This window comes from Gavia stellata, chromosome 16 (assembly GCF_030936135.1).
Source record: "Gavia stellata isolate bGavSte3 chromosome 16, bGavSte3.hap2, whole genome shotgun sequence".
NCBI lineage: Eukaryota > Metazoa > Chordata > Aves > Gaviiformes > Gaviidae > Gavia > Gavia stellata.
In genome coordinates this window covers 4,411,827-4,483,460 of record NC_082609.1, presented here as the reverse complement: position 1 = coordinate 4,483,460, position 71,634 = coordinate 4,411,827, and the positions used below count along the sequence as shown (strand labels likewise).

At 46.9% G+C, this 71,634-nt stretch overlaps 1 protein-coding gene across 1 annotated transcript; it reads right to left on the bottom strand.

Annotated features, from left to right (window-relative positions):
• Positions 1-28,753: 28,753 nt before the first annotated feature.
• On the bottom strand, positions 28,754-51,533 carry TGFBI (transforming growth factor beta induced). The gene is made up of 17 exons (XM_059825212.1): positions 51,418-51,533; positions 46,971-47,069; positions 40,148-40,212; positions 39,102-39,259; positions 37,846-38,010; positions 37,205-37,351; positions 36,361-36,502; positions 35,554-35,766; positions 35,267-35,404; positions 34,879-35,024; positions 34,576-34,712; positions 33,910-34,040; positions 31,859-31,983; positions 30,810-30,912; positions 30,336-30,415; positions 29,920-29,944; positions 28,754-29,761 (listed from the first exon to the last, which is right to left on the bottom strand). Exons 1-17 carry the CDS (start codon positions 51,531-51,533, stop codon positions 29,706-29,708), a joined length of 2,046 nt encoding a protein of 681 aa, XP_059681195.1. The 3' UTR covers positions 28,754-29,705.
• Between the last annotated feature and the right edge of the window lie 20,101 nt (positions 51,534-71,634).

Here is a 71,634-nt window from a genome sequence, read left to right as displayed (position 1 = left end):
TCCTGCTTACTAAATCAGTCCCGTTTTTTACAGCACCATTTAAACTACTTCCTCAGGAAATTTCACAGGCACACTGGCAGGCATTGATTTCGAGCAGAAAATATCCCAGCAGGAAACTTAAAAGGAAAGATGTGCTGTAATTATATGTCTTCTGGACTTGCAAGACGGAGGAAGACAAGATATAAACCAACACATGCACCGAAGCTATAATGTGCAGTAATGCTGTAATTAATACAATCAAAGCTTTCAGAGCACTTTTCTTGCCATCAGATTTTTGAAGCCTAAGTGCACAGCTTTCCATTTGGTCGCACACATGATCGCAGCAGTATCGTCACTAAATGGCACAGACCACTTCATCTCATCTCTCCGCAACCCAGTTAAACAAGCACAAGCAATTAAATACCTGTGACAGCTTCTGGTGCACAAAAAGGGCCTGGGATGCAAGTCCAGGTTTTCAGTCAATTTCTAGAAATAATAAATGCTTTAATAAAAGAAAAGCAACTGCACAACGAATGTGGATAAAGGCTCTGAGGCTTGGAACTACTTCACACTGTCACAAGAGACATTAATTTTATGCAGCTTCTTTAAACCTACCTTTTCTCAGCCAGTTCAGGACCTGCGCACACACTCCCTCCTTTACCTAAATGAAAATAGAACTGTGGTGTCTTTTTTTTGCTTCAAAGCATACATGATTTACAAAGCGTGGATGGATTTTAGGGTGATAATTATTTTTAAGTGAAATTCCCAGATGGAGAAACGAGGGTTGGAGTGGGGGGGACTAGATTCACAATTTTTTTTGTTTCAGTGAAATTCATTTCAGGATGCGTGCGCCAGAGAGACCAAGTATCTTGTAGTAAGTCCCATGATAAGCCTGCAATTGAACCCAGCTTTCCCATAGTCCAGACAGCATCCTACCTGTTGGATTGTGCCTTCTCCCTATAGTAGCCCTAAGAGGCTGATGTCCTCTGACTACAAAGCAGACATACCACAGATTGAAAGTCTCTTGGTATTAGCTTGCTATCTGCCTCTCCTATGAAAGGAGAACCCTTCTAATAAAAAGGAATATCCCACTCCTCCAGTGTCCCAAAGCCACTGCGTCATGTTGGACAGCAACATGGAAAGCCCAGAGTCACCGTTTCACATCAAGATTTAGTGAGGGATTAACCCTTTTAGCCAAGGTCAGTCAGAATGAGGTTGCAACCACAGACCACGTCGACTAGGCTGCACGTCGGCACCAGGAGCCACTGAACGAGAACTGTTTTCACTTTCAACAACCCAGGCTGTCCTTGAATTTGCACTGCGGAAGGCAGTCGCCCTGTGACGCAGCCAGTCCCTCTGCAAAGTAGCAAAATGAATGCTTTCGCCTAAAGGATGAATATGAGGAAGAAGTGGGTTTTGCTAGGTTCTGACCATGCTATTGAAAAAAATAAATATCACTACCAAATTCTTGCATCTGAAAATTTGTCAAGCAGAAACTTGATTGATTTTTCTGAACCTGATTTTGCAGGAAGATTACATAAGAAGTAGTTTTTCATCTCCCACTTCTATAATTTAAAGCCTATTTTGACTTTGCCGTATATACTTGGGTACAAATGCCACATTTATAAAAGCGGGAAACATGCTTGTTATTTTATCTCTCTCCTTAGAGCAAGTTTACCTGTTTGCAATGAAAAAAAACATTCCTTGTTATTGGCAGAGGCAGGAAATTCAGGCATAACTTTATAACCACGTTTTATAGATGTGATCTGCGGGTGGGGCATTCCTGGAGACGCTCCTTTCTCACCCTGCCGCTGCCTTGTGACTTGTTCCACTTTCCTCACCTCAGAGCTACAGAAGAAATGAAGCTTTTATTTCAAGGCTCAGTTTTGCGTTATTACCAGCACAGCTATTTATAAACCCTGGAACAATAGCTGACCTTGGCCCAGTGCGAGCACTTGGATACCCTGTGCCTGCATTGTCCCGCAGCATTCCCACCCCGCTGCCTGCGGCTGCCTTCCCTCCCCAAGGCTGCCCAGCCCTTGGACGCAGGGTGGGGCCATCACAGAAATCATAAACAAAGCGAGGCAAGCCACGACACTCAAGGCTCGACCCACAACGTGTCCGAAGCCGGGGAGAGGTGATTTCTCCCTCCCCCAGCGAGCGCAGAGGAGAACTTCCCCGCGGACCTCTGTAATGAGATAGTTTGCTGTGCTATCAGCAATTGCTTCTTCGAAGTATAAAGCAAACTCTTTTCCCTGGTGGTTTTCTTCCTTTCTTCCTGGAAAACAAGCCGGGTGTCCTGGTTTTTCTCCTGGGTTATTTTTGCAATTAGGAAACTACAATTAGAGAGGAGCAGGGCATGCACCGCTGCCTTGACGCTGCAGCCTTGCAGAGCCCCGGTTGCGAGCGCGGTCCTTGGGCAGCCCTGCTATGGGTCAGCAGGGCGAGCCTGCTGTGCCACAAGAAGGGAGATGCTGCAAGGGAGAGAGATGCTGGAAGGGAGGGAGATGCTGCCAGCCCCCACCACCCTCGCACACGCGAACAAAGCCCGGATCCCCTCACTCGGTGCTTATCTGCCAGCCCTGCCCGGGCAGCCCTCTCGGGGCTCCTCGGCTGCCCGCTGGGCAAATCCCCCGGCGTGTTCGCAAAAGCAGAGCGGTGCGGTGTGACAAAGCCAAGGCCGCCGGCCAGCGTGCGGCCAAAGGGCCAGGCAGGGAACGGTTAGTGAGGAGGGGCAGCGAGCAAAGAGGAGCATCAGGAATCAGCCCCAAAGCAGGGGCTTCCCCTGCTTGCTATGGGGTCAGATGGACAGAGCTGTTGGTTTCCAGCACTGCCCGCGGGAAGCGGGTCCAGGGGTGCCGGGAGCTGCTGGGCAGAGCGGCCGGAGGTCCAAGCGCTGCTTTGGGCTTGCTTTGGAGCAGAGATCCCACCAGAGGGACCTCTCGCTCAGAGCTGGGGAAACCAGGCTCCAACCATCCTTCTGGGCAGGCTCCTGCCCCGGGGTGAGCCTCGGCCGGGCAGGCAGCGCTCGGGCTGCGTTGCCCCTCTGGTTCTCCCCGGGTCAGCGCCTGGGTCCAGCTCTTTTGGAGAAAAGGCCTGGATTTGCTGGGGAGGGGTTAGGAGGCTAATGGGGGCAGCACCCCATCTCCCGCAGGCACGGGGGGAGGCAGGAGGGCAGCCCCACACTTGGCTGTGCCCCCTCAGCGCGTGGTCATCGCAGCTACTGCGGAGTTACGCTGTTCGCTGAAGTCAAAATTTCCCGTACAGCGACAGCGAGGAGCAGCAGCCCCTGCTCTGAGCCCGGGCTTGGATGAGTATCTCAGGGTACAACTACGGAGCTCCCAGGAGAGCAAATTCCTGTTCTCATTTTCAAGGAAACGACACATCCTCCTTGTTCCGGCAGCAGCTGCCGCCGGTGCATGCGAGGAAGGAGGTGCAGGAATGACAAGGTGCTTTTGGCCTCGCTTCTCTGCAAAGCTGCTGAGGAGCCACCGCATACCCACCACCGCCGGAGCACGGGGACTTCAGCGTGTCGACAACTTCTGCCCTTCTCTATCCATCCCAAATCAAACCTCGTCGGACAAGGGAAAGCACACGTGCGCGGTCCTTGTGCCACGCCATCAGATGGCCCGAGATCCGATAACCATTCACTGGGAATCACGTTCTTTTTCCATCTCATTTAGAGCAGACACTTGCATTTGCAGCTTAAATCCAAGGAGGGGGGGAACTTTTCATCCCCCACACTAACATTTGTGTAGGATTTTAATTTAACACCTTCTGATTTGGGGATTTCCTGGCCAGAATGAAGTACATTTTCATAAAAGCGTTCAAGAAACAGGATTCCCTGTCTCCCAGTAAGAACCATTTCATTGCGGGATCTCCCCATCCACATCTCAGAGGAGAGGCAGAGCGCCCATCCTGCCCGAAGCTGAGGAGCCACACACAATTAACCCTTCCGTAGGTAGATCTGAGGCTGCACGGACCACGTGGACTTTATCAGAGTGGCTATTTAAGGCTGAACGATTTCCTCCTCCCTCTCCTAATAGGATCCTCAGCTGGCACGGGGCCCGGGGGCAGGAGGAACCTGCCAAGGAAGCAGTTCTGAGCCCCGGCCGCTCTGCTGGGAGACTTTTATTTCTCTCTAGCATGACTCCGAATATAAATAAGCTCCAACAACAATTGGATTAGAGGTTAGATTGCCTCCCAAAATCCCCAGGAGAGCAGCAAAAACAACAAGAGGAGGATACGGAGCTGCCTGAGAGGCAGTTTGTGCCAGCACGCACCTGCAGCGAACCCCAACCAGCCTCACAAACAACACCCAGAGGGTCACGTAACGCAGAGAGGATGGGTGGCCTGGCAGCACCCACCGCAGCCACCGCCTCCCCTTAATATTGCATTGCTTTTTCACCTTAGCCTGGGTCAGCAAGAGCAGCCTTAGAGCAGAAATGCTCAGAATTTAATCACTGACGCTATTTGGAGAAGAGGTTCAGGGGCAAGTAAACACACGCAAAGATTTATGAACAGAAGCCTGTGATTAACCCCAGGTTCCAGATGGCTTCCTTGGAAATGCACTGGAATCGCTGCTCTATCGCAGTGCGCATGGTGCTATCAGGCAACGCCAGAATTTAATAGCACCTTAAACCCCTTTCTCCAGCACTGGTTAAAGCGCAGAGGTTTCCTTCCAGCCCCAGCACCCCCCGGAGCCTCCAGCCAGCTCAGAGCTCCAACCCGCACCACCGATTTTTGCAGAACTCCGTTTAAAAAGCTCCCACTCTCCCTCACGGCATTGCAAAAGCGACGTGGAGCAGTCAGCAGAGCGTGGCTGGGTGCTGTGCTCGGCCAGGCTGCCAGCGCTCTGCCCGAAGGCAGCAGCACTGCCGGCGCTTTGCCTGCACGCTGCTGCGGCGCAGGGGACGGTGACCTCGGGGACGGAGCAAGAGGGGTGCTCAGTGATGCAGCATTTAGGCGCCGGGCGCTCTCTCTCTATATATAATGTAATAATATAATTCAGTATAACTACCCTTATAAAAAAGACCTCAAGCTTTTATGCCCATTTGCTATGGCAGCATCAGATGTTTTATTGTCGTCCCACGGAGCATCCTTTTCCCTGCTCCCACCGAGGCCAGCTGCAGGCAGTGAGCCAAGGGCTGCTCCTTCCTTCCTCTTGCCAAAAACCTCTTTTTTCTGGCAGGGAACTTAAAAAAAAAAATATCTGAGGATTTTATCAGGTCATCCTCCAAGAGCAATGGTGGAGGCAGGGGAGCCAGGGGACTTTTCCACCTCTGGGAAAGCCTTGGAGATTAGTGCTGTCTGTGCAAGACATGAACACTGCTCTCCAGCCTCTCCCAAGGCACTTCAGGTGGAAGACTTGGCAGGGTTAGACAACAGCTCACTGGGCAGAAAGTGCTTAAGCCCTGGGCACAATATTAATGTATAGCTTGATAATATGAATGTGGGCATAAGGATTTATTTTTAAAAGATTTTGGGGTTTTATGGTTTATGCTTTCAGAGCAAAGAAACTAAAACCTTGCGAATTAAACCATGTGAAGAGCAAGAACTTTCCTGTTGCAGAGGTGCTGGAAGCAGATGGACTCAGCTCTTGACTTGAGTTGGTTTTGGGGGTTTTTTTGAACCATGACACCATAGTTACAGCCGTGAGAAAACCTCTTACATTTTGGATGCTGAGACCCTGCTGATTTAAGGAATTTTGAGGATGCCCAGTACAGTTTGGCTGTGTTGAAGTTTTGTTCTGTTGTTAAAGCAGGTTCATCCCTTGTACCCACTGGATCGCAGCCACCCCCTGCTCCTGCAGCCGTGCCCCTGCAGCGCCTGGGGAGGGGAAGACTCCTACTGTACATGGCTCCAAATTACCTCTTCACATCCCACATCATCTTTTCATTCATGTTTTGACTTTTTTCATTCTTCTCCCTAATGTGGAGTCCAACCTCTGTGTTTCCAGAGGTGCCTCCTGCCACCCCCTGCTAGTCCTTTCCTCTTCTCACCTTGCCAGGGGCTGCTGCTGAGCAGAGCTGCCCGAAAACCCCGACTGCCCCCTCCACCCCAGCCGTTCCCGAGGGCTGCATTTTCCTTCTCATCCTTCATTACGTGAGCGGAGCCTGGCACTGCACAGGCACCATCCTGCCCTGACAGGTCAGCCCGAGAATCCAACCAAATTTAGCTCACAGCTCACCATACATGTACATACATTGTTATTTACTTTGGTGGAAAAGATATTCTGAGAAAAAACCCGAACATCCAAAGCCACCACGAATATTTTGTCCTATCATCACATAGACCCAATAACACACTGAGCTACTGTGTTCGTACATCACGGTCTCTTCTCCCGCCCGTTGCGGTGTCTTACAGTGCCTGCTTCTCTCTCAACCCTCAGGTTTAGGTGGCTTTCTTGTACTTGGGAATATTATTCCCATCTGGTTGTCGTGGTTTAAGCCCAGCTGGCAACTAAGCACCACACAGCCGCTCGCTCACTCCCCCCCTGCCCCAGTGGGATGGGGGAGAGAATAGGAAAAGTAAAAGCGAGAAAACTCGTGGGTTGAGATAAAAACAGTTTAATAAATGAAATGAAGTAAAATAATAATAATAATAATGATAATAAAAATTGTAATGAAAACAACAACAAACAAGAAAGGCAAGTGATGCAAATGAAAACAATTGCTCACCACCCTCCGACCGATGCCCAGCCCAAGCAGCGGTCCCCCGGCCAGCCTTCCCCCTAGTTTATATACTGAGCATGACATCATATGGTATGGAATATCCCTTTGGTCAGTTGTGGTCAGCTGTCCCGGCTGTATCCCCTCCCAACTTCTTGTGCACCCCCAGCCTACTTGCTGGCGGGGCGGTGTGAGAAGCAGAAAAGGCCTTGACTCTGTGTAAGCACTGCTCAGCAGTAACTAAAACATCCCTGTGTATCAATACTGTTTTTAGTACAAATCCAAAACACAGCCCTATACTAGTTACTATGAAGAAAATTAACTCTATCCCAGCCAAAACCAGCACACTGGTTTATACTAGATTCCACCAGTTGTTGGTTTTTGCCCACACCCGATTGTACCACACTTCAAACAGGCTCTGAATGCACCATGAATCAGCTATTGATTTTTGTTAAAAAAATATATATAAATAATTTTGCTGTGTAACAATTTTTAATGATGATAAAAATGGTAGTCCCAAATGGTACCTCAAAAAAGTGGTAATCAGCTACATGCACAACTCCATCTGGTTATTAATAAACTTTGTGCTGACAACTGAAGTGCTTAATAATTATGTGGTAAAATTCCAACCTCAAAACTGTCCTGCAGCCTATGCAAGGATGCAGAAGCTGTTTGCAAAAGTGGTAAGGCCCAAAGCAAGCAGCCCTTCCACGAGTGAGAAACAATGGCTGCAAGCTAAGAATCACAAGCACTCTGAATTATGCGCGGATTAATTCTCATATTGATGTTAAGGGGGTTTCCTTTCTTGATACGATCATTTCCTTTAACTGCTGAACTTGGAAGGGAGCCGTCCCCTGTGCCATTGTGCCGGGCTGCACCGCACTGGCCGTGGGGCGGGTGTTTTTGGGAGGGCTGCGCGTGCCGCTCCCGGCTCTCCTGCTCCAAAGGAGCCGCCGTGTCCCCGAGGGTCGTAGTGTGGCACGGGGAGTCATTCGGCAGACAGGAGCAGCGAGCTGCCCCAGCCACGCTCTGCTGCCCGGCGGAGGAGGAAAGCCCCCCGAGATCTCCCTTGGTTTTGCCGCTCATGCAGGGGGGTCAGCGACAACCCCCTGCCAACTCCCCTGCCCTTCCATTAGGAAACTCAAGTCTTGGGCTGTTTAGTCTTAGTTTTCTCCTTTTGGGCAAAGGGCAGCTCCTCCCCTGGCCTTGACTGGTGTCCTCAGAACACCCCGTCCTTTCCTGAACTGCCACTGGTTGCCTGTTCCAGCCTTTTACCTTTCCTCCCCGGCACTGTTCGGGTCCTTCTCCAGCCCCACAGCTTTCGCTCAGCGGCACATGTGTGCAGATGCTGTTTTGACGGGCGATTAAGCAACATCTCCCTGCAGCAATCTCCAGGCAGCACCGCACCGACATCTGCTCCAAACCCTGTTTTCCCAGTGCCCCAGACATGATTTCAGCACAAAGCAGCGTTTCATCGTTAGCAGAAGCAACGATGCTCTAAGAATTACGTGCCTGCCTCATTGCGCTGCTGCTGCTGATTAACGCTCCGCAGTCTTGGGAGAAACAATTCAACATAAACCAAAGAGCTACAAAGGGAAAAATATTCCTTATGGCCAAGTCGAACTCCCGCTGAAATCCCTGTAAGTATTTCCACTGGCTCCAGGGGGAATTGGACCAGTCACTATCCAGAAGACAACCTATAAATGGATGAAATTTCTGTGTGAGTCATCTATATATACAGCCAAGTTTAGCTCCTTTCTCTAGTGAGTCTTTTGTCTTGTCAGTGCTGTTTATGTGATGAGCGCTGGCCTTCTGTCACCTCCATACTTCAACGGCCACACCTGGCATCACGCACAGGCTACAGAGCACGAGGCATCACCTCCCGACTTGCTGCCTGAACGTGAATTCATTTGGTCCTTCATGTCAGCATTTGCTTATGAGCATCACCTTCCACAATAAAGATCTATTTTGAAATAGCACATCACCATGAAAAAGCAGCAGGGCATCAGGAGACCACATCAGTTTGTAAAGGCATTTTGTTAGAAGGCATTAAAAATAAATACCCGCCCGGACTCACTACCCAGTGAGCACACCCAGGAGGAACGCTGCTCCCCTGGCTTCTCCAGCAATGCTCTCTGCAGTAGCTGTCAGCTAGCTCTTGCCATCCTCCCTCACTGATAACTTTGCCTAACCAGCAACAAAAGAGCATGGAGTCTGGAAAAAGATGTCTGGAAATGGTGCTGGAAAAGGGCTTTCAAAGCCGTAACACGGCACTCAGCTGTTACTTGACATCTGAACGACCAGAGACAGAGAAGGACCTATACCACCGCCTTTGTAGATCCAGGCATCAGAAAATCGTTAACCAGTAAATTCCATAGCTGGAGATCTTCAAAATGTTCAAAAGAAGTAAATCCTTTTAACAGATAAGGCTGCTTAAGCAAATTGAGGCCAAGACATCTCCTCAAGAATACCCAGAAAAAACAAGCAGACTTGGGAAGTAAGTCTCCCAGATTCAAATCCACATCTACCTTCATCTGCTTCACCAAACTACCACTCAAGAAGTCATTTTAAGGGGATTTAGGAGCACCTGATGTGTTTTAAGAGGGGATCGCGGAAGACGCTGGCAGAGAGAAGAAATGCAGTAATGAAAGGGAAGCCCTTAAGAAGCAATGAAGCCTCCCTCACACCACGTGTTTGAGACAGAGGAACAAACAAAAGCTGTAATTACTAGAAGGAAACATTTCCAGAGCCAACAATTATCTAATTAAAATAAAAGCGGATATATACAGGACAGCCCTGAGGACAAGCAGCAAGTCCATGTCCCCAAACTGGCCCTCTATAAACAATGATTTCTGCCAGAAGCCAGGCTTTCTGGTGTCTCACAGCCAGTCCCAGCTTTGAGGGATTCTTCTGGGCAGACAGTTTGTGTTTGTTATTGTCATTCAGTGCCCCGAAAATAACATCATCTCCTTTGCCCACCTCTACCTCAAGCCCGTCACGCCAAAGCTAAGGCTTTCACCAGCCACACCCCTCCCCTCTCTAGGGCTCCGACAGGACCCATGACCTCAAAGACTCACAGATCCAATGCAAAACAGGGTGCTGTCAAGTGATGAGGAGTTATACCTCTAGACAGTGTAACAGGATCATGTTCAGAAGATGAAAGAAAAAAATCTTCATCTTCTTAGTGGATGTTTTTCCTTTAGGAGACAGGAGAGATGGGTTTGGTTGGCTGCCTCCCATGCTTGAAACACATACACTGTCCATTTGGACCCGTCCAAACTTCATTACACTCCCACATTACTCAGCATGATTGGCCAAGTGTAATCCTAGAAGGTGTTTAACTCCCACATTTTCACAGGCTACAGCCAGAGGCTCAGTGTTAGCGTCAGAGACGCTCATAAAGTCATTGCTTCACGCTGTGGAAACTGGGTGTGTAGTGGCTCGCTGTCACCTTCCAGGATCATCTTCCCTACGCATCCCAGTGCCTTTGCTCTACGTCTCATTTCTTGGTATTAGGAATTAAATTGTCCTCACTCTGAAAGATGAGAGAGCAGGTTTTATGGTCTCTGCAGTTTGGAGGAAAACACATTAAAATACAAACATTAATGTAATACTACCTCTAAAAGTGTGGTTGAGAGACAGCTGCTTTTTCCCCTAAGTGTAATTTTCAACTTTTCAAAATTCCATTTAATTAAATTCATTTATAGCAACAAAATTAGAATCTAGATAACTAGGGAAATTTCCTTTCATTTACAATTTTTTCTGCTTTTTTAATTGCTTGGCTCAAAAGCAAGCAGAGCTTTTCTTATCAGTCTTCCATGCTTATTGTTAATTTTCTTCTATAAACTAAACTCCAGACATCTTCCCTGTAAAAGCATGCCAGAATTTACAGTGGCACCAAGCTAAAGCAATAATTCTTGCAGAAACTAAGCAGATTTCATTACTGTCAGCGTGTTTTTCACATCAGAGGAAAAGGTTGGACAATTCAAATGTCACATAAAAGGTGGGATTGTTTTTATTAGGAGAGAGGGCTGGAGGATCTCAGTCCCCTTGGTATTTTAGCAGCCATAATTCGTCCTACAAGGCAGAGGACTGAGCCGCAGAAATCTAGAGACAAAATACTTGAACAAAAGCTTTCTCTTAATTTCAGCAGAATTTGGAGCAGCACAGGTATGCAGAAATAAGCTTGTTTTGCATCTCCTTCAGCTCTTACAGAAGGCTTTGGCATCACTTTCAGCTGAAGCAGACTATTGCTGCATAAGACGGGTCTGCAAGGAGGTTTGCCAAAGTGAGGAAGAAGCTAATAGACCTTCAAAAGAGAAATCCATCCTGGAGGCCAACATCTAAATTTCCCGTTAATTCTCTAGTTGCCTCGTGCACCCCCCAGGAATTCACCCAAGAGCTCTGGGGCATGAGGCATTTATCTTTAAATTAAATCCTATCCTATCAGCACCCCATTCGTTTTATTTTAAGTTAATTTTTAAGCAAGTCTCCTTTCTCTCTCTCTCTCCTTGCTTTCACTTCCTATAAAGTCTTGTTTGGATGTTTAGGGACAACAAAACCGGGTCCTGCCGACCGGCAGTTTCTCTGTCTGCATGGAAGATTACAGCACAGCAATAGCAGATGGCAAGAGTCCTTCTTTCTTTAACCTTGAAATACATTGCTATTTGGAGGAACTGCAAGGAAAAAAACAAAACCAAAAACTCCCAAAACCCCAAGAGAATATAAGAGAAACCCAGCACACAGAGGGGAATACAGAAGTACGTCTTTTACCCTCACACAAGAGTAGAGGCACTTTCAATCTGCAATCACTAATGTGGACAGGCAAATTCAGGAAGACTCCATAAAGCCAAGAGCCCATTGTTAGAAGATGGAAGGGTTTCTTGCCCCAAGTAGGGCCCAGAGGAAATGCAGGCAGCCTCTAAAAAAATCTCAAGGGGCTTCACACCTTTGGGCTGTTCTCCTGCAAGAACAGCCAGAGAGAGAGATGCCCAGAGACCTCAATCTGTCCACACTGGAGCCGAATTTGTTCCCCACAGTTTAAGTATATGGTGCTGCTGAACTGGCGGCAGGAGAAGGACTTAAGAGAATTTTTTCCATTTACCAGCCCACACCCACGTTCTTCCACTTTTCAGAGGAGTAACAGGAAGTCTACCAAGTCCTGACACTGTTATATAAATGAAAATCATCTTAATTACATGGTAACAGACACATATTTATGTTGATGTTTAACAGATGATGAAGAAATAATTGAAACTTGAGATTAATAGTTGATTTTTGAAGGAATTCATTACTATACCATCAGTACTGACTGGAGGAGGTTCAGTCCCAGAGAGACTAAGGCTCCAGTGTGCCTTAACGTCACTACCAGCAATTGCTAGAAATGTTATATTAGGAGCCAACTGGTGCATCCATGGCCCATGCCTGGCTCTTGGTCTGCATTAGCATTCCAGATTGCACAACTGATGGTGGAATAACAAAACCACATGGAGAGCCACAGCCATTGAAAACCACAGGACCCAGCCAAAGGCCTGGGCTTTTTGGTTGCAATAGAAAGAGTATTTTCTGAGTAAAATCAAGGACAAATGCTTTCTTCAAGGCCTTAGGGTCAAGCTTAGAATTTAATATTTTGACTACAACTAAGGAAAAAAACGGCATATAGTAGAGCAGTAGTCAATGCTAATGATGGTACTACACCGCTTTTGGTTTTGACCGTGAATTACTGTTCCTCATCACAACATAAAGTATTTCTCCATATTTTTTTTTTAATTCAGAATTAGCTGGAAAAATGTCAAGTTAATATGCAAACCATCAGCCACATCTTTTTTACACTAACACCGCATTCAAAAGCTTTTGTCTGACATCACTCCAATGACCTCACTGTTTCACCATCCATTTCTGTTCAGCGTCCAGATGCACTAGACTCCAATCCCTCTAGCTTCCAAAAGCCAGGAAGAAAGAGGGGCTTCTGCAGGAAGAGAGGAGTCTAGGACTCTGTCCAGGAGGTTGGGGAGAGCTGTCCCAGTGTGGAGATCCACAGGGAGCAAAGGGAACAGGAGTGGAAAGAAAGATGTTGCTGACAGACCCATGCTCAGAAGGCACAGTGCTCCCCATTCAGGACCTTCAGGAACCTCCAGCCATCTCCTGCCCCTCCAGCCAGCCCCACAGCCCACATCTCTGCAAAGCCAGGTGAGATGCTCTGGATGTCACTTCACAGCCCAAACCTGGCCCAGGCTGGTCCCTTCCGACAGGTGATCCTGTTCAGATCACCAACACCTCTGCAGAAAGGATGAGGTGGCCTGGGACTGACAGGTCTTGGGTCGAGGCTCAGTGAAAATCAATCCTGATTCTGCAGGGCAGAGCGAAGGCACTTCTACTTAGTGCAAAACATTGGTTCTTGAGGAAACAAGATACAGCAGCACATTTAAAACGACTTCGCAGATGGTGAGTAGCCTGCAAAGGAAAACCCAGGACACACAGTATTATAGACAAAACGAAAGCTTGAAACAGCAATAAGTTTAAGGAGAAGTTTTCTGAAATCCCTAGACTGTCTGCATACAGTCTGACCATATTAAAATGACTGTGCTCTTTCCACAGCTAAAATACTTGACATGCCTGAAGAAACCTTATGTAAACAGGCAAATACACTTGCTTGCATTTTACCTAGCAAAACTGCTATTTGTTGTGGCACTGTGCTGTTAGCGTTGGCACAGCAAGTCGTTTTCATTTTAAAAATGGAACAGAAAAGAGGAACAGGTAGCAGGAGAGACCCTCCCAGGAAAACCGCACAAAAACATGCGAAATACCCTGACAAGCAACAGACTGCAACACCTGCCTTCCCTGCTCTGCTTCTGGAGGAGCAAGTTCTATGCCGGGAAAGAACAGCCAGTGCAAAGCAATAGGCATTTCCAAAGAACAGTTCTAGTTTCTTTATCTAGGATTAAAATTTGCAGTTCTGTGAAGCACCTTCATGACCTATCAAGTGCTTCAAATGGATATTCTTTCTCCATTTGCTGCTTACCATTTGCAGGAGATGGTTGCTTGGGAGAAGCCAGCAGTATGCCAGAAGCCTATCCAAAAGGCTACAGTTTGGACATGAATGCAAGAAGGGAATAGCTTTCAGTATTAAAAGACATTTTCCATTAATATTCGGATGTCAAGTGAGTAATTTCGGCGTGTGGAAGCTACTGCTGGGAAGGGATGTTCATGTGTTAGTTAATGAGCAAAGGTCGTCTAGCCCATGCAGCCTCTCTGGAACAGACTGGGTGCTGGAGATGGGACAAGTGGATCTTGAATCCAAATAATACGGCCTCAGCCCAGCCTCTGCTAATGAGTCATTTTGATCTGGGAACATTTCTTCAGTACAGCTGCCTTCAGATCCGAGCATTGACATGCACGGTTGAAGCTTTCAGAGACATAGGAGAGTCAGACACTGTTTCCAACATCCCCTTCAAGAACAGGGAGTTCAAGTGCTCCAAGCATCAGGCTCCACATACGGAGCCTTCTTACCCAAGTGGCACAAGTGCTGAAAGTGGCTACATCTTCCCTACAAGTTTTTTCTCTTCAAAAATACTTGCATCCACAGATGTTTTCCACACAGAAGGTGGAGGAAAAAAATGAGTATGAATATGTAGTGTCTTAGATAGTTGACTCTGCGAAGCTGAGGACTTAGCTATCTATCTGCAGTCAGAGGAGAAGTGTTCAAACAGTGGTAGCTCAGCTACACCCCAAACCCTTCCCTGACAGCGCCTGGCTGTGTTGGACAAGCAAAGCTCAGATAGCTGACCACGTTGGAGCTGCACTTCAGCTGGAGATATTCAACACCATCCTCTGAGGAAGGTGACCTCCTACAAACTGTGAAGCCACCTTCAGTGTGAAATCTCTGCTTGCTGGCTCTGCCTGTAACCCGAATGATTGAACGGTTCTGGATGTCTCCAGAGACCTTCTGGGTTTCTGCTGGTACCGAGCCGCTCCCTGGAGAAGGAGTTCTGCTCAGACAGACCGATGGGAGAGCACGCAGATGCGGGATGTTTTCAAAACTGATATGCAACAAGAAGGGTATTGGTATGATCATAAGTGAAAGAGAGAGGGATTGGAACAGAGAAGGGAAAATACGAAAAATATGAAAGGAGGGACAACAGGTTGTGCCAAATAAAAATTAAAATTAGGCATTTCTGAGGTGAACACAAAAGGAAAGGAATGGATCTTAAAAAAGTGGAATGAGGGAAGAAATACGTTGGTAGATGCTTTTCTGAAAGCAAAGCTGTTCTGACAGCCAAGCAGGGAGGTTGCTCTTCCGAAGATTGTTTGCCAAGCTAGCTTAATGCGATGTTTGACACTCCTGTAGCGTAGTCGGGCAAGATCGAGGATGAGGAGACAGAGCAAATGGAGGGGAGGCAGAAGGGCTGACATTTGTAAGTCACAGGTGAGGAAGCCAAAGCTGAACAACACAGACTCAGCAGCAACAGGAGGAAGAAAGCTGCAAAGATGCTCGATGGGCTCCCAAGGTTTGAATATTTGGGCTGAAAGCTACTGGTGCCCACGTTCTGTGTGCTGGGAGCAGCAGAATAACTTGAGGAAGCCACAGGATCCCAGAGCAGTCACCTTGGGACAGCAAGTCTGTCTGTAGGGTCTCTGAGAAGAGAGGAATCCCACAGACAACATTACTAGAGCCAGTTCTTTGCACCAGCAACAGAAGGGAGGCTGAGGACCTGCTCCCAAGCAGCAAGAGACCCCTGAGACCAGGATGATCCATTTAAAAGTTTTGCAGCTATAGAATAGTTCACAGCTGCCCTGTGGCAGACCAAGGCCTGCTCTACCGAGTGTGACTTAATCAAATAGTTTTACCTTTGTTCCCATGATTTAACACATGTAGGAGTAGGAGGGAAAAAACCCCAAGTACCTCCAAAATTCATCCAAACCTTCCATTTGCTTCTGACACTCCTTCTTTCCCTTCTCCCCCTGGCCTCCCAGGGTCAATAACATTTCCATGCCGTAAGCTGGAAACAGTTAATGCAGAGACAACAGAAAAACATCCTTTACAGATTAGTTCACATAAGTAATTGCATTAGTGTTCTCAGCAAAATTGTGTTGAAGCCAAAAGGCTCCTGGCTTCAGTGACTGCAGGTGGTTCCAATTATAGTCACCCTCTTACAAGTAAAAACACAGGCTTGCTGCAAGTGACAGCGATTCTGCTCCTACAGTAATCATGTGACACAGTTATGATATATTTGACTGCCAGAGACATGGCTATCTAGTCTCCAGAAACAGATTACTAGGACCAGAAGAATGTGGATGGAGTTGACGGTAAACATAATTATACTACTACCTTACGGTGGTGGTACGTTTTCTACACAAGGCTTATAAAATGCAAGGCATCTGTATGTGCAAAATGTAGAGTGACAGAGAAAAAATCCTCATTAAAATCCAACAGATGAAACACAGAACAAATTCCAGAATCTTTGCCAGTATTAAGCTAGCAGCAATTACAGCCACTGGAGACCAAAACTTTACAGACGTCTGCATCCCGTCAGCACATAGTTGCAAAAGGACAGGTAGTCGTTCACAAAAAGACCTTGTGCCATGGTTTGAAAGGCCACGCTAATTTGAACACACGCTTTGTATCTGGATGGAGTTGCTGCTGCTGCTATAGATGTAACAGTGGTGTTACAATACTGTATTAGATATTTAAGTGCATATATTAAGTACTTATCTATTTAGGCAGTTTACTTAAATGGAGAGGCAAATTTGCATGGCTGACAACACTAGCCAAAGCACTTGCAGCTGAGCTTCAGCTTCCCAAGCACGATGCCAAGGTCTGCGGCCAAGGTCGATGAAGTTGAGATGGGGTAGGGAGGGACCAGACCAGAAGCTGTCTCACACCTGCTCTAGGCAGGCAGGTCCAGTGCCATCAGGGGCACTGCTCACCACCTCACATTTGCAAATCCTTGTTTGAAATCTGACCCTGGTTAAAAATAACAAGGGAAACAGAAGGTAATGACATCTTTCCCCAAAGGAGTGGGCTGGAAGTAGATAACTCAAGGGTACATCTATGATTAGATCCCCGGTGGGCAAAGAGCTCTTTTGGAACAGCAGCACTAATACACATCTTTGCTTTTGGACCAACGTGTGGCACACACAAGTCACCAAAAGGCATTATTGTTAGGGCTAAGTCAACCCTGTAAGTCATAAATGGCATGATCCATACAATTAACAAGCCCAGAATTGCGAGAACATGGGTGCTCAGGCTGCTGACTTGGGCTGACAGCCACTAAACTCTTGTCTCTGAGCCTGCTGTCCTGTGCTACAGCCTGAGCTGCATGTTGTTGCATAGATCTGAACAGGTTCAACCACAGCCTCCGGCTGCAGCAGAGCCTTCTGACAGGCCCAGTTCTAAGAGTCTGTCCAACAGTAACTTTGATTAATCGACAGGATAAACTATTTCAAGGCACTGTCCCACTTTCAGCAGGACAGCCTCGCTCAGCTAAGCCCCCAGCATGGAGCAGAAAAGCCATTCTTAGCAGAGCAGCCCAAAAAGCGGGAGTTAATGTTTCTTCCTCTTTCCATCCCTCTCTAATCAGCTGCCATCCCTAGTGAACAGCTGATACAGTCCCAGAAGTCAGGGAAGAAAATAATTTTGAGGTAAGAGTCATTGCTTTGGGGATGAATTATTAGAAGCAGGTTGTAAACAGGCATGGTACATTCTAATACACATGGGGATTTAATCAAGCTTGATTTCCTCTTCCACTATGGCAACTGGGGAGAGTCTGTGGAACTGTAAGAGATGTCAGGTTTAAACATTTGACAAGTTAATTCCTGCATTGTGGAGCCAAGAACAGATGTGAACCCATTAACCTCCACCTGTTGTAAATCTCCAGCAAGTTCTGTGTGCTCAAGGGATGCCTCATGACCAGCCCATCAAACATTGCTTGGCTGGTCAGGGGAGATCCTCTCCTCTGGTCTCCAAGAGCCCCCCTGGGCTTTGTAAGGAGCCAGCCAGCTCTGATACTCCCTGACCTTCAGTTCACAGCACTGCCTGAGTCCATACCAGGAGCTGGGAGACCTCCAGAATCTCTTGGAGGGGCGGAGGGGGGAACCACCAAGCTGTACCTGAGGTATGGGTGAGCTCCTCTCTAGCCTGAATTCAGCCTGAAATATCAACCTCAGTTTTTTAAGCTGGTGTGAGCTATGCTGTGATGGTCTCCATCTCTCTTGCCAAAAAAACCACCCAGGATATAATGAGAAAGCGTTCTCATTATCTGTATACTATGTTTTGGGTTCAGTGAATCAGCATTTCCCAGCAAAGAAGGATTTTACTGGAAAATTCCGAAACCAGATCTAATTCGCACCTGAACGTAATAAAAATTCCAGACCAGATCTTCAAGTGCTGCAGCTCCAGCTCCCAAGGCAAGGTGGAGTGATGCCACCGCAGTGGGGACCTGGCATACACCGTTTTGGCCAGCTACTTTCCTCTCGCTCTTTATGGACATTCAAGTTTGCCTTTACCTTAAACAACCCAATCTGCAGTGGACAGCTGTAATATTAGACCTGTAGCTTGCTCCTTTTTTCATGTCTTGCTATTCAAGCTGTTATGGTGATCTCTTGCTCTAAGCTATCTGCAATGTTGTGTTGGGCAGTGGATGGTGCAGGTCAACACGTTCATGGTTCATTGTTTGTCTTGGTCTGGAGTGAGTCAGCTTTGCCTTTCAGGACATGGTTATCTATTCCCATGTGGTTTTCAACCCTGCAAGAGGCTCTCAGCATCGCTCTGTTCCTGTCATTCCTTATTAATCAAATGGAAGTTGGGAGACAAGTATCAGAATAGCACCTTAGTACTTATGTTAAAATAAATACAATTGTAAGAAGTTGGGTAGCAGTCTGGCAATGCCCATCCAAGCTGATGGGCAGAGACTTAAAAGTAATCTGCAGCCCAAAGCCATACAGCACCACATTCTGGGAAGAGTAAAGTTCCTTCTAAACCCCATTCTTATTTAGAGCTTAGTGGTAGGCAGCCAGAATTTTCTCATCAATTATGCAGAAAATGGATTTAATTGCTGGCCTTTCAAAACTAGACTTGTAAATAGACCTCCTTGTCACAGCAGTGGCATCTGACCGCAGCAGCTCAATTTTTTTTGTCTTGCATCTGCATGTTTAAGATTGTGCTGAATCCCTGTGGTCAGAGAAAGACATTGACAGTGGAGACATCTGAATCTAAACAAGAGTCACAGGACAGCAGGCAATGAAGAGCTGAGGCTGTTCCAATGGTACTCATGCACAAAGCTGGGGAAACACAGAGCTTAGGTCATCTCCTCATCTACGCATGCAAGATTTGTATCAAGGCTTTGACCAACGACTGGGTAAAGCCATCACTAAGGATTTTGAAAAGCCATACCTCTGGAAAAAAGGTATGTGTGGAGTACCCCAGTGTCACACTATTAGATCTGAATCTAAGAGTGCCTCAAAGAGCTCAGAGACTTACCCAGTGGCAGTCTCTGCTTTCTCAAGTCTCACTTGGTGACACTTGAGGCTCTTAAGCATTAACTAGGAATGAGACAAAACATTTCTCTCTGCTAAGATGTGCCCCTCCTGACTGCCTACACATCTGCAGAGGCTCAGAGGCACATTTCTTTCCCACTAAGCATCTGGTTTAAATTAGACTCAGAAACTTGTTCCGGATACCAGAACATGGAGAACTCGTGACTCATGCTCCGTCATGCCTATTCCGGCCCAGGGGAACCTGGTGCCTCCTATCAAGCAGGGAAGGGAAAACCCAGTGATGCTTTAAAGGGTATGGCAGGAGGGTGCTGCAGCAACAGGGAGCTGCCAAGGAGCCTGCACACCATACATATACTCAGCCAGGATTTGCAAGCAGAAGTCAAGCCTCTGATGCAGGTGGCTTAAGGTCTAGGACAGATATTCACCTTCTGCAACAAGATGAACATACTTCTGAGTTATTCCCCAGGGAAAAGTCACTCAAGCATGGCAGACTGTACTTCGGGAAACCTGTGTGCTGAGGGAGATTCCGCATTAAAGGGAGCTGGAGGACTGATTATGTGGTGACAAACAACTAGTGAGATAAAACCGTTTAAAATTCCTGTGATCGAGAACACTTTGTGGATACTATCCAAAGGTGCCCAGCTTTCTTTTCAGCTGCTGTGGTGTCTTTCCAACTGCTGAAAAATTCAGCTTTGTTTTCCGTATAGGATCTGCAGTGACAGTGTGAAAAAAAGAAAAAGTAATTGCAAAGGGATGTTTTCTGTTACGCATGGGGAAAGCACAGGCAGGATTACTGCTGATACCACCTGCCTGTGAAGGAAGGAGACCGAACAGTTTCTTTTGCCCCATGTGCATCTTCCAGGGTGCCTGGGTAACAACTGAGAAAGACCAAGCCTAAAAGCCAGAATTTTAGCAGCACCTACAGACATGATCAGTAGGGTGGAAAGTGGGATTTCTAGGGATAAAATTCCTGCAGTTTTCTCATGTAATGAATTTCTGGATAGTGAGCTGGCAATGTAGCGCACCACATTCCCAGGGAAGCTGGCAGGGACCTCTGAGCACCATGGATGTCTCTGACCATCCAGCCAGCAATGCTTCCCCTTCGTCCCACACTGGGCTGACACTTTCCTTCATCACAGTGTCATGATAAAATCAAGTGCCCACAGGGCTGCCGCTGCCCATCTGGGTGCTTTATTTCCCACCCAGAATTAAACTAGACAGAGTCCATTCAAGTAGAAAAGCCATGAATAAATTTGCTGCTGAACTCCACATTTTACACTGTAATAAAGCCTTCCTGAGATCCTACTACTATTAGTCACTAAAATTTACAGGAATTCTTAAAACTTCATTTCCTTATATGATCTTTTTTCCTCTTAAAGTGCATGCTGCTCACCAAAACCCACCCAGACAGCAAAGTGCAATTCAGCCTATGCACTCCTATAGCCAAGGTCGCTGCACACCATTGACCCAGTTCAAATAAAATTAACTCACGTGAAAGAAGTGGGTAAGGATTTGCTACCAATAGCCAGAAGTTAAACAAATTCTCAGCATCAGAAAGCTCTTCTCTTTCCATTAAGGTACCATAATAAACAGTTTATTGGAAAAGGAGCTCATAAAAATATCCGTATATGAATGTAATTGTAGGGATGGTAGAGACCGCGTTGTTTTGATAATTCATGCTTCAAGAGACTCAAGGTTTTAGACCTGTACTTCTCCATTTTGAAGATGCTTGAACTGAAGAATACAATTTTAGAATTAATATGCACACTGAGGATGTTTGCTTCATTTCATCTCTATTTCAATACCATTGACTACAGAATGACATGACAGTTTTTAAAAGCCTAATAATGCCATTTGCCTGAAGAAGAATTTAGTGAATTCATAAATGGCAGAAGTTGTTTAAAACAGGTAAGTCCACTAAGATTTAGTGTTACATTTTTTTCCATGTCTTAGTGCTCCCAAATATTGTCTCAATACCAAGTAATGAATGAGCAGAAAAAAACCTTAGAAAAAATCCTTGAGGGGGAAAAAAGCCCAAAACATGAAGTGCAAAACAAAACAGGGCTCCTTTCCTTCAGGTGGCCACTGCTCCCACCAGCCTCATCCATGACTTGTTGCTTTCTATTCAAGTTCTGTATTTTTTTTCCCTTGAAATTACATTAACCAACAGCTTAAAATGCCAGTCCCCCAAGATGGATAGCTACCATGAGAGCAGATACAACATATGTACCTTTACTGAAAGCTTCCCGGTGGCCCTGTCCTGCTGTGAGACAGCCCTAATGTAAAGACTGCACCGTTACGCGGGGCTGTCACGTCGTACAGCTCAACTGCCGATGTTGAGGTATAACCCAATTTTCTTTTAGAACCACGTTTTATATCACTGTGCAGACATACTGCTTATAGAAAACGGTCTATCTGGAAGGGACCAAGACTTCAAGAAATCATGAACTTCTTTCAGGATATGGAACAGCGGAAGCCTGTTGCTATTTAGACTTTAAAAAAAAATACTGGTCTTAGCTACAGTTTACTTTTCCCACTTAGAAACGTGGAAAAGTCTGTTCAGCTTAAAATTTCCTGTTTGGCATTAGCAGCTGCTGGCTATGATATTTATAAATATTTCAGCAGACATTTCTAGGGGAATCTGGTTACAATTAAACGGTGAGCAACGCAGCTCTGCAGTCCCTCACTCCCAGGCAGAATTCGTGCCGCCCGAGGGTACCCCCGGGAGAAGAGGGGTTGCCGCTCGGGGAGCCGCGTGTGCTGCAAGGCGAGCATTAGCAGCCAGCAGCGTAACTTTAGGGGGCCTGTTTTTAAACAGGCAAGTGAAATCACTTGCTTGTGGTATCCAAATATAGTAGCTTGGGAGGAACATTTGGTCAGCAGGCCTGGGACCACCTACTCCGAGCATTACTCATTGCACTTCCCTTGCTCCCCAGTGCCCTCGAGCATCCCCAGGTTGTGCAGTGCAGAAACAGGCTTCTCCAAGCTCAGCATCCCTCCCTGCCCATCAGCCCCATACATCCCAGTATTTTGTGCTCCCCCTCGTACGCCCAGCCTCAGTTTCCCCCAATTCTTGTTAATATGCCCTAAAGCTAACCAAGTCAGAGTGAGGGGCAGAAGGAAGAACCCAGATGAAGACAACCCTTTAATTTCCCAGGCAGGTCTGCCTACGGCTCTCTGAAGCATTCACCTCTGCTGAACCAAAGGCAGGGTATTTCTCCCCAGCAGCCACCACCTCGCTTCAGCGCTTCCCAGGGCCAATTTCTTCCCATTTTATTTAAATAGCCTCCAATATGATCTGGACTGCTCTGGTACTTCAAAAAAAAAAAAAAGGGCTCCAAACATCTCAGCATCTCCTTGGACTCCGCAAGACTTCTGTGCGGTTGGTGCACAGCATCCTGCGTGGACGTGCTTTTGACCCTCAGCCAGTGACGGGCAGAGGAAGAACAGGAGAACGTGGCTTCCCAGTGAGCCAGCTCACTCTGAGGAGTCAGGAAACCCAATAAACAATGAGGCAATGGTATTGCCTCAGAAACCACTAACCTGAAACAGCAGCTGCCCTTCTTACTGTGAAGGTACTTAGCTGGGGAGAGATTACTCAGAGGAATGGCAGGTGGAGAGGACACACATGCCAGTGAGTTGCTTTCCCCCAGACTGTCTGGTTTTTACCACCTTGATACTACATTTTGCCCTCTCACTGTGTAAAGCCGAGGCAGCCCCAGGGACTCTACACTGTGCCCAGTGACACCAGTCACACAGCTGGGACCTCATGGCAAGCACGGTTCCCGTGCCCAAGCCCAGGCAGTCAGGCATGGATGAGCATCATTCCCGCCCTGTCCGGACACCCAATGGAGAACATCTCCCAGATCTGCACCAGGAGCTCTTTGGGCACAGCACAGGACCAAGTCTGAGCCTGCACAGCTCAACCAGTGCTACTGTGGCTCATGGCTCAGCACTGATCCAGCTCAGTGTCCCATCTTTTGGCACCTCAACTCAGAGACCTCTGTAGCTTCACAGACATTTCAGAAAAGCTTATAGCACAAGCCTTTTTATTACGGTTTCCCTACATTTCAGGGTAACAGCAGCAAGAATGTAAGGTAGAAGCAGCCCAAAAGAAGAAAGCCCATAAACAATTCTGCAGTCAAAAGCTTTTATGGGAGAAGTGACTTTAAGTTCCTCATTTGCTGGTTTTATGTAAAAAGAGGCAAAATATGCTGAGCAAATAAAAGGCATAATTGCACAGCCTCACCCCCAGTCTGTTTCCGGCCGTACGCAATAGCACCATGAACTTCTTAAAGAGCAGCATTTCCTGAACTTCAAGTGCTCGCAGATGGTGTTGTCCTGGAGCACTTTCTGCTGATGTTCCTCGGTTCCCTTTGCCGTGCGTGACTACTCTGCAGCTTTGCTTTGTTTATTCCACTTTTTCCTGCGCTGTAGTTACGAGCTAAGGAAGGGAACCAGCCACTTCTGCTAGTTTAATCACTCGCTGGTGCCAGTGCACGTCGGTGGGGGTGATTAACGGGGTGTGTCACTACCATTCATGTGAGCGAAGATTGCAAAATTGGGTCCCTTTAGCTTGAGTGCGGGGATGGATGTACTGTTGTCAGGGACGAGTCTGTAAATATTTCTATCTGAGCACTTTGGGGTCTACATGATAAGAAGGGTGAGAATCTGTTACCTGTCTAGGGAGTCGGACCAGACAGAGCTGGATGTGGTAGGGCACCCTGTCCAGCCAGAACTCTGAGATGCCAGCTCCAAGCTGGAAGCCACATCACCACAGGAGCCTGTCCAACATCCAAAGCCCCAAACACCACTGACAGCATTGCTAGGAGCATGCACACCATGCTGGGTACAGGGATTAGGATGCCCACAGTTTACAGCAAATGAATGTGTCCTCAAGACTAGAGTTATAAAAATCAGACTTAATTATGAAGTCATGACTGCTGTCACTGTCATCATGATAGCTCACCTTTCATCAGAGCCATCCTCTAGCTCTTCATGGAGGTTGGTAAGGCCGCAAGTGCTGCATGTACAAAGATAGTGTTGTAATACTTGGGGCTTATATGGGATTTCCACCTAATGGTTGCTGAAAAAGTTTACTTATCCCAACTGAAAACTTTGAAACAAAGGCAGAGAGCTAGAAGACCTACACAGAAGCACTGGGAAATCCCGAAATCTATGAGTTCATCCTCCTGCTGCCACAAAACCACAAATTCAACAAAAGCCCTCAGAAGTCCTCCAGGCTTTGCACAATTATTTTCCAAACAGGAGGAGGTCTCTAGTCTTCTCCCAGAAGTAACAGTTAAAATATAACCAGTTTTGCATTTGTCAGAGAACAGGGCTTGATGCACAAGTTGCATGTGGAAAAAAATGAAGGTGTGACTTCAGAAGTCAGATGAAGTTCTGAAAGGAAAGGCCGACTGAACAGAGAAAGAAGAGACAGGTGGCAAGTCAAAAGCCAAAGAGGCAGCCAAGCTCTCTGAAAAGCTGCAGGGAAGTCAAGGATAAGCGTATCAGGAAAGAGATGTGCCTGGGCCAACTCATGACAATTCTATAAAGAATTTTTCAGTGTATCATGAATGGCAGCATCCAACAAACCCTTCCTGTCACCTTCCTTTCCAGGAGGGGAAAGCTGATCCATAGGAAAGTTATTCTACCTTAGCAGGAGGATGCCTTCATGCAGCGCAGTCTGCTGCATGACTCGCTGGACACTTGATACTCCTCTGCTCCCGCACCAAATGACTTCTCCTAGGAAAAGCTCAGCACTTTTCCTAACTACTTACTCATAAAAATATTACAAAACATTAAGGCATCATTCGTTGTTGGAAAGAAAGTCCCCCTAAATATTTTTCTTGGGGAATTTACAGATTTCTGCAAAATACCTCAAATGCAACCAAAAATTACTTGGAAGAAAAAAATGCAAGAGTTTCCTGAGCCACAGCTGGATGCCTCCAATGCCGATTGCTCCTTCGAGCCTATCTTTCACCAGCCTTAGTTTTCCTTTTTGCTCCTCCTGAGACAACAGCTAACAGGTGCAATGACTTTCCAATAAATCACGTGTAGAAACAAGAATTTTTGTGCAGCAGAAAAGCAGGGAGTACAATTTCTTCCAGCTATGCCACGTGGGTGGCTTCACCCCTGCCTTCAGGTTTGGCTTTCAGGGGTCATCCTTCTGCAGCACATCTGGCTGCGATGCCTTGGCTTCATTCAAGCCTCTGCCTGGCCTTTGACACACGTGAAGGCTTTTGACTTTCCACCTTTCACGTAACGAGGCGCAGGGAGCTGCCGTTGCCCACCCCACAGCCCTCCCAGCCTGACCCCCCCCAAGCCCCAGCATTTGGGGCAGGTCACCTCCAAACCTCTTTCATAAGCCAAGCAAACAGTGCTCTGAGATTTCCGTGATGCTGGAAGAGCACATGTTTTCCACTATGGCACTGCATGCAAGATCTCTCCTGGGACAAAGCACAGCACTGCTTTTTCTCTTGCTTTAAATATATTTGCAGAAGGCCACCGGAAAGTAAAAGAATTTTCTAGAAGAAAAGCGTCTCTGGCTTTTGTCTCAAAATGTAAATGAGCAAAACCACCACATTAAGCTTCCTGAAATGCAGCATTTCACATTCAACGTTTGCTTTTCCAGCCCTTCGGAGATGCTGCTTTCTTTTCACTGCTCCAACCCAGGAGAGCACTGGTGCTCAGCCAGCACAGGAGCTACCCACCAGCATCAGCCCAGCCACGATCGCTGGGCATCAGCGGGATTTCAGCACTTACAGCTCACACTTAAAAGCTGTATTTTTCCTAAATGGATTTCTGCATACATTTAATTATTTTGTTGAATTGGAGGCACTGCAAGTGAAGGAATTGTTATTCTAAAAACATAAACAATGGCGGCCGCACATTCCTGCAAATTTTTAATAGAAAACCACTCTTGACTTCAAAGGAGGAAAAAAGCAAGATTCTCCTCCAAAAGGCTCTTATTTGCTCTCAGTTTGCCTCTTTTTGCCCCAGCCCTGGAGGGAGTTCCTGCAGAGGACAGCCCCAGTTCGAGCTCGCGGTGGCACGCACCCACACCTCGGGGTTTCAGGTGGAAATACCCCGACAACACGAGAAACCAAAAAACCACTGGTGCAATACAGTTATGTGCTGAACACCCCAGTTCAGCACAGTTATGTGCTGAACACCCCAGATGACTAGTTCTAAACTCCGCTCGTCCCAAGGCTGCCCCAGGGACTCTGCAGCAGCCCAGACCCTCACCCAGCAGCACCTTAATCAGGCTTTGCTTCTTCCCTGCCCAGAGCGTTGCTGTCTGGAGACTCCTGGAGCTGCAGGGTGGGATGGGGTGGGGTGGGTACACAGGGGAGCCCCAGCTCCTCCATCCCACCACAGCCCTTGGCTGGGACATCCCTCAGGTTCCCACACACAGCCAGGCTCGTGGGAGCTCTCTGCCCCTCAGCCAGCACTTCCCCAGAGGAGTTATGTTTCTCCTGAGCACCAGCAACTTCCTTCTTCCTTTCACTTCCACCTTTTGTCACATAAAAAAATTAAAAAACAAAATTCTTCAGAAAATGTCAGATAAGTTTTATATTCCCATCATCTCAGCACTCCTCATTTCCCCATCTTTCAGCTGCTCTCCTCTTGCTTCCTCCCTTTGCACCCCTCGAAGGCTGAAGCAGTACCATCTCGCTCCCCTTGGTGGGATGACTGCCAGCACCCACCCTCGCTTCACGGGGCTAAGGTACAGGGATGAACATCCATGGGGGAAGACATCCCCAAAGTGTCACTGAATCAAAGCGAGAGATGTAGTCCCTGCTACTCAACTAAAGCAGCTCAACCATTGCTGTTGATCTAAGGCATCTGGGTATCCCTCCCTGAGCACAGCGGGGTGAGAAACCAGCTTGGAGCAGGGAAAGGGAGGGAATTAAGTCATCTCAAGAGTTTCCACCAGAGTGAACTGTCGTCTGGAGACACCAAAGCCCTGCGGGGCTTCCAAGCACAGAGCCTGTGGGAAGGCGCCCTGGGATGGCTTCCCAGGATGTGGGATCCCAGGGAAATTACAGAGGCAACATGACAGGGGGACCAGCCCTGTATTTGCAGCACCGTGGGGAGCCGCTGCTGGCATCCCACTGCAGCTCAGAGGATGGAGCAGGCAGCCCAAGGAGCAAAGGAGGGAGCCCTGCCAGAGGGCCAGGGAGGATAAGCAATGGGAGAAAGGAAAAAGGGAATTGGACTGACAGGATAATGCACCTCTATCTACTGTAAACTCTGCTGGGACTCATAAATCTGGTGTCCCCCTCAAAGCAAGCCTAGCAAAGTCAGGCCATATGCAAAACATGAAGGAGATCATCACTGCATCACCATCAGCCCCAATGCCTGCCCCTAAAACAGGCAGTAGAAAGCCAGGGCTGTATTCCCAGGAGGAGCGGAAAACTGCTTTCTCAGCAGATGGAACTTTTGTAGTTACTAAGCACATCTAAGCAACACTTCCCCTACTCCCATCTACTCAAGTAGTTTCATTTTGCAAAGAAACACTTAATTGGTCACCAGGTCAGACACCAAGAAGGTACCAGCAAGGGGCACTCACCTAGATGAGGAGCAGATCTACCCTCCACCTTCCCAAGTTGTGAAGGACTTTGTATCGCTTAGTCATGAAGCATCAAGGAGGGAAAAAAAAAAAACAAACAAAAAAAACAAAAAAAGGCAAGACTCCACCCTTGAAGTTGTATGTACTCCTACCAAGCAAGATGCAAGGAGCTTTTCCCTCTCTCTCAGGCTTTTGTAGGAGTTAGTAATTAATTACTCTAATTACAAAAAGCTGAGCCTCCCCCAGGAGCCAGCCCCCTGATACAACCCTTCTTCCTTCAGCTGCTGGGAATGGGTGGCTCAAAGGGTTCCCCATCACCACTCCAGCCTGAAATAACAGGACTGCATAGTCCCAGAGAAAGATGAGATGGGAGGTTGGGGAAGGGAAATAAAAGAAAAGCTTGATTATTTTTCACACATTTGAGTTATGCAGATGGCTCACAGCATATGGGACTTCAATTTGGGCTTTTAATAGAAGAAAAACTACCTGCGTGTTTCTCAGCCAAAACGACCAAAACAATCTCGGTTTTTTGTATTCTGCACTTGATACCCTTTTTCTTTTTTTTGCCTAGTAAACCTGGGTTTCACCGAGGTAATAACTGGCCAGGGAGTGAATATAAAGCCCTGATGGGGTGAATCAGTGCTGTGGGCATCATGGCACGGAGTGCTGAGCCCCAGCTGTCGGTGAAGGTGGCCGAGCATCCAGTGGGAAGGATGCGCACGGCTGCCCTGTGCTCCTTGAAGTGTCCAACAGTGACTGCTCGTGAAAGCACTGCCGAAATACGATGACAGGCCAGGATCAGAGAGGAGAAATGCTTTGCCATTCCACTCTAGTAACAATTATTAGACCTGTTAATACTGATCTGGCCAAATCTGACCCTCCACCTTCCCAGCGCTCAGGTGCTCAAACTGTGCCATTGGGCAATTCAAACCAAACAAAAAAACAAACAAGCATTATCATCACATATCATATTTATATTTTTGATTTTATTTTTAATTTTTATTAAAAAAAATTATTAAAAATGAATCATTTACTGGAAGGCTTCAGCCAGGGAGAACTCTCACTTCAATCTCGTGAACAGAACGCAGCACAGTTAAAACCCATAGGCATGAACAACACCCAATTAAAAAAAAGAGAACAGTTCGAACCATAGCTTATAATTATGCAGTTTCCTCAATGTCAATAGAGAGGCTTTTGTTAAAAGCTTTCAATTCAGAATTTCATGGAAGACTTTTAAAACACAGGAGAATAAGGAAACACATGCTTGTTAAAAAAAAAAAAAAAACACAAAAAAGACCCAGGAAAAAAATTTGCTTGGGTAATGGTTAATGAATTCAACAACTTTACTTCCTCCAAAGCAATCGCTGTTCGCCCAGCCATACACTTGGCCCTGGGTGATGTGTTTGCTCAGAAAGCTGAACATACACAATTCCTGCCAAGTCATTCTGGCCAGAATTTCCCAATTCTGGCACCGGTTTGGAAGGGGGTTTCAGTGAGAACATACCTGGCTTCCCACTTCGGGAGCCTGGAGTTTGCAGTGCCAGTAGGTACCACTGGGAGCCTGGAAAAGGGGCTTCGATTCAGCCCCTTTCAGTCTCCCCCAGTGAGACAGCACCAAGGTGAGCTCGAAGCTTCTCTCTGAGCTCCTGAACCAGGGCGGAATTAAGCACCTGCCCTTGTATATACGTATCAAGCCCAAAACTGGCTATGTTAAAAATTGCAAATTAGTGACTACTTGGTAAAAAAAACCAAAACCAAAAACCTATCCTCAGTGTGGGAACTTTAAGGTCAAAACCAAATAAAAACATTCTTAAAATATATACATATATATATGGCTTTTCATTTTTCCTATCCATTTCATTGGAAACAAAAATAAATTTAAGGGTGATATTTGGTTTTTAAAAACGATTCTATCCTTCTCTTTAGCTGTCAGCCGGAGCGGATGGGATGGAGGCGCTGACTGCGGTTGCTCACGACCCGGCTCAGAATCCACCAGAGTTCTCCTTCATCCTCGCTAGTAACCGGGAGTAGACGGGTGCTGCCAAGAAGAAGACCAAATTGGGTGGGACACCGCATCTCCCTGTCCCCTCCCGGTTATGCTACATCTTGCTTGGAGCAAGACAACAGAAAAAACTTCTTTTTAAGGGACAGGGACATACGATGGAAATTAGAAAGAAGCTAGAGAAGTAGTTTTACCTAGTCGAGGATTCCTCTGAGAAACCTGCATGGAAAGAAAATAGAAGGTTTGCATAAATACAACAAATCTCCGACAGCTGTAAGAACAGTTTGCATGTCAATATATTTATCCTAGTCTCCAGAAACTATTGATGAATGACTCCTCAGTACCATATACATTATTGGAGGTTGATAAATACAGTACTGTGCCAAGGTTACATTCACAGTGTGCTGCAGACTGTAGGCTTCGTGTTGCAAAATGTATTATTTCTTATATAATTAAATCATGCAAGAAGAGAGGATTGGTCATTCCATGAAACACATACGCTCACTCTCTTTGGAAATCAAAGTCCGAATGTGACATTATCTTGCAATCATTCATTATTACCAAAAGGTAATTTCCGTAGTTCTACAGTAAGAGATTTTTTGTCTTTTACCTTGGATAACGCAGATGCCTGTTTGAAGATTTCTAACGCGGGATCTGCAGGCTCGTCACCTCTTTCTTGTGGCCTGGAAGCTAAGGGTGAGATATGGACAGCATTGAAATACTCTTCAAAGCATGCAGGCTGCTTCCTTCCAGTGTTTTGGAGGATGTGTTGAAAATCCCGTAACAGACTAATCCTCCTCAATAAACTGAAGCAATTGCTATGTGTCACCTCTCCCTCCCAAAGCAGCTCTGCTGTAACTCTAGATTAGTTACAGCAGATATTTCTGTATCTGAAATAGATACAGATTTTAGATATTTCTAAATATCTTAATATTAGATATTTAGATATCTAGATATTTCTAAGTATCTAATATTTAGATATTCCTAAATATCTAAATATTAGATATTTAGATATCTAGATATTTCTAAGTATCTAATATTTAGATATTTCTAAATGTCTAGATATTTCTAACCATGGACCTACCCTGAGGCTGTAAGACAGAGTTCACGGCATAAATCACACCATTTGTGGCCATGATATCGCTTTCAGCAACAGGCTCCTTGTTTATATGTATTACGTTGTTTTTCTGTTCAGGAGAAGAAAAAAATAAAGCAGAAAATGAGAAATTCTTGTCATCAGTGGTTTCTAGTTTTATTAAAAAAGCCCTCACTTTGCATTCATTCATTTACTGGATGGCTGTAGGCGTTTTCATTCCTCTTGCCAATTAAGGAGAATATAAAAACAAATTACAGCCTGAGCAGTTTGTCCTGGAATGGCTGGCAGGCTTTGGAGCACGGACTTTCTCGGTGCGCTGGCTGGGAACGCTGTCCCGCGGCAGCAGAGCACATCCACCAGCTCCCTTCAGGCAGCGGGCACTGCTGCTCACGCCAAGAGGGATGGCTGCGGAGATGGCATCAGGAGAGGGCAGATCAGGACTGGACACAGGAAGAGTCTAGGACGCAAGTTGGCCGACTGAATGCCCTTGGAAACACTGGCCTTTCCATTTTTGTCCTGCTTTTTCTTCCTTATGCACAGAGTGGGTCTTGAATTATTTATTTTCCAAATCCTCATTAGAGGATCCTATATTTTCTTAATGTAGTGCAGAATTTGTGAAATGAAATTATACATCTAAATAAATCCTGCTGCGTTAAGGGACCCCACGCAGAGATCATTTTTGTTACACTAAAAAAGATGTGTTAGCTGAACGAGCTATTCGTTTAATTTATTTATGCTTTTTCCCCCATGACTCAGGTTTAAATCTATAACAGCTCCTGGAAATCATTTACAATCGGTCTTCTGGGGAGAAAGCTGAAGAAAACCACATTTCAAGACTGCCAGCTTGTTGAATTGAACACATGGCAACAGTCCCTCCACTACAGCCCAGAAAACACTGTTCGGTGGGTCTGTGCGCACATTTAGAAGAGGTTCCCACACCATCCCAATGCGCACAGACATACTTTGGTCCTTGACACGGACAGCTAAACACAGACCACAGCCCTGCTTACTGCGAAACCCCATCCGAGGTGACTCACCATGCTGACTTCCAGTTTATCTCCCTGCATGGACTTCAGCCTCACAAGGGCACCGACTGCGCCGCTCACCAGGATCTCATCAGCCACGTGGAACTTGAGGATGTTGGCAAGCTCCTTGGCATTACCTGGGGGAAGAAAACATTTACATTTGCAAAACAGCACCAGCGCTTGCTTCCCGTATTTCATGTGCTGGAGTGACATTACATGGAAAATACCATTATTTCCTGCAAGTGCAAGGAAAAACTGTAAAATTGAAAAGACTGGGCAGAAGGACCTTGGTTGGAGCTGGTTAGGACATCAAGGCCATTCCTGCCTGGACAGGTCAGGATCCCAGGGAGTCCAGAAGGGCACTCTCCCAATGTCCCACCTTGGTACATACCAATCCTGCCCTATACATGAAATCCCTATCTATCTCATGGGTTTTCAGTCCCGCATTCTCTCACTATGCACAGCATGAACCTGCTTCTGTTGCTGCTTTCACTTCCCAAGGAAGTCTAGGGAGACAAAAAAAAGACCTGTGTGAAATAAGGAAGCAGATAGAGCACTCAGGTATTTGCAAACATCAATACTTTCGCCAACGTCACTTGGCAATAATCTTCACGGCTGAAACTGCAGGATTCCTGGGTAGGAAGGGGAAGAGTGCAGAAGAACTGTCACTAATGGCTCACAGATTGCTGTCCTGATCCCCACCCCACTGAGTCTCTACTTATCTAGCCGTGCTTTGAAATAGATCTTAGGAAGATAAGATGCTTCCCCTTCGCCATCTATTTTCCAGAAGAGGCAGTGGCGTGCACAGCATGGGCCAGCAGTCCTCCTCCATCTTCTCCTTTAGAGGATGCAGTGTCACTGACTAAACCCACAGACAGGCGATGGGGAATAGCTAGTGTAAAAGATGGCCTCCATCTACAAAACCAGAGCAGCTCTTACAGCAAGGGGGCCTTTTTCTTTCAGTGCTCGTATCCGAATACGCTGTGAGCCTTTTTTCCATTACAGTTTTCCTAGGGTGGCCACAGTTCACACTGCATGTCCTCACCATCATGATTCACTTCATCAGGAGCGTAAGCTAAATATTTGCGAGAAAAAAGAAGAACATCTGAAGTGTCCGCATCTGGGATACTTCATTCCTGCAGCCGTTTACAATAGCTGCAAAACAGTTCTGAAATATTTATGTACTAAGCGCTAGGCTGGATGTGCAGTCTGATACTACCAGTTCCTCATCCCTGCACTTAAAAGGATAACCAGCTACCATGGGCAGATGCTTCCCAAATTATGATGTCAATGTTTGGTTGGGCTTTAATGATGAGAAGACGTTACACTCAAATACCTGACATTGTTTCCAACCACAGCCGGTTTTCAACACGAACAAAATAAAAGATCGTGCTGCTTATCCAGAAGAGCATTATTAAACTTTCCCAGGCTTTTTTCCACACCCAGCCTACACGCCTGTGCTTTTCAGGATATTGGTCTTCGTCTGTGCTAGACTGGAATGTTTGTTGTCTTCTCAGGATCAGACTGGACTTCATGCTTTGTCCACGTATGCATAGATGGAGCAACAGCTCCATCCTTTTACTACTTAAATTTCATACAGTGTAGCTCGAGGCTGAATGTGGACCATGTTTTCTATTTGCAAAACTTACTTTAGACACCCTCATCCTATGTGGTTGACAGCCACATTCTCACTTCTTTCATCCCTGAGAAAGGCAGAGACCTCATCGGTTCCTCCAGAAACACCTTAGAGTTATCTTGCTTACACCAGTCAGCACAGCCAAATTAAAGTCATAGTAAGTTTATAGCACACACTACAAACAAGTCTTCCAAGCACAGGGAAAGTATAAACCCATGCCCACGCTTTGTGTGAGAGTTCAGTGCCATTCTGCGCATCCTCAGCTTTCTGCTGGATAGGGCTTATCCAAATCAGTTGTGTAGGAAGCCCGTGCTTCCAACAGACAGGGTCAAAGAATAAGATATGGCAGAGAAACTTAGCCATTCCTCCCCGTATCATGCCAATAACACACAGCAGCTGTTCATCTAAATGCTCTAAAAATGCTCACCCATTAGTTTGTTCAGTTCCCCTTGGGGCATGGCTCGGAAAGCTTCGTTTGTTGGAGCAAACACTGTGAAGGTACCTGGCCTGTTCAAGTTCTCCGTTAGACCTGCAGACTGGATTGCAGCCACCAACGTACTGCAAGACAAACAAACGTAAAATGCTTCACTCTAAACTACTTTTGTTCGTCTTTGAGCAATTGCGTGTTGTGTTCGAAAGAGAGCTGTGAAGTTATAATTGCAAAATCCTGCTGGGGTCCAGCAAATCAATTAACCAAAAAGTTGATTAGGTAGGAAATGAGCCTGTGAGGTCCAACCAGAACATCTGAGAAATGGCAAAGCAACCTGGGAATGGTGACTCCTTGGGGACCAAATGGTAGTGAGGAGACAGACAGGCCTGGCCACAGTGGCTCTCACGGGCAGAGATGGCTTAGAGCCAGCTTCTTACTGTATTAAGGGGGAACCACACGCTCTTGGCTCGCAATTCATTGACGGGTTATTTGAAGTCTCATTCCCTACAATTTAGGGATGAGACCATAGTTTTGGATGCTCTTTCTGTGTTAAAAAAAAAAAAAATATATATTTATAGTCATGACTACGACCCATAATAAATAGAAACTGTTTTGGCAGCTGTTCTGCTCCTAACTAGCACTTAGGAAGAGCAGAAAGGTCACCTGAAGCGATGGTCTGCCTTGAGAACATCCATCACGGAGCCAGACGGTGGAGTCAACATTTTGTCCATGCTAAACAGGGTCCCAAACCTTCCTCTCTTGTCATGGGCAGCAATGCAGGCATTTTCAATGCAAAGGTTCTGCAAACAAAATTGCAGAAAAAAAGACTTTATTAGCATATGCTTTGAAAGAGAGATTTTTATACTTTCCACAATGCTCAGTTACACTTTTTACATGACAGCCATAACATTACAGACATCAAGCACCATTCAGCCATATATAGCACTGCACACTGCAGGAACTTACATTGCGGTACACAAAAACTCTCAGTTCCTTGTCACCCAGCGTCTGTAGTTTCTGTCCATGGTAAAGATATTTAGAGGAGAGCTGGTCTCTAACAATGTGGTTCAGAAGCAAGTTTTTCATGTTGCTGTCAACAATGGGGAGTCCATCTGCAGCAAAAAGTATGGAAAGAACCAGTGATTCACTTAAAATGACCCCTGAGACAGTAAAAAAGTGCAAATACAGAGTATTATCTGCACCAGGTTTTCATTTTAAAGCTAGATGCCACTGCCTGTAGCAGAGGCATTTGAGAGAGGGTTTGCATGCTTCTGCACTGAAACTTGGCTGAAGAAGACTGAAGCAGATCTGTGGCCCAAACTGGTGGAAGAAAGGGATTTACTCCCCGGTTTACCTTTGAACACATCATTCACTGGGGCAAGGAGGGTCACTCGCTCACTGCCAGTTAGATGAGAACTGAGACCAGCTTGTCTGAAAAGGTCCGTAGACTTGGAAACTTCAGATTCTTGTGCCAACTCAAACAGGGTTTTAGCTGAAAAGAAAAGCAATGCGTAGTAACCTTGTGTTAAAGGCAATCCACCCATCACTACAAAATATCTACACCCTCTAAATCCAGTATTTCCTTAGCAAAATAGACAAAAGAAAGGCAAGAGAAAGAAAGATGCAGAGAGGCACCAGTACCTGAGTCTGGGATCAGCAGCTCGTTAACGAAATGTACGACACCGTTGGTTGCCAGGACATCCTTGTTGGCAATGATGGGCTTCCCGTTGAGGGTCAGCTCTTCCCCACTGCAGCCTACATCCAAGGTGGTTCCTTCCAGAGTCTCCATCGTCAGGCCAGCGATGATGGCCTCAGCACACATGGCTGACTTCAGGATGTGATGGTTCAGCAGGTCTGTGAGAGAAGCAAACGTCTTAGTGAGCTGCAAAAATCAGCTATGAAATTATTGCAGTTTTTAAGGATCTTGTTCAATGGCGAGGGCCACCTGCACTGCACTGTATGGGGGTCTGCTCCAAAAGATGGGCGGGCAGTCATTTTAAATTGTGCTGGTTTTAATTCAGCAGCCTGTGAAATGAAGTGCCTAAAAAGAGTAATTTTTATACACCTTTGTTAACTTCAAAAGGTTTCGTGTGGTTATTTGACTCATTTGTCAGGGGAAGTTACATGGATTAGATACTAGTTTTCTTGCATCTTGCTGGATTGATAGAAATCACCAGCACATACGGGAGTGCTAAAGGAAAACTCAGAAAAGGGACTCTCTTCTCCGTATCTGGATACCACTCTCTCTGCCATGTCTACAAGTCTACCGTATCGACATCCAAAGAAGTCTGGGCTGTCCAGTTTAAAAAGCTGGCGTCTGTCAAATGTGTTTTCTGCAGCTGTTGTCAGAGCGTAGCAAGGAGCCGTTCACATGTCCTTGAGAAGGAATTTAGAAGAACTGAAAAATACTCTTCAGTCTCTCAACGGGCTCAGTAAACAAGCATTTACCCCTCAGGGCTTCTGGGTCCCCCAGGATCCTGTTCAGTGTTTCTTGTGGGATCTTCTCAAAGGCTTCGTTGGTTGGAGCCAAGAGCGTGTACTGGCCTTCGCTTTCCAGCAAGCTGTTGAGGTCAGAAGCAGCCACAGCAGCCTTCAGAGAAATGAGGAGAGAGGGTAAAACACATTCAGCCAGAATACAAAGGTCAGCAACTTTGTCCAGGCACACACTAAGGGGCAGATTTGTTAAGGCTTTTATAATTTCAGAGGACTTACAAAAAAATCCTGAATAGCTTCTTTCAGCACTTTGGTCCCTTTATAAATTTGACCCGGCCCCATGGTTCTCTTGTGCTCCAGAAATTTGAGTACAAGAGCCCTTTTTTGGCAAGACTGAGAGCTAGTTCGAATACCCTGATATGCCTGGAAAGGGTCACAGTCGTTCCAGTGAATAATTCAGATCAGAACCCACAGCTGGCTAACTGCAAAACCCCTGTGCTTTCTAAGTTATTCCTTAACTTGGCAAACACCAAGGCAAATAAATTGATACTCATCAAATCTGAACAGTTAATATCTCCTAAGGTTAAGACTCCCGTAGATGAGTGAGGAGACAGACTCAGTCTACATCTCTTTAGTTGTCACCCTGCTATTGCTGTCAGTATTCTCATAAAACCCTACTTGCGCTGATACCAAACACTTCTCTTCCTAAAGCAAAACAAACTCTATTGGTACAAGGATTTTATCAGCAGCTTTTGAGTCACAGCGCCTAGGCACTGGGAAGCTCTTCATGACAATTCACTGGGAGTGGGCTGACTGAACATCTTTAAGGAGCCCTGGAGCACACATGGGGTGGACTCACCCGAAGAGTTTCCAGGCTGTCCTCAGTCTCAATGATCTGCTGAATGCTGTTTGTAGTGGTGGCGATGACTTTGTCGATGACATGAACCACTCCGTTGGTGGCATGGTGGTCAGCTTTCAACAGCCTGGCACAGTTCACCGTCACAATCTGCAGAGGGAAAGAGCCACAGGGCGTTAATGTGCGCTAAAACAAGAAAGCAAAGCAGCCTCCGCTGTTTTTCTATTTCAAACGCAGCGAGCGCTGTAATATTGAATCAGCAGGAGCAGAAATGTGGTTTCCTAAAAAAACACACAAAAAATGAGAATGCTCTATCAAGAATGTTTGAAACATTTCATGTTTAAAGAGCTTTGAAAATAATCAGTGGTCTTGTCTACCCTGAATCATCCAGCCTAAGAAAATATGCAAGAACCAATACTTAGGCAAGCGTACTGTTACACAGCAATGTGGGCAACTACCCTGCAATAGCATCGATGAAACTATCTGCTTATAGATATTCTTTTCAAGCTCCTTCTAAATATGCATCCTAAATCAACAGTTGTCAACCTAAGCATTACAGAGTCCTGGAGGTGCAAGGACAGTGTCGGAGGTGCAAGGCAGCAGAAAAGCAAGCCCTCGGTGGGTAGGTTTAATACAAATCTTACCCCGTTGGGATAGTGGTGAATCTGGATAGGCAGGTCCTGGTACATTGAGTTAAGCGTAGTCCCGTGTTTCAGATCATCCGTGAGGACCCGTTTGTTCACCATGTGGTAGCGGAGGGCGTTGAGCAGCTCAATATTAACATTACTGACTAAGGAATCCAGAGTTTCCTGAAAATCAGAAAAATTCATTTTTCAGTGCTGAGTGCAATTAAGCCAGTTGTTAGAGAGAGCCAGGAGGTCTGGCTGCATCCAGGGTGCTTCCAAGGTGGGTGTGTGCACGTATATTAGGTGATGCATTCAGCCGTAAGCCATCTGTGCAAATTAAGAGCTCTAACTTTTGTAAATCTTTATTTCTTGCCTTACAACAGCAGCTAGCAGCTCTGGCACCCCCCATCCTTGGCAGATGAAGGGATGATGGCAGCAAGCTCCAGTGTGGGATCACTGCATCGAAATGAGCAGTAAGGCAACAAAAGGCGTTGCTCACGGCCAAGGACAAAGACACCGGGAGACCTTCCCCAACAGCATCATCGCTGTAAGGGGCTCTGCTGGTGCACACTTCTGGTAGAGGCTTGGTAGTGGAGATAGCCAAAAAGATGCCCCCTCGCTGTCCCAGTAGCTGTTCTTACATATTTATGGACAAGTGATTTAAATGTGGGATGTGACTGGAAAGGGGTTGTACAGTCGGGACTCTCCCCTGTTCAGAGATGCTCCACTAGGATGGGAGAACCAGCAGGACAGCGGTGACAATTTCAGGAGTGGAAATTTCACAAGACCCAGAGTGAGAAAATCAAAACCAATGTAAAGGAAATTTATATGTAATTGAGCATAGAACACACTGATGCAGGAAGGCTGCAGGTTTATTGAGGCTCCAGTTGGGACTGGCTACTTGTGCCAATTATTAAGAACAACCAGAGTGGTAAAGTAAGGGTCAACAAGAAAAACCAAAAGTGATGGAAAGTCTCTTGCTGCAGGTCTTACTGCAATCTCTAATGGTAAGAAGCCGGGAAAACTGAATGAGGTCATTTTTGCATCCACCCGCTGGAGAGCATCCACATCTTTCTAGTGTTGGGCTCTTTCAGAAACAAAGCTTTGGAGCTGATGGGCCAGTACAGTGATTCTTATCTTGGAAATTCATAGTCCTTCCTGTATCAGGACTGCATTTATTCTGCCAGATGGGGCTGGATCCAGGCCCCTGCAGAGCTGGATCTCCACTACAGAAAGCCAGAGGAAGAGGAGAAAGAAGAGGAATTATAGCTTACAGCAGACAAGGACGCCCAGGCCTCATTACTCGGGGCAAAAATTGTAAAACTTCCAGGTCCTTCGATTTCTGGCCTTAGGTTAGACCGGTCGGAGTAGAGCTGCGTGGTGGCAGACCCAACAACTCCCAGGGTTTCATAGATGTTTGAGAGCGGCAGCGCTGAAAGAAGAGAAGGTTATGTTCCCAACACATCATTCATCCTTCCCTGCACTGCGCTGAATTAAAGGAGAGCTGCTGGTGAGAATGCTTGGGGAAATGAAGCATGTCAGGGAACTCGTATCTGTTCATTAATTAGCTAATAAATAATCATAGCCTGACAGCTCCAGCCTCAATTACAGCGGGGTAATCCAGGATCTACTGCATCTCTGCAGATTTAAATGGAGTTACTCTGGATTTATATGGATGTGAATTGAGGCAAGCAAAGATACGCATTGCTTGCACCCAACCCTTGTTTGTACTCAGGCTTTTGGTGCTCAGAGCTGGCAGCTCACCGCTGGTCTCGGTCTCCGCTGACCCGTCTGCACCAGCCCACGTGGTTAACTGGGCGGCATCAAACTTTGCGGAAGGAAGCGTTCAGAAAGCAAAAGCAGACTATGTCTTTCTTCAATAAACCCAGTTAATTCCCTCCCAACCCCCACCAGTGGATGAACTGTATTTTCTCATAAATGCAGTTTTGCTAAACTCATGCTTGCCAAAATAAAAATGAGCAGAGATTGGCAGAACTGTCCGCTACTCTATCATTCCTTTGTATTGCATTTCCAATACAGCTATATTACTTGTTGGAATAAGTAGTTCCCTATGGCCCTCCCATGCTTGATTAAGTTTAATTATATCCAAGGTTTTAAGTTGTCTGGAACATTTTGCATGCTTTGGAGCTGATCTGGCACTCAGCTGGTGCTCTGCTGAGTCCATTTTTGACTTGTTCATGGCAATATTGTGCACAAATTGCAAAAATCAAATCCACTTTGAGTAATTTTCTAACATTTCCCTTTACTGGGCAGCTGTATAATTTTAAGAAGTCTAAAAAAATGTCAAACATATTTTTACCAGCTGGGCAGCCTTTTTCTCCAGGAACTTTTTCATATCCAGGACAGCACTCGTAACTGATTACTCTGGAATAAGAGATGGATACGGCAGATTAACTGATGGCGTCTCACTGCTTTTTCTCTATGCGCTATAGTTCTGTGTCCATCCATATTTGGTGATGATTCTAAGCAGCCTCTTTGTAAGAAATATAGACTTGAACAAAAGACAAACCACAATTTTTATCTCCTTCAGGGCTGCATGTTGCCAATTTCTCCACCGAACAAAAGCAGACACGATGTCTTTTGAAAACCACACTTTCCAGGAGACTTTGTACAAACGGTGGATGGAAACCGACGCCACGGTCCCAAGAGATAACCTACGCAAGACACTGCAAGTGCTGGTTCATTTGGGCACATTTCCCGCAGGATTTGGGGATCTCCCCGGCTGACTGCTGCTGTCACGTCTGATCACTGTTTGGGCAACACGCTGCAACTCCGGCATGGCGGCTTTACCAAACCAGCCAAGCGTTTCTACCAGAAATTATTTGCTTACTTATAGCAAAACCCACAAGACAGATCTGGAGGTGAAGGAGCATCCCTGGTCTTGGAGGAACTGGCAGAAGGGCTTGGGATAAGCCCTGCAAGGACAAACTTCACCGGTGGTGGCATGTGCATCCATGAGCACCCCTAGGCAGTAGCACAGCACACCCACCTTTGCTAACACTGGGTACGTCCATGTGAGCACCCTCAGTGCAACATTTCCTTCTGGCTGGCAGCAAACTGCTGCTTTGATCAAGCACTATCCCCCACTAAAACTGAAGGGGCCAGAGACCCCATCCTGGGGACTCGGGATTGTCCTGCAGATTTGCAGACCCTAAATAAGCAAGAGCTGCCTGAATGCTGCATCTATCATCTGCAGCTCAATGAAAAATAAAAGTAATCTGATTCTCAAAGCTGGCCATTTAATGGAACATTTTTTGATATTAAGGTGGGGGGGGGGGGGCAGGGAGAAAAAAGGAAAAAAAAATAATTCCAGAAGTTGCCCATTTATTTTTCACAGGGGATTCTTTCACCTATTGCTCTTAGGCTCGGTGTGAAAGGAGCAAGGCCATCTGATTGATGGGCTAAGACAGCGAGGGAGTAGGTGTTCCTCCTAAAGACAAGAGTTTCCTCTGTGCTCCTGGTTGGATTCGAGACAAGTAGGATGCTGTACCGCCGACCCTCAGCACACTGACTCAAAGAGAAAGGAAAATCCTCAAGCTTCAGATATTTGTCATCATTTTAACACTGTTAACAAACAGTGGAAATGCCTGGGGTTTAAGAGGGAATTCTTCAGGGTAATTAAGAGCCAGTAAGTGAAACAAATACCTGCTTTTCTGTGACAGAAGCAAATAAATTCTGTGTCACGGTTTCCTAAGAGAATTACAAAGCAAACCCAGACTGATTGTCTAGACATTATATATTCCATGTGGGAAAGAGCTTGCCTAAAGCAATCCCTTCCTTTGACTACTGGAGATCTTAACACCCTGCTGCTGCGCTTTCCCCAGCCCCCCCGTCTCATGCTCATTAGAAACACACACTTTCTCCCCCTGCCACTTCCCTCCCCTACCTCCGATTTTTCTTTTTTTCACCCTAGAAACTAAATCCAGTCTAGACAGTTCCCTTGGTTCAGACCTGTAATCAAAGACGAAGAGCTGATTAAAGAGAAATCATTCCAAAGTTCAGCATAAATAATTCCTGAGTGCTGACGTAGGCTTTAAAAGGCTTATTTATAGATCGATCAGAGATTAATGAGCTGTGACGAAGGGGCAGGATGCTGATGCACACAGCCTGCAGCGCGGGGAGCTCGCCGGCTCGGGGCTGCCCTAGCAGCCAGGCGCCTGCCGGGAGGGGAAGGCACTGGGAAGGGATGGAGGGACCGCACCGCCTGCTTTTCAGGGGGTTCATGGGCATCTCCAGCAGCACCCCACAAGGGAAGCTAATGGCAAGAAGCACCAAGGCCAGTAATGGGGTCAGCTCCACTCGTGCAGGGACTCGTTCAGGCCCCCAGTCTCACTCGCCCACTGAAGGTGACCTACCAGCATCATCTGGCATGCATTTTGCACGCCAGCATTTTGAGTTGAGCACCAGAGAACTTCTGCAAAGGGCCAGGTGAACATAGAGGTGCTTGGCCAAGTGTTTGCACCTACAGGAAGCCAGAGATGAGGACTAAAAAAACAGCTTCAGCCATTTGTCCTCCCATGGCTGGTGGACTTGGTGGAGGCACAAGACCACCCAGCCCACCCAAAGGCACGTGGGCACCATTCAGGGGGTCGCTCGGCGCTGGGCACAGGGCATCCTCCCAGCTGGTCCTGCAGCCACCTCCAGCCCTCGGGGAGGAGCAGCACAGCCGTGGCTGAAGGCTGCTCTGCCTCACTTTGTAGGGCTCTGCATCTTGATGCTACGGTACCCTACACATCCATATGGGAGGAAGGCTGCTCCTTTGACATGTCGCCCTCCGGTTGGGTCAGAGCCACAGCCTGCTGCCTGGAGAGGAGTATTTCTCTTACGTGACCAGGGGCAAACCGCTCATGGGAGAAAACCTTGAACACTCGCAACTACCGCACTGCACGGTGGGTTCTGCACAAAAGCCTTTGGAGTTGCCAAGTCCATCCCTGTTTCTGGTGTCTGCTCAGCGGCTACAGACCACTACACCGGGACACAGCGGATGCCAGCGATTCAGGTTAAATAAGCAATGCCCTTGTACAAAGAGCATTTGTCATCCACTCCGCGACACCTCTGACCACAATTTCCTGACCTCCTCATTGAGTCATTTCAAGTCAAATCTGTAGGTTTTCAGCCTCTGGTTTTGAAACACTGTATTCCTTAAATGTCTATCTGTGTCGGACTGCAGAAGCAAGCTCCCTGGCTTTTATTAGTCATTGTTTCACTGCTGTTGCATTCTTAGGATCTGAAATTAAATTTTAAGTGCATTTTTCAAGGTAATAAAAATAAGCTTAGGCATATATTAGTGAATAAAGATCCATTTGTAATAATTTCCTGTAATAAAACCCATATGTTTTGTTTTTGTAAAATAAGTGCCAGAGAGTCTTTTTTTTTTCCTGAACTGAGGAAAGTACATCAGACAAGAACAGGAAAGTTAATTTAAAAGGAAAAAAGGAACGTATTAAGGGGCAACTCACTGCCACTAGTTATTCCTCAAAAAGTGATCAAAACCCAAATATATGTAAGTTGCCTTTTCATTCTCAAGACAAAAAAAGTGTGTGGGGACACATTCAATTGCAACCCCAGTTCTGGAAGAATGAGTCCAGTACATAAGGGAGGTAGAAAAATATAAAAAACACAAGCACAACTATGAGAATATACTCTAAAGAAACTATTTCTTTGGCTTTGGAATAACCAACAGTGGAAAATTACCTAATTACCAAAACAATCTTGTTTCAGTGCTCATTAAAATCAAAGCAGTGTCAGACTTCTTGCCAACTGTCTTATCTCACTTCATCAGCAAGTAATGCAATGATAAAAAAGGTACATAAATCCTCTATCTAATTTCTCCCTAGCTGCGTGAGCCAATACTTCAGCAAAGAGAGGAAAAACAAAGCAAAAAAGCAGATAAAGAAGTAAGAGTCGTCTTCTGGTGCATGAGTTGAAATTTCCATCGTGCACATCCAGCCCCCGTAGAGCACTCCACCCCTGTGGACCAAAAGATGCTGCTCAAGAAGCAAGCCTGCAAAACCTCACCACCAAGCCTCTGCCTTACAGCCGTAACCTATTTGTTTCTGGTAAGAGCAACTCAGCACAGGGTCCGCTGCACCCCAGGGTGACTCTGAGTGCTCTCAGCCGTGAGCCTGGAGCAGTGACCGAAAGGTGATGTACCTGGAGACAAGACTAAAGACCAGGCACATCCACGTCTTTTGAGCTGGCTTTCCTCGCTGCCCCAGTCTCTCTGCATCTCCTGATGCAGGATGTGATTATCCAAGCAGTGAAGTTATGACTTACTGCTACAGGTTTGCAGCAGCTTTTCTGCCTCCTTCACTCAGGGTTGAACTTCTCTGCTGGCTCTGCAGGAGCTCACCTTTGCTTCTCTGCAGTACCTGGTCTCTCACCAATCTCCCTCCATACTACCTGTTTGAAACCATGCTCAGAGCAGGAAAAGAAAATAAATTAAAGCAGTCAAAACTATCCTCCTAGAGCGAGGTATTTGCACCTGCAATGCACCTCCAACTTGTGGTACCACTGACCCTTTAAGCAAATAAGGAGGATAACCATCAGCTCAAATGTGAAGTAGGGGAGATGGGTCAAGCATCTTCTATCCCAGGACTGCTCTTCTCACAGGTGAGAAAAGCCTTTTAGGAGGAAGAGGAGGGAAAGGACCATGCTTATCCAGTTCCACCTTCCGCCTGGGGCTGATGGAGTGGATCCCCCTGCCAACGGTAGGACCACCTCTAACTACAAATCCTGACTGAAGGGTGGATCCACCCAGTTATGCTGGTGAACATGCCAAATCCTGACTCTTTCTGCAATTTAAAGGTATCTGGTATTCTCAAAACCTCTCATGGACTAGCTCGGCTCCATGCAATGGGCCAGTTTCAAGGGTCCCTGCTGACCACCCTTAACTGTGCCCATGCACTCTGTCAGGCACGGAGGCACTGAGCATGGCACAGCATCAGGCCCCTGACACTGTTTTAAGAGTCTGACTGCCGCAGCATAACGCATGATGTCCTGACTCCTGATTGCTTCCATACGCCAGAAGCACCGCATCCAGTGGGAGCCATCACCAGCAAACATTTGTAATCAGAGCTGTCCCATGGTCCTCTGGAAAATCTGAGTCAAGGCACGTGCCTTTTGTTCTGCACAAGCACTGCTAAAGGGCAAAGTAGGGCCCAGGCTCAAAAATTACTAGGGAGAGAGAAGAAGACAATAACACCCATTGTCGAGATGATGTAAAGTGAAGAATAGTGAGCAAATTCCATGTATAATGGGAACATTATCTCATAGGTTAGCAGGCAGGTTAATGCTGTGTATGCTTTTCTCTCAGCGATGCATCATTGGATTAGACAGTTGGGTAAAAGGAGAGAAAATGAGGTTAGAAGAGATCACCCCACCTCCTCAAATGAAATCATGAAATACTGCCAGATGCCAGTTGTTCCACCTCTTTCTGGAGATAAGCAGATGAGTTTGTCTCTGCCAAATATGGCTGCACACTTGGGTTACTTGAGGTTAGTTTCTAGTTTGCTTCAGAGCTGAAGAAATCCATGGCTAGATCGCTTTGCCTTCCAGTGACTCTACAGCAAAGCGTTCCCACAGCCACAGCTGAGTCATGTTTTCTTTGGAGACCTACTAAGCTACTCTGTTATCAGAAGAGGCAATGATGATACCATATTGCCCATGCCATCATCTTTGCCATTTTATGTCAAAAAAGCCACCATTCAGCTAACGTGAGAGCATGAACTCTAATCACCCAAATTAAGTCTTCCCAGACTTGATGGGTTTGTAGAATTAAGGGGAGTGGGGGTTTTTTGTTTGTTTTTACAATATTGTCTCTCCTTTTTTTTTTTTTTTCTGTAGAGAAAGACAATTCGACATAAGGGAAACCATTATACATGTTCACTATATGGTACATCCTGCAATATATCCTCCTGAAGCACAGAATTTTCCTCTTTTAGATGAATTCATGGGTGGCATGATGAAAGGCCAAAAGCCATGCACAGTGATGATTCCTGTTTTGCCTCCCTCCTCACAATACCAACACCAGACACATGAAACGAATCCCGATGGTCAGCCATCACAGCTAAACCAATGAAGGCAACCAAAGTAAAAGCAATATAGCTTACCACAGTTAAAGATCTCAAAGTCTACTGTTGACTACCAAAACAGTTTATTTAATCTGCAGTAAAGAAATGCATGTTCCTATAGATCTAATCACAATTTACATTGGACCATATCAGAAACACATGAGATGATTTTCTGCTGTTTGTTCTTCTTGACTGGCCTGGCACACAGCTCTGCTCCCCGTGGCCAGCACCTTTGCACTGATATTGGGTAGCATGGTCGTGCGTGCTAAAGCGTGGGCCAGCAAACGTGTCTGAAAGCCCATTTGGCCTACACCAAGGAAAAAGATTCCCCGCTCCTGATCTACAGCCTGGCAGATAGTCAAGCATGCATATCCTTAATTATCTGCTGACTACATCTTTCAAAAGAATGTCCCGAGGCTGCTTACACAGATACTTTATGCAACAGCTACTTGAATATTATTGTTTGCAATTTTAAATGTGGAATTGGCCTGCAAGTCTAATTAACGTTCCTGGTGGAGTCATCAGAGAGTATTGGCTAAAACTGACACCTCTTTCCCCTTATTTCTGTTTTCCCTTCCAAAGCAAACATGTGTAGATGAATTTTATGTTCTCTCCAATATCCATCAGCTCTGGGTTGCCTTTTATTTCTCTTTTTTTTTTTTTTAGCCAGGCAGCATTGAGCCTAGCATGGAGAGAGACAGAGCTATGTACTAGAAAACATCTGGTACACACTTCATTACAGCATTGAGAGCTATATAAGTGTATATAGAAATGCAATTAGAATAAACCACCAGGGTTTGTACTTACGTGGTACGTTCCATTCTTAACATCTAAGTGTTTTACGATCGTGTTTGCCATTTGAGAAAAAACAAGGCACAAGTATTTCTTCAGGAGCAAAAGGCTAAAAACATTCTTAACGTTGTATACATGTTAAGCCCACACCATGGGCTCTGACATCCCATGTCTGTCACACCATCTGCTTCTCCCACCCAGCACCCACCTCTGCAACGGGGTCTTCAGGAAGACCCTGGCTGGCGCTCAGGTACTTACGTTGACTTCCCGCAGATCTTCCTCTGGTACCACTGCTTGCAGTTGGTGAAGTATTTTCTGTTCGTGCCGATCAGCTTCTGCACTGCGCACACGTTGGGGCTACAGGTAACGACAAAGCAGGAGAGGGTCCGGTAAGCCTCCCTCCTTTTGGTGCTGAGCCCCAACACAGAGCCAGACCCCACCTGACAGCACCCGAAAAGCCCCACTGGGGTTGCAAGGGAGGAAACTTTAGAGCTGCAAGTCAACTTGCTCGACCTGAGTGTATCATGACTATCATGAAGTGGAGGAAGCAGTGAGAGAGATCTCTCTTTACTGTCAGGGCATCTTTTTCTTCACTGAATGCACAATCTTGCCTTTTTTCCATGTTCCACCTCTCACCAAAATTCAAAGAAAATAAGTTAATACTTTGATCAGTATTTCCATGGTGAACAGCTACTTACAATTTGGGATCCCAGCTAAAACCTGATACAGTTATGCAATGATTCAAATCCTTCCCAAAAAACCCATTATTTTATTGTTTAGGACATAAAGAAGGACAGATATTTGTCAGCCTATGGACCAACTTCCACCAAAACCAGAACAGGTACTTTTGCTGTATGGTAGACTCAGCCGATTCTGGACGTGGATGATGATGGGGAAAATGAGCAGTGGCATTGCCCACTCCGATTTCAACACACCAGGTACGACAGCACAGATTGAGAGTAGCTGTATCAGCCTGTGAGGTACCAAGAGCTCCTTCTCAATCAGAAAAGTAGATGGTTGGCATTACACGTGTGACTAACCCCACTGAGAGCTCACTGCAGCCTTTCAGCTTTCTAAGAAGCGGTACCACTACGAGCAAAGATGTGGTCAAACAGGAGCTGGGAGTTCACTTGCTGCTGGCTTGGCCAGCACAGCATTTCCTTGCTCAGCCTGGCTCACCATCTCCGTGGTTTGTGGCCAGCAGCCCTGGACATGGATATGGGCAACGCACGGTCAGTACATGAGATATGATTTATGGATCTGGGTTGCGAGGCCAGCGACTGCCTCTGGGCTTGAGCCAGAGGTGTAGCAAACGCCCAAGCAAGCTGGGGATGCTCAGCCCAACGGAGGCTGGATTCCCAACAGCAACACCATGACCCAGTTGCAGCAGTGGCACCAAAAGTATGCACAGTATTGGCTGCCAGGCAGATGGAGGGAAAACAAATAATTAAGCAAAATACATAAATCATCACTTCAGCCCATCAGAAGTGCTCTGTACTGTCCAAGGCAGAGTTTTCATTTGCGCAAATGAAACTCCGGATGGGGCCTGGAGATGCTGTTGTAAAGGTCTTGTTGATCTGTTTAGGAAAACAGACAGCAGCCTGTTTCACGCTGGGTTTGACCGAGACGCTGCCCGCTTGCCTACCAAAATGAACAAAAGCAGAGTTTGCGGCCCGACCACCGCGTCCTCCTGCGGCCGTGCTTGCTTTTCACCGGCGTCCCAAATTCGGCTCTCTCCAAAACGGGCCAGCTTGCCCATCATTAGCATGAATTAACGTGAGGGTCTTCTATATGTTGGCTAACTCCAGCGCCAGTCTCAGCGGGAGCTTGGCTTGCCTTCAATGAGCCTTTGTTGATGTGGCTGCCGCAGGGCCCTGCGGAGGCAGGATCCGACCCTGCATGGCACCTTCGTCCTGCCCCGAGGGGAAAGTGAGGGCCCATGGGACCTGGGGGAATTAGGCTCACCGTTTCCCTCCTTACTGCCATATCCAGTCATGGTAGTTTGTTTCTGCATGAAAGCATTCAACTCCCTTTCTGTATATAAGGCGAGGGACAAGGAGAAAGAATCTACTGAAAAAAGTTAGAAATCACAAAGCCAAACGTTCAGCTGGTGCAAACTGGCCCAGGCTCAGTAATTTCCACGCCAAATCATCGCTTAGAGAGACGTCTGTGCTCTCTGACTCAGCCCACCTCAGCTACCCCGGCCCCGCTGCGCCGAAATATGGTTCCAATTACATCGAAATTCCAAACCTTGCCTTGATTTCAGCGTCTGGCTGACGGCAGTGGACAATCCCTCTAATATTCGTCTTGACAAGCCTGGCTACTGAAGGACTTGTTTGATCACTTCCCCCGTATCCCCGGGAGCAGCCTGCCAAGAAAACCCTTGTGCCTTGAGGACAGCACCGAGCCCGGCGCTGCCTTGCTCCCTCCTCCCTGCCCGGGACCGCAGCTCCGCGGGACTGCTGCTCCCCCCCGCCTTATGGGGGAAAACTTCTTCCCAGTCTTTCCTCAGTGCGGAAAAATCCCCCCCAGGGCCGTGTTATCAATGATTCCCACAGGCAGGCTGTAGTAGCGTCTCCCCGCGGTGCGTGTTCTGGTCCCTTGCCCAGTCTGGCTTAAAATGAATTTGTCAACACTCTCCCCTCTCCTCGTTGGAGTTCATCACCTCTGCCATGCCGTTCCCAGCCAGCCGCGCTGACTCGAGGATAAAACTGCCTATTGTTCCCCTTCAGCTGAAGCCTTCCACTTGGCAGGCAGCAGCTGGGAGCTGCTGGGGCAGGGGCTGCCCTTTGGGAAGGGGGAGAGAAGAGCAGGACCTACCATACGGCTCCAGCTACCTGCCACGACTATGTCCATGAAACTCCCCAGCACCACGTAGCACCCACAAAGCCAGGTGGGTTTGGGTAGTGCGCTCCTAGGTTTTCATCTTCAAGCGTTAATGTTCCTTATATACTTCTCAGCTCCTCCCCCAACCTTGAGCTGATTCACTTAAAAAAAAAGGTTAATTAAGATGTACAAGTTTTGCTGCAGAGCCAAGCTCTGCCACCCAGCTCGCTCTCGGCTCAATAGGAGCATTGATGGTGGGGGGGGATGCTCACAGCAGAAAGGGTGGCAGTCCTGGTTGCACATCCCTCCTGAGCTCCCTCCTGCAAGCAAAACAACATGCCTCACATCTAAAAGCTTTTCGGCTGGTTTTGAGTTGCTGTATCTCTTCGGCACATCATTAATCAATGTTCAAAATTCAGTTGATGTTTAAAAATTAGCTTGCTATAAATCGCTCTCTCCATCAGAAAGGGACCAGTGAGCCAAGCGCAGTGGTAAGCTGCGCTGGGTTTATCTCAGCGTAACTTCACTTCAGCTTGGAAACCCTGGCATACTAATTCCTTGCAGCTCCCAAAGATCTCAGGGACCAGCATGGACCGCAATCACTCCTTACCCTGTGCCTCTATTGATTGTACAGGGAGTAGCAGGCTGCTCTCTGCACAGATGAGCGCACTGACTTACACCAGGACTGCACTAACTTACCGAGTCTGAGCAAACTTCTGCCCCAGGGCTATCAGCAAAACTGGATATTTACTTAGTCTCAGATCATGTAGAGATGAAGAACAAGACTCGCTGTATTTGTACGTAAAACACTGTAATTCTTTCATTATTGAGATTTTACAAATAGACATCAGCTCAGAATTTGTCTGTTGGATTCTGTGCCTGATTAGACACATAAACAGCGTAGCCCTTTTCATAAATACTGACCTGGATCCCTGCCAGATAATGTATTAAATTGCAATATTTAAGTCTTGAAGTTTTTTAAAAGCATTTCATGACCCTGCCTTCAGCAATCCATTTAAATGGAAACCACAGTTCAATCAGTGTCACCATCCTGAGAGACGGAAGCCAGCTGAAAGGTCTGTCATCCTTTCACCCTTCCTAATTCCTAATAAATTTTAAAAACAGTGGGAACAACTATTAGCATTGAGTTAGTTTTCTTCCTATCAACAAAGACTCAAACTACTCAGTCCATAACACATTGGCTATCTAGCAAGAGAGGTCTATGTGTACTTTTCTGGATATTCCTTACCTTGGAAGGTTTATGAGTAAATAAGGGATTACTTTCGTCAAGAAAACTTTCAAGACTTACTGAGGGTTTCAGTCAAGAGTCAGTTGGTGCCCACTGCAGAGACACTTCTCTGCCATTGAACCAAATTTCTTTCTTTTTCTGTAAATACAAGAAAAGGAGCATACCTTCCACAAATTCTTTAACCCTTCAAAATCTGGGGATTTTTTTCCCTTTTTCCTTAACGGGGATAGACTGATAAAGAATCATTGAGTGGTCTAAAATGACATCTGCAACATTAAGCATCCTGAAAGAAAGGAAGAAAGTTACCCAAGGAGGACAGGAAAAAGTTATCCGAGGATGAAAGAGAAAGTTGTTATCCGGGGAAGGAAGCAAAAGCCCTTATCCCAGGAAGAAAGCACCCGGCCAGAGCTTCCCCCGGGGGCAGGGTCGAGCTGTTGGGTGCCCCGCACCGGCCCCGGGCTCGGCGGTGCCTCCGCGCCCGCACAAAGCGCCGGGCGGCCGGGGCGCGGCCAGGGGCGAGAGGGCGACCGAGCCGCCGCTTCCCGCCGGGATTTCTGCAAATGTAGGGAAAACCCGGGTTTTTTTCCCCGGTTGGGGGGGGGCGGAGAGCCGCCCGCTCGCCGCGCTTACCCGTGCTGCCGGCCGCGGAGCCGGCTGTGCTGCAGGACCTGCTGGTACGGGGACTTGGCGGCGGCGGCGAGGCCCAGCGCCAGCGCCAGCAGCAGCGGCAGCGGCGGGTGCGCCATGGCCGGGAGGCGACGGGACGCGACGGGACGGGACGGGACGGGCCGGCGGCGGCCGCGCGCCCCGTTAAATGCGGCGGCGGCGCGGGGGCGGGGAGCGGCGGCGCGGCCCCGCGGGGGGAGCGGAGCCGCCGCCCGGCCCGGCTCGGCGGGAGGGGAGGGGAGAGGAGAGAAGGGGAGAGGGGGCCGCCCCCCGGGAAGGGCATCCATCCCTCCATCTATCCATCCACCCACCCACCCATCCATCCGCCCGCCCATCCATCCATCCGTTTGTCCGTCCGCCGGTCCATCCGTGCCCCGCCGCTGCGGGAGCAGAAAGCGGCCAGCGGCGTCCTCCGCGCCCCCCACCCCCCCAACCCCTCCGCCGTCCAGCCCAGCGTTTCATCCACAGTCGCTTTTTCTTCTCCTTCTGGACTTCTGTTCCTCCATCCCCCACCTAGTCGGACTCAGAGCGCGGCGGTTGGACTGCCACGCTCCGGGGGTCCCATCCATCTCAGCCCCTCTGCGACCCCCACCCACCCCAGGGAGCTTTCCTGGCTGCCGCTCGGCCAGCGCTCCCCTGCCCCACAGCCTGTTCGAATGGCACCCCATGCCGCCTCGCCCGGCACCCTCTCAGTGCCCGCTGGTATCACCCCCCTCCCCGGGCGCCTTCCAGCGCTGTCAAGGGTCACGCGTGGTGCGAGGTTTCTGGTTTCTTTTAAACCAGCGCAGGAGCAGCGAGGCTGCCGTGGGTATGCCCCCTTGGCCAGGTTGCTTGTGTTGCATACAGCTCTGGGGTGAGGCCCAGGGGTGAGTTTTGCAGCCACACGCCACCCCATTGCTCTGAAGGGTCACAGACACAAAGGTGCTGGCCCACCCTGGCCGGTGGGACGGGCCCCCGGGAGCCAGCCTGGCCCTGGAGCCAGCTCTGGCAACACAGCCGTCCCAACAGCTCAGCTGGGAAACCTCCGCTCCAGCCAAGGGCAGAGAGCGGTGTTCAGTGCTTGTAAAGGCAACAGCAGCAGAGAAGTCAAACCCCACTTGAGGCTGTCGCTGCGCTCATCACCATGGGATTCCCAGGAGAGAGGCCGTGAGAAGTCCTAAAGAAGCTAAAACACGGACAAATGACAAACAACTGAGGTCCCTTGTGCAATGCCGTGCACAAAGGGGCAGGGCAGACTCAAGTCACCTGGCCCCAGTTTATCCAACCTGACTCACCCCAGTATCCCAGTGTTCGTAATGAATTTGCTCTGACTGGACTGACACCAAAGTTGAAGGGCTCTTTCCTCCCTAAATCCTCCTGGGAAGCAGAAGGGGTCCTTTGTGGCCACTTGTCCTTAGGGACAGACTTCTGCAAAACCCTCATGTGGATTTGCAGACTGGGCAGCGGCCAGGAAGGGCAGATGCTCGGCAAAGGATGGGAATTGAAACATATCCAGCAAGCAGCCACCGAGCCAAACAGAAGAAGTCTTTAGCAATAATAAACACTTTGAATTTACAAAGATTTTTTTTCCCCCCCACAGTAAATAAATCTGATTAGTGTAAACAGCATTAATGCTTCTTGGATAAAATACACAAAACCATTCCTCAGTCGGGTTTCCTCTCCCCGGGGAGTGCCTCGTTGCTGCCTCCATCTAAGTAGATAAATCAGGAACTCTTACCTGCAAAGGCTCATGACTCCAGCCTAAAAAACAAGAAATAAAGGTTTCAGGTGTTCCTGAGAAAAAGGGGAGGGTTTGAACCCTCTCAGGTACTGCCTAACCCGAGCCTTTCTCAGCTGCACCTGTGTAAAACGGAGGTATTTTATGAGCACCTCCAGTGCTGTTTAAAAGGTAGGAGTGATCTACGCTCTCCCCAGAAAGGGGCGACTTGGTTCCCCGGCTGCAAAGCCTGATGTGATGGATGTGCTTTTTTCCAGGTCAGAGTTAGATCCCTTGGCCCCAGAAGGGCACGAGCCTTAAAATTCATTCCTTGTCCACCAGCTATCATAATTTATTACCAGGGAAAGGCTTAAAGCTCCTAAAAAGTGAAACAAAAAGAGGAGAGGGATCACAGCAAAGGCATTGCCAACTGCTGAGTCCTCTGAAAACGGCAGCCAGATTCTCCGCAAAGAACAGCGAAGCTCCCACGTGGTGGCAGGGCCAAGCACCTGGATGTAGGCTCCTGCCTTGTCTCCCCCATGCCAGAATGCCTTTTCGGGAATGGCAAGGTCCCTCTCATTCGCACAGCTGGTTTATAGACCTGTGAGCTTCTCTTCTGTACAGCCCCCAGGAGCAGGAACCCCAGATCCTCCGAAGAGCATCTTCCCCCAAGAGCACAGGGCTGCCTGTCCTAGGGTGAGCTCACCAGGATCACCAGGATCCTGTTATGACCTTCCAAAACGAGGGTTGATGTCCTCGAGTCACCAAACCCTGCACTGTAGTCAGCAGAAGTTTGTTGAACCCAAAACGTTGGAAATGAACTTGGCAGAGATTTTTCCCAGCGAAGTGTTTTCCTGGAGACTAAGCAAACAGCGGGTGAGGAGGGACGAGTGGCTGCGAAGGGTCAGGGCTGAGCGCGGGGAGGGATGGGGCAGCCCCACCGCCTTCCCCCGCCAGCGCTGGCACTCATCCTGGATCCCCTGAGTGACACGCTGCTTTTCCTGCCCCAAAAAGTCTGGATTGGTTGTCCCTAGATACACAGAGCAAGGCAAAGGCAGGATGGGGAAAACACTCGGTGCGCAGGCGGGTGGGCAGAGCCGGTGCGTTTGCCCTTTGGGCAGCAGAGAGCTCCCACAGAAAAGCATCTCCCGCGGAAAAGCATCTCCCACAAACCCCGCCGGCAAATTCACTGTTTTTATCTACACTGCTGGTTTCCTTCCTCCCCATCCCTCCCTCCTGCTCCTGCTGCCTCCTCGTTCTTCTCCAGTGCATCCTTATTCATTATTCCTCTCCAGCAGGACTCTCTGTACTGACTAAGCCTTCAATTAGCTTCTGTGAATCTGTTTGAGAGCGGTTCAACTGTTGCAAAGAAATATTCAAATATACGAGGCTATCAGACTGTGACAAACCTATTTGTGAATGACCGTTGCTTTGGTTTGCACTTGTTCTAACCTCTGCTTTCAGGCGGATGTTTAGTTTGAAATGAAATCCACGGGCAGTGGACTGTCGGCACACTCATACAAATACTCTAAAATCAATCACGTAGAAAATTGCACTTACACAAATAGACACTTCTATACACATTACAGAGTAAGCAATAAGCAGAAACAACAGCTGCTCCACCAAAGGGAGGAATCGCAAGACATACCCCAAGCCAAAATGCAGAAATCTTCAGCAATAATAAACATCTATTATTTAAAAAGCTTTTCCTGTATAAACAAATCTGAAGGCTGAAATTACTGAATCGTTAAGACCATAAATATTTTTTACTTTGTTCTGTGAGCTGCACAGAAAGGCCAGGGGGAGAGCTTGTAAAGAAAAACCACCTTTCCACCTCTCTAGTAATAGTTTTAGGAGAAATGATCAACAGCATAGAATTAAAAGGGGTTTTGTATTTGCCTGCCGTATTAAATTTCTATTATCCTCATAATACTGTAAGCAATAATTCCCATAATAAAAAGTTATAGTGACATTTGGTAAAACCTACATCCCTGCAACAGGCTGAATCTCCATTTCATTTTGATCTCTAGTTAATGATTTCAGGTCGAATTTTTTTTCCCCAGACTCGCCTCCGCTGTCATTTTCACAGACTCTGAGCAAAAGCGCTGGAAATAGCTCTGAGCATCTTTGTTGTGCTCTTGTTTTAAACTCAGCAGAATTTATTCTGAAGTATAAATACATTTTACTCTCGGAGTGTCTGTGAAATGCCCATCGGGCGGATCGCTGCTGCGGCTGGAGGCGCAGCCCTGCGCGGGATGCGGCAGAACCCGAGTGGCTCCGCACTAAAGAGGCTGAAGCAAACAAAAAATTATCCTGATAGATGCAATCAGAATATCGCAGAAAAATATCCCCTGGTGACAGTGGCGCTGACAGCCAGCGGTTCATGCCTGCCTTGGGTAGGGACTACGGCGGAGAAATGGCTTAATTGGTGGGAAATGACCTTAACCGTGAGCCTGTTAATATGTTGGTATAAAATATATCCCATCTCATCCCACACTGCCACTTTGTTGTCTGTTTACACTATTAATACTAATATCGAGGGAAAAGATTTCCCTTCTGTGTCTTTTTACGTCTGTTTTGAACAACTTCTTCGCCCCAAATGCTCCGGCGCTCGCACTTCTTTCCATGTCCCATGTGTTAACGACGTGGCAGATGCTCCTTCACACCACGCTCTTGCTTTCACACATCAGCCTTGTAAAAAGATCCCGATAAAGATCACATAATTCTCTTCATTTCCCTTTGTAGACAGCTCCGTTCGATGTGTCCACAGCCTGCTGAAAAAGGAAGAGAGATAATCCCGCTTGCCTCCGCCGCACATGGTGGGGAATTCATGGGATTTATGTTCCAGCTCTGCTCAAAACTGTGTCCAAAAGGCTGTCTGTATGTGTAAAGTGTTATTATTATGTGCAGTAACATCTAGGTCAGCAATTGGAATAGCGGCAGGCAGCATGAGCTGTCTTTGAAACCTCAGAAGAGTCTGTCCGGTCCTTTAGAGATGTGACATATATTGGAAATTCAGAATAAAATAAAAATCAGGGTAGTGTTTTGGGGAGGAAGAGTGGGGAAGAACAGGAAGAAGCAAAATTGAAACAAGCTTTCGGTATCAAATTTAGTTCGAGGGAACAGAGCTTCATTAGAGCCTGAGAAAGTGAAAGCCTCCTGCTCATTGCTGCAGTGGCACAGCCAACTTACCCCTGTCAGAAGGCACGAAACTCTGCCAGTTCCTCAGTCTACAGCATCCCTACAGGGCCTTCATCGTGAGCTACAGACAGTTTGGGTACCCAGCAGGTCACAGGCCACACGTTTGCTGGGGAGGAGCCGTGATGCTCTGTGGCGAAGGCAGCGCACGCCCAACTCTGACGCATCCCCCAAAAAGCTGCTTTAAGGAAATCGGGTGCAGTTACTGTTTGTTTTCTCTCTCCTTTCCGATTAAGGGCGAAGTTATTGCCGAACGTCATGTTAGGTCTGGCCAAATGAACCTACTCTGAGCAATGCTAAACTTCCTCCCCACAAGCATTTAAGCAGGGTAGCTGCCCTGAGTTGGGTCGCGAGCTTTAACAGGCACCCTCTCGTCCTGTCCTTAGGGGCCTCGGGGAGCACTAGCCAAAAAGGCAATTACACACAATATTCTGCTTCCTTTTAATATATCATTGTGATGGAAGAAATATGTGCTTTATCTTCTCTGGTATAAACAAAACGATTCTCTTACCTCATCGTATAAGCTTGTAATTATCTTCCCACATTAGATACTTGGAGATAAATCTTTTTAAGAACGCCTCTCCATTGCTGTCTCTCTCTTGTACGCCGACAGGCACACACACAAAATAAACCCGTTGAAGCTCATGAGTAGTGCTATGGGGCCAAGCTGATATCCCCTCATCTGTTTTCTATTTTCCCCTCCTTCCCCCTGCCCCTTACTGCAGATACAGGGTACAGTAAAATTATAGAGCAGGAAGTCACAAGAAGTAGCAATTCCACTTTCAGGGAATAATTCAGTGTCATTTAGTCATATCGTCCATATACGAAAAAGAAAAGAGAGAGACAGAAAACAGCTCCCACAAGGCATTTCTAGCTCTCGCATGTTCTCATTTTATTCCTCATCCTGCAATTTATCTTCTTGTTTTCAGCAAGCCAGCAGTGAAGTAGGAAAACCCTAAGAAATCTTAGTCTGACATATCTTTCTGGGGAGTATTCATTTCCACGCAGAGCTGCATAAGCCATGGAAAAGTCTGTGCCATCACTGGAGAGCAAACCACTTGACGAGCAGAGTCTACAGACCTTAAAATGGATAAAAGCAAGTTTTTTCTGGCCTGCTTCAACTGATTTAAAGGTCTGATAGACGCCCAACGTCAGTGCAGTAATCTGCTGAGGTTGGCTGTAGGCCATTTTGTAATGCAGGAAGAGAGCAAACGTTTGAGCATCCTGAGCCAAATTACAACAGACTGTTATTTTGGGAAGCTAAGCTTTGAAATCTGAATTCATTTAGTTTATTATGATATATTGGAACTTCCTAAAAAAAAAGAAAAAAAGAAAGATACTCATTAACTTCAGTTGAATAGAACAGGCAGAAGAAACCATTCCCTGCCAATAAGATACACAAACTACATTCTGTCGATAGACCATCTCCTAACTGGAGATGCGTAGCCAGAAGGCTGCTTCTGTTAGCCTATACACTTTGGATGAAATTCAGCTCACTGAAAGCGTGACAAAACTCTGACTTCAAGACCAACCTCAACATGTCCCTCTGTAGCTCAGCACAATAATTTCTTCAGCAAGATTTAAGGAGTCATTTTCTTCTCCCTCTCTCTATCATAACAACATGCTACACCCAACATGACAAGGCGGTCATTGCGTACTGATCACAGGGCTCTGCACAATCATCTCTCAATACATTTCACGTGGTATTAATGAAGCAAAGGAAAAGAGATGTTAGAGCATGAAAGTGCAAGCGTGTTCTCTACTGTACGTTTTCCAACACACTATCCATATTTCTGAAGTAAACCCGAGGGTTTATACAAACCCTGTGGGCTCTCACAATTAGGAGCATATTAAAAATATTTAGAATCACAAAGTGCTGGGAAGTCAAGAAACTGTTTGGAAAACAGCAGAGTATTTCTCAAGGCTGCAATGCCTTGTTTGATTCACACCCTCATCGGCAGGAAGATGCTGCATCTAAGAGAAGAAAGAGAAAGGGCCTTGAAGAATAATAATATTAATATTAATATTATGAATAATAATAATATGATTGGTAGCTGTTTCACATAGCATTTGCACATCACTGATATCCCACTTCTGCAAAGTTATGCAAGTTCTGGGTGTTTTTTTCAGGTTACTCCATTCTTCAGGCAACGGCCTCCTCAAGCACCAAGGTGAAGCAGGTACGTAACAAAGCGCAGGACAGAAGGCCAAGCGAGCAATAATAAACTTTAGGAAAACTAGGTCCTAATAAAGAAGTCCCCCTTTTCAGTGAAGAGAGAACAAACATCAATGGCACTAGAGAGACATTCACAACACACCCAGTCGTGTCTCACGCCAGGCCACCATGGAGGGGGCACAGCCTTCTCCCACCGAGCATCAGACCAAGTGCTTGGACCCAGCAACCACCCTCCCTCTGACCCCACCACTTTTCTCTCGGCTCTGCGAGCAGATCCAACCCACCATGCGGTTGTGTGATCACAGACCTGACATCGGAGAGGGTCTGTACAGCTGCGAGGGAGGAAGCTGAGCAACCTCCCCTCTTGCTTTCAGTAACAGCTCGGACAGACGTCTGCTGGGAGGGGTGAGCTTGCACCGAGCCAGCCCTGGGATGGGGAGATGGACTAGATGACCTGAGCTGTCACTGGGGATTAGATCCACTTACGCACTCCTGGACCAGTTTCTGCTGGGTAACCTTCGACATTACGGCTGACTTGCTCCAAAAAGATGTTCCTCCCTCTCCCACGCGCCAGCTCTTCTCCTGCCTCCATCAGCCCCACACGGTGCTCACGGGCAGCCAGGCAGCTCCTTCTCCCTCAGCACGGTGGGACCCACCTTGCAGGTCTGGCTTCCTGCTGGATTCGTGGGCTGAAGCGGCTCCCCAGCAGTAAGACCGTTTCTGGAGGCAGCAGGCAGGACGGGCAGGAGCAGGCGCCGGGAAGTGAGTGGTACCAGCAGTAGCAGGGACTCGCGCACGGGCTCTGCCTGCCCCCGCTCTCCCGTGCTGGCCACCTCCACACCCGTTCCCACTGGGCTGGAGCGTGGTGGGTACAAGAGCAAAACAATCCCACTTGACATGCTCTCCTGCCTGGCATCACGCCGGCAGCAGCGGAAGACTTGCTCAGGCTTTCCTTCAGCTTTGAGAGTCTGTGCACTGAAGGTGATTATGTACCTCATCAGCTCCTTCACGGCTGGATTTTATCTTTTCCTTCTGCTTCCTCGTGGCTAGAAAACTCAGACGGAGACACCCCATTCACCACTGTCTGCTTGGGGGGGGCTGTATGCCAAGCAGAGCTTCACCCCAGCCCGTGATTCTGGAGCATTTCTATCAGCATGCATGCGCACATACAAATACAAAAACCATATGGACACGTACTTTTCGATTAGGTATTGCGAGTTCATCATCACTGCGAGGAATTATAGGGGACATATGGCTTAATTTAGTTGCAGTGGTTTTGTAGTTACAGCTGAGTAGATAACATGACAAGGCTAGTAATTGTTTCTAAGAGGGAATGATTTAGTAATATAATCTACAGCGCTTGTGAAGGCTCCTTGATAAAGGGCCAGGCAGAGCTGGAACAGTTTGGATCCATTTCCTCACCGCTGCTGAGAACGAATGTTGCAATATGTGTTAGGAGGGTTGAATGGAAAATAATTGCCTTCATTATGCAAGTTCAACGTACAGACATATGTTCCTGGATAAACCACTTCTACAACTAGCCAGCTCCACGTAGCTTATTTTCCATAAAACATAAGGAGCAGCATTTTCTACAGGTTTCAGTCAAGTATTTGAAACAGGCATGCGCTGTTTTATCCAGCAAAGCGTACGCACACTTCTGAGGTTCACGTGCACGTCGGTTTATTGCTTCTTACAAGAGATGCAGGTGTGGGAATAGGTCTCTTAGAGGATGTCTGAACATGCACCAGGACTTTGGCATGTCCAAAGCAGAGAGAAACTGGAGACAGGGATTTTTTTATGGGAGACATAGCACATTGTAAAGCAAGATATCTTGGGTCAAATCCAGTTCCTCTTGTTTGGGCAAACTGACCTCTTGATTTCAGTGGGGCTTCTCACTCAGGCAAGGTAAACAGAAACTCAGCTTTGGGCATTTATGGGAAGAATCAGAGAAGTTATTTCTTTAGTGTGATACAATAGGACTTTGTATTAGCATTAGTCCCAAGTGCCTGGAAATCTGGAATTCAAATGACGCAAAACCTCACTACAAATAAAGAGCTTCTTAAAACCAAAGTTGTTTCCACCACTACTTTTAAAAAGCAGAGTTGCCAGCTACTGAGAAAGTGAATAAGTGATGCTCTGGCCTGGGAGGATTCCAGCAGGATTAGTCTGGCAGTTGTAGCGCAATCAAGACAGACTAATTTCTTCATTATTAGTTTTTAATTCTTCTAAGTCTGCTTTTCACAATGGTTTGGCACCGTCCGCCCTCATCGCTCTCCGACTCTGAAGCTGGCAAGCGAACACATTTGCTTTCTTCTTTTATTATAGCGGAGGGATGGGCTAATTTACGCCAGGAGTCCGGTGTGCCTGCGAAGCCGGGAGAAGCGGGAAGGCAGCGCTCCCTCGCTCCAGCTGCTGCAGGAGAGATATTTCGACCATGAGCAGGAACAAATATTTATCAGACAGGCTTTCCAGTCATATGGTCCTAATCCTCGCAGCTATGTGAAACTCCCAGGATGAGGTCATGGTTGTTTAATCCCAAACTGTACTTTTTTTCTAGAGGCCAGATCAGGTAGGTAGGAGATGGAGCGCGCTTCTCCCCGCCTGGGGCTCACCGAGAGCAAACCGCAGGGTTTGAGGGACATGATGTGCAAATACACACCCATGAACATGCACAAAGACTTGCTCCAGAGCACAACAGGGCTGCCAGGGCGCGACATTAAATTTCCAGCACTGACACTGGGTACCTGTTGCTCTGAGTTTTCAGGACTTGTCAAAACACAATTGTCAAACTCCCTGAAAGTTTCTTTAAAAATAACTCTTCTCAAAAGTGAAAAAAAGAACAAAATAAAATGGTTTTTTTTTTAAAGGTCATCAGAAGATCCTCCCAGCTGATTATTGCTGGGAATACTTTTTTAGGTGGTTGAGGTATCTATAGTTTGTTCATTAGCCTTTCACTGGACTTTGGTGATTTACACTTTAAACTGAAGAACCGGGGAATTCCCTGGCCATTTTCCTCCAGGGACTCTTTGGATCAGGAATTATCCAAATTAGGAATTGTATCTGAATCCAACCGAGGTGTGAGCTAACAGACTGGCCCATTCCTCCCCGACAGACCCTTATTATTTTAGCCCAGATTGTACTAAAAAAAGACCGTCTCAAAACCATGAGACATCCAACAGCATATTTTAGGACTGCAAGTTAAACACACCAACCAGCAATATTCCTTCGGTTTTCTCCTTACCTAAAGAGAGGTGTGCCGTGCATACGATAATATTTCAAATATTGTGTGATATTAAGTGAAACAACTTAAAATATGTCACTCAGGAGTACACAATATATAGCAGCACTGTGTCTAGGAACAAGGTTATCTCAATCAGGACTGAACCAAGGGAATGAGCGCAATGTATGTCAGCATCACATGTTGCATTTTCAGCTGGAATTTTTCCCAAGCCTCAGACAGGATGAATCTGGGTCACTCCCAGAAGAACCTGACAGCCAAGTAATCAAGGAGGTTGGAAAGCCAGGTCATGTCTCTTATTTTGAACCAGCCTTTGGCTCTGCAATTTTATACAAGATTGAGTAACTTCTGAGCGTGACTAACCTGGAGCAGCCCGTTTCCCTGCGGCCAAACGCTTCCCAAGAAGAGAGCTTGGGTCTCCCACAGCCCAGGTGAGCCCCAACCACCAAGCACCAGATTTGGCTTTGGGAAATCTCTCTCTTCCTCTGCACAGTTCTTTCCAGAAGTCTTGGGTTTTACGTCACACCAAAAGAAAAACAACAATTAAAACCTCCGGGTTTCCGTGTCTCTCCCCCATCTCTGCGGCAGGACTCCCACGTTCCTCTCTGGCCAGCCATGGGGTCTACTTGGGTCATGCTGTTGAGCAGATGTACAAGGTTGCTGGGCCAAAGGCAGGGTTACAGGCTGAGCCTCAAACGTACTCAGAAAATCTGGATGAGAGTTTGTTCCAGGTGGCGGTTTGGGGTTTAGTTAAAGCTCTCTCTGCTCACCACCTCCCCAGGACGAGCATCACGGAGCCCCGAACGCTCAGTCCAAGAGGGAAAGGTGGCCGGGCAGCCGGCGTGGGGGAGAGCTGCTGAGCCCCCTGCTACGCTGCAGAAACCCGGACCCTGCGGGGCTGAGTGCATTTTGCTTTCAGTGCGTTGTAGTCATCTCCGATAAATAACAGGAGAGGGGAAAAGCAAGAGAAAGCAGTTGATGCTGCAGAGCTGGTTGTTTACCCTCTTTCCTGAGCAGGTCCTTTATTTATTTCACACGTGGCAAGAATCAGCCCTTGGATCTTCAGTTTTCTTTTCTCCTTCTACCTCATTCCCTTTGAATCCATCAGCCGGGGAGATTAGCGGTGTCACAGGAACCAGACCTTTCGGCTAAATCCCTTCCAGATGTCCAGAGCCACAAACATGTCAGTCATTGACAAGAGCCTAATGACAAGTTGCTCCCTGTTCGTTAGCGATGGCTACTGTTTCCTGGCAGAAAAGCTTTCCCCCCTCCCCTCAGAAAGCTCTGAAAGCAGGTTTTGCAGGCAGGGTTTCTTCTTCCTTCCCCAGAAACAGGGCTGCTATCTGATGGCTCACAAGGAGCTCCCCATCCCAAATGCCATTGAGAGCTGCTTTCAGCTTCCCCAGCACTGCCACTGGAAAACCAGGCACAAGGCACCACATCGCAGAGGCATTTTAGGATCTGCAGAGAAAAAACAAGTGCCAGACCTGGGATGCAGCTAGTGGGGTTTGAGAAGCCCCAGCCCGTGAGGTTCTCCAACAGCTTGGTGGCATTAGACAGTGCCTTTTCTGTGTTGGCAGTGCCAGCCCCAAGGAGCCAGATGTGAACTCGAGCAGATGCCGAGGTTGGGATAGCTTTGGAAAAAAACAAGCTGGTAGGAGGGCTTTCTGGGAGCAGTTCAGGCTAGAAGAGAGGGCAATCATCTGGCTATTTCTTTCTCCTAAGCAAGGAGAGCCATGCGGTGGTGTTCCTGCCTTGCTAATGGGGAAGGCCAGGAGCTGTGTGTTGAGGGGCTCTCTCAAGCACAGGATGCATTGGATTTTGGCTCCAAGCTTGGAAGTCAGGTCCTTTCCTTTCTGTTTGCCCAAAGACATGTCATGGATTTCTCAACCTGTTGCAATACATTAAATTTCACACCCTTCTTTGAGTGCGTTTTCATCAGTCTGTGATTGCTATGTTGGATTTGTCTTATACTCCAGCTCCTCACAAGCTCAGACAGTATTTTCCCAGGCTAAGAGCATCCTCAGAAAAATCAATACCATCCATTGTGGAGATTCCTGACGTTTCACATGTGGCAAGAAGTTTTCCCCTTCTTTCATCTCATTTGATGGATAGAATTAAAAAAGTGCAACTAGCCAGGAAAGGCTGTTTCTTCCATGGAAAGTGCCAGTCTCCTTGCTGGGATGGGCAGGCGGGATGGACTGATGCAACATCCTTTGCCATGCTCCCAACCACACCACCGCAAGGAAATGATATTCAGCAGCTCGTCCCACCTTGGCACAGAGGCTGCAGTGAGATGCCAAGCCAAAACTTGTGCTGAAGTCTCTGAGAACTGCTCTTTTAATGTAGCTGCTTATTAACATGACCCTGGCTGGGGAGATTTCTTCCTTTTTCCTTTGAACGATGAAAACCATTTCAAAACTTGATCCCTATGAACGCTGGGCATTGTGTCAGCTTTAAGAAGCTGAAAATAGTGATGGGTTCTTTGCAGTGAGCAAAAAAAACCCACTTGGAGTCTGTCATTTGGATTTATGAATGTAAAGCCTGCTCTTTTGACATAATCTTCTTGATTTAAGCTTGTGGTTTCCGCACACAGTTTCCATTAAAATTAATGTAAGTCATCTGGGCAAATCTCTCCCAGGTTGACAGGACGAAAGGTTTGACTCCTGGAGCTTTATTCCTCGTTTATGGGTTCAACGCTGACCCGTGCAGGATCCAGCCCACAGCCTGGGTTGGAGCCTCCCGTCCCCACTCAGCGGGACGCTCAGTGATCGGGTACGAGGTGCCTGATCTGGGCAGCCAAAGCACCGGGGAAGGATAGCAAATGCCTCTGGAAACTGTGCTCCTGAGTGCAGCCTCAGAACAAGCACCAGATATTTGCTAGATAAACAAGAAAGTCAGACCTTGCTCACCTCTTTATGCTGCAGAGCTGTTGTGGGTTGAGATGTTCTGCCTCAGCATTAGCATTGCTCCTGCAGCAATGTAGCATAAATGGGTGAACTCAGACAAAATCCCAAACCAGGAGGTTTGGTTGCCAAACAATACAAATATATGCTGTGAAAGAACATGGAGGTATCGCCTCAAAGACATTAGCACCTCATTTTAAGTCAAACCCACCAGTTTTGCAGAGGATCGCTCACATCACACCCATTTGAAAAGCAGATGGAGGCTGAATCCTTCCCAGATTCAGGCCATCCATGTAAGCCCACCACGGCCAGCCCAGGAGAGCATTGCTTGAGAACCAGTCCTCCAAATTTCCCCAGATAAAACCACTAGAAGATGCAGCTCTGTTCGACAGCGAGCCCACAAGTGCTGACACAGCACATTGCCTCTCACACAGTTCCCTGTGATTTCTTTCCTTTTTTCCCTCTACAATCACATCCCTGAGCCCAGGACAGGACTGCTAGCTCTCTCCAAACCAAGACCTGTCTCTCCTTCCCAGCACACATTAACATACATTCGCTGGGCACTCAGAAGTAGGGTGTTTGTGGTTTCCCTAAGGAAATTTGGAGAAACCCATCTCCCAAAGCCCTCTTTCTCCTTTCCCCCCGAGAGGTGAGTTTGTTTCTCCATCTCACAGCCCCCAACCCTGCCTCACTGCTCCCTGGTCCCTTCCCCAGTGCCCTGGGGGGGGATGCCTCTCATGGAAATTGTTTCTTAAAGCAAATGGATGTAAAGAAAATCTCACCAAAACCCCACAAACCTGCAACATTGGGATTCCCCTGTGCTAATATAACAACACTTCTCCTTTCCCTTGAACCCCGTGCATCCCCAAGCCTGCACCCACCCAGACCTGCCACCGAATGCCTCCCAGCTGCTCCCTCCTGTACGCTTCAGGCTGCCTCCTCCTCCTCTTCCTCCCACAGCTCCTCTCAGTGATGGAGAGTGAATATCTCAGAGCCTGACTGCAACCCAGTTTTCTCCTGAGGTGCGGACAAGTATGGTGCAAAACACAAATGTAACCTTATTCTTCCCCACGAAGGCCAAACCCATGCAATTCTTTTCCAGTAAGTGATACAGTTGGTCCAGAAAACGCAGCACCCTCTAGGCATCGGCTCCAGTTTGGGGAGCGAGGTGGGATGGAAGGACAGAAAACCAGAGTGAAAAATGAGATCGGTGAAACCAGGGAGCAGAGCTCTCCGCAAACGTTTTGCTTTGACACTTATAACAGTGGTTATTCATTTTCCAGTAACTTTATACTGCTCTTAACCAAAATAGTCAGTGCAAAAAAAAGGCATTACGAGCATTTGAGGATTTACATGAAGTGTTTGTATCAGAGCACCCGTGAGCGGGGACAGTCGGGTGGCAGCTGCGATTGCCCCACGGCCGGGGGACAGCCTGCAGACGGGGACCGCTCCTCCCCAGAAGTGGCAGCCCGGGGGGAGGTCCTGGCCCAGCCCCCCAGATTTGCACCACGCCTCAGCACGTGTCCGGCACTGAAAACAGGGCTAGAAACCTCCACCAAGTAAATGTTTTGGATTTCTCGGTTGTAGCACCAAGACCTCAATGTGCCCATATCTTCTGATTAATGGATTAATGAATAACTCCATTACATAATTGCCAATTATTTTTTTATTATTAATTAAATAAGAATAATATTTTTTTCCTAAACATTGGAAGGCTCTAAGTAGCATAAAGGAAGAAAAGGGAATCTGTGGCAATAGTAATTTTCCTAGGAGGGTAAGTCCAATGCCATATAAGTGACTGAATTTAAACTAAAAATTGGAAGAGGAAGCAGGGTCCATACCTGCCGTGGGCTATTTATTTCTCGTTGCTTTTTCTTCCCCGCTATCCTTCAGCTCTCTTGCCTTTTACATAGCACACACTGCACTATTGTCTCATAAAAGCCTTAGTTCAGCAAATGAGAAACATATTGCTGAGTCTGACGTAATTGCAGGCCATGATTCATCCCCATCCCGGTACCTACAGTAGACTCCTTGCTGCTGTCGAGGGCTGCTTCTCATTCCCAGCTGCTGGCAGAGGTGGGGAGAGGACCCGAGGCTGCGGCTCTGGGTATTACGTGTGGGAGGATGAAATCATCACGGTGAGCGCGAACGGTGGGAGGAGAGAGAGTGGGAAATATCACAACTGCTTATTGCCGTGCCATATCTGGAATTAACCTATAACATCAAATTGTCACCTGCCAGCATAGGCCAAGCCTGTTCTCGCCGCTACGAGCAGGTTCAGCAGAGTATAAATCACAGCGTAATAGCAGCACTAACGAACCAGCAGCACCGTAAAATGGAGATGGCTCACCGGTGCTCACCAATCTATACGCACTGATGGTAGCTGCGTACCCGGCCCAAGCGCTGCCTTAGACCCTTGGGCATCTTCACTGAGGATTTTTCATTTTTTACAGTTAGAATTGTACTTTCCCAATTTGTCCGCCCACTGGGAAAAATCTGGCTCTAACATTAGTCCCTGGTGCTATTGCCTCATGTTCTGCTTAGACTGTAAAAAGCAGAAAAGGAGGAAGAAGAAGTCCTTCCCATTTAAAGGAAAAAAGAAAAGTAAAGTAGAGTGAGGAGAAGCAAACTCACAAGCGTAAAAATTGTGAAATCTAGTCTGTAAGACACGCATCAAGAAAATTTCCTGCTAAGTCATAGCTCAGATTTCTCTTTATCTAGAAAAAACATTTCCCTTTCTGCCAGGGGCTATCACGTTTTCCAGAATAAAAAGCAAATGAGGAGCCTAATGTGAGGAATTTGAGCTAATGTTGTAAACCCTATAAGCTCTTAAATAATTAGAGACCTTCATTGGTATTACACGAAGATAAATGATTGTATATAGTCCAAAGCTGATCTGTGCTCCTGCTAAGTACCTTAGTCTTGAGTAACTGTAGGAATAAAGAAATATTGTATATAAATCTCTCCATGATCTTTTAATATAGAAAATTAAAGTGCAGTTGGTTTTGAAGAAGATCAATGGAGTTGCTGTTTTCTTATTATTTTATTATGCAAGGGTGCCATGTAGGAATTTGGACAACAAACGGTTTGTGAAATGTAAGAAATACATTTGTTGGCATTAGAGTGACAAGCAGCATTTTTGATCAGCGCTAATGTATTATTCTTTCATATATACACACACACACACATGCATTTATGTTTGCAACGTTACCATAAATCATGTGAAAACGTAGAGCAGATGTTCTGTAGTAGCCAGGATTATCGTGCCTTGGTTGTGCTTTCATGGGAACGAACCCACAGCGGGCTCAGCAGAACATGCCTTATGTATATAGTAACGGGGCTACTTGAAAAGAATATTTATACATGGGGCTAACCTAGTTTTTTTAAACATGAGAGGTGACTTGTCTTCTTCGTCTGGTTTTAGATGAGTCAGACTGTATACAGATGGTTTCATTAGAAGAATATTTTCCAGTAATTGGTCATTTGTAATTGTCTGCACATCCAGAAGACAGGTTTTCGCAGCCATTTCCCCAGCCCATGCACAGGGATGCGGCGAGTTGAACCTCGGCCGCGTTTGAAACACTGCTGGACCCAAAAGATAAAAAGCCAAAACAGAGTTCAAAATGACTGGTCAGAAAGAGGTTTACAAAAACTCCTGAGGTGTACATCTTTGTTTCTGGTGGGGAACTGCACATCGGGTGGAAACTGGTCCTATTTATCCGCACTGCGCTCAAGTCAAGAGAGTTTTGTATCTGCATCCCGAAAAGGCAGCCTGAGGGAAGATCAAAATAACTGTTCTTCTGAATAAACTGCTTAAATTATGCTTGGTTGGCTGCCCATATTTCTAAGGACAATACAGTGGCTGCTGCAGAGAAGTATCACTTTGCCATCCGTGTTTCTCTATGGCAGAGGTTATAGGGACTAAAATCGTAATACACCCTCTCTGTCTACATATATAGCAATTTACAAGAAACTAAGGAATAATGCAGAAAAATCCTCAGCAGCACCAAATAAAATACAGAAACAAATGCACCTTTAAGCAGCATCAGAGAGAATATAGCACAAAACAATTTCAGAGACACCAATATCTCTTATAATCCGTGTTTCTCAGATTTTTCTGCCTAGAGTTAATGTGCCATCTCAGCTCCCACATATGAAAAATTATCAAAACACCAGAACTGGACATTTGTGAGGAACTGGGCACAACAGGAGACCAACAGAGACATCAAATACAAGGACTTATGTATCGAAGGAGAGGTCGCAGCTGTGATGGGCAAAGGAAGGGGTCACACACCCTCAGCCCCTCTGCGTGCCGGTTTGGCCCTTGGCAGCATTTCCAGCAACTTTTTCCCCATATTTGGGGATCTTCCCTCGGAGCATGTGAATTTGGGGCTGCCAAGAGCACATTCCTGTGAGACAGAGGTGGCAAGGGACACCTCGCCACAGCAGCACCCACGGTGCAGGGAGAAGCCATCTCGGCAAGACGAGGCAGGACCACAAACGAAACGTGGGAGACATTGCAACGCCCCTGCACATATTTTCCACGTCTCAGAGCAGTCAGCGATGAATGAAAAATTAGAAATTTCACATGCGTACATGCTTTTTTTTTAAAAAAGAAGAAAAAACCCACCAGTTTCTATGCCGTGCTTGCCAAGGGGCAGCTCTAATTCATCCCCTTGGCCATGTCTGTTGAATTTTCCTCTCTACAATTTGCTAAACAGCCGGATTTCCATGGTTACCACGGCTTGCTACTGATACGCCTCAAACATACTGCACATTTTTCCTGGGGAGACAGAGACACCGAGTCATTCCTGCACGACAGCCTGGAGCAGCGGGCTACAGCCGAACCCCGTGCCGGCCACTGCCGGGCTCTGCTGAGGGCACAAAGGTGATGGCAGGGACTAACCCAGGTGAGAGGTGATGGGAGAGGTGGTGCTTCATCCTCGCTTCTCCTTGCTCTGGGGAAGAGACGTCACATAGCCACCCCACATGGCTTGAAACGTTTGGCACGGGCCACAGGATTGTGCCGCGGGAGCCCCTGGATCCCCTCTTCTGGCCTTACCCCTTGCACGTGCACCAGCATCTCCAGCTAAGGAATCAGCATGGCTTGGTGTGGTCAACTCCCAACATCCAAATCTTTCTCCCTGTTTCGTTTTTGGCACACATGTGCATAAACACACACACACGTATTACATGGGTGGTGGGTTCATCAGAGGGAATTGCTGTGTTAAATTCAGATTAAAAAAAAAAAACAACCCAATGCAATAATTAATTTCCACCAGGAGATCATATATTTTCCTACTTTTGATGTCTAATAAGCTAATTTCAATCAAGAGGTTGTATAATTCCCTGCTTTTGAAGTCTAATGAGTAAATTGCATGGAAACCTCCGTAAAGTGCAGAACTCATTAATAAATGTATAGTCCCTTTGTCCAAGACTTCCAACTTTAAATCAAATGCACAACAACCAGATGTTTTTCACATTACTGCATTTCAAGATTTTACTGGAAGTGATCTCATCATACATACTTAATGTAGGTGTCCAACTGTGCATGTTATTCGTATCACGAATCAGACCTTGCAGCTTTAGGACACTGTGTGGCAAACACAACTATTGTTTAAAGTGGATAAAATTTATGCTAAGCTTGCCATGGGGATATGAAGGAGACCAAATTGGATACAATATGCTGATTTTGATGAGTGTCAGAAGTGAGGAAATTATATCATTCAAACATTTGAACTTATTGTTAGGAAACACTGAGCCACTGTTTCTGGGAAAGATATTGGATTTAGCCAATCTAGTAAATCAAAGACTTTTCTGGTTTTCTTTGAAGTAGGAAATTAACTGCAAATGCAAAAGATTGAGACCAGGACAGAGACAGAGCTGAAATGAGATGCACTTTTTTCAAAGAGAATGAAAACGAAGGCTCACTTGTAGGGAGGGGTGGAATAACATTTCAGTAGGAAAACATTGCTTCATCATTTTTGAAGAAAATATATACAGTTAAGTTAGGATTTGAACTTTTTGCTAGGAAGCATGGTGAGCCGGTGGAGCAAGGCTTCCTCCCCTGAAGGGATGGAAAGCAGAGGATGCAGCTCAGTCAGCATGCGTGCACACCACGGCTTCAGCTTGCTTTGGTCATTAGGGAAATACCCACTATGGACTCCAACCTATGAGTACTAATTAATCACCTATTAATTACCAGCTAGAGTTGGCTGAAGGTTATTCAGGACTGTTTATCATCAGAGCTGAGCAGTGGGCAGCCTTTTGCCAGAGGCAAGCTCATGCCCCCGGTTCATTGCAGAAGAGCCCTAGCAACTCCCCTCCTCTTCCCCCCACGTCTGAGTAAGATTTTGAGTTTCCTCAAGACTGCAAGAAATCTCACAGGAAGGTTTCTTAAGGGCTTTCATGCTCTTTTTCATTCCTTCTCCCATTGGAAACACCATTGGAGCTCAAATCATGCCGGGCATCCCGTGGGGCATTTGCTGAAACAGAGTTGCTGAGGCACTTGCCCGCCATGGCTCCACTCTGAACCAAGGGGCCATGGGAGGCAAGGAGGAAGGAAAGCAAGTGTTTAATTTGAGAAATGGGTGAAATCATCTCATCTTGCTTTCCCCATCAATTCATCCCAACCTGCTTTGATGCCATCTTCCTACAGAGATCAGGTTCCTCCATACTGTTCTGCCACAGCCTTCTGGGACATCCTCAACAGCAAAGGGAGGGCTCACAGCCTTTCTACAGGGAAATGGCCATCAAAAATGAAAATACTGCCACTTCCTATTGGGTCAGCTTTGACTCACAGCACAAGTAATGGGGAAGCAGGAATACTGGTCAGCATCTGTCTGGTTTCCTCTTTCAGAGATGTGGGAAGTTCACACAATTTCTCATCCCATTAATTGGGAAGGAAAGGAGGAAGCAGAAATGACTCATTTTCTCTTTCTACCAGGAGAACAGCATCAAGGAGCTG

Excerpts from the sequence above, each read along its gene's own strand:
- TGFBI (XM_059825212.1), bottom strand. The coding sequence starts at position 51,533 with ATGGCGCACCCGCCGCTGCCGCTGCTGCTGGCGCTGGCGCTGGGCCTC. Across the intron at positions 37,352-37,845 it reads TTCACCACTATCCCAACGGG|ATTGTGACGGTGAACTGTGC; the intron begins GTAAGATTTGTA and ends TTCCCTCTGCAG. Across the intron at positions 30,416-30,809 it reads CTCTGTCTTACAGCCTCAGG|CTTCCAGGCCACAAGAAAGA; the intron begins GTAGGTCCATGG and ends TCTCACCCTTAG.